Genomic DNA, 72,089 nt, shown 5'->3' on the forward strand with positions numbered 1-72,089 from the left:
GAGATCAATATGGAGAGTAAAATCTACATTTATGAACAAAATTATGATACTATGATTTAGAGCTTGATTAAAATTGAAATTTTATTCCGTTAATCAACGAAGATGCAACTACTTTAACAACACAAAACTATTTTAGGACTTTGGCATGTAGTTGAAAAAATTTAAAAATTGGTAACTAAATAAAAAGGCATGCTTGGACACCTTAATTACATCATAAAAACACTACAATTAGAACAGAGGTAGGTAAGGATGTCGAATATCAAAAACTATCTCAGAACTTTCACAAAAAATTGAAATTTTATGCAAATTAGCAACACAATACATGACATAGTTAGACATCTCAATTACAATAAAAAAGTACTAAAAGTTGAATTTTGACAAGGGAGAAAAGACCATGAATTTTGACATAAAAATGAAAAATTATGATGAGGATCAACTCAATTCACAATAGGATTCGATCATTAAATTTGTTTAAAAAAATTAAAACAAGAGCATAGCAGCTGGTAGCATCGGACAATGGAGAAAAGAGGATCGATTTTGATATAAAAAATGGATAAATATGCAGGGGAGCAACTCAATTGACAACAGGATTCGAAATTTTAAGTTCGTCTATAATTAAAACCATAGCATAACACCTGGTAGCATTCACAAGGGAGAAAAGAGCATCGATTCTGACATGAAAAATTGTAAAAAATATGCAGATGAGCAACTCAATTTACAACATGATTCGACACTTTAAGTGCATCTAAAAGAAACTAAAACCACAACATAGCACCTGGTAGCATTCGTCAAGGTGGAAACGAGCATCGATTTGATATAAAAAAATGGAGAAATATGCACACTGAAAACTAAGTTCAACACATGATTTTAAATTTCATATGCAACTGAGTTCAAGAAAAATTCAAACAGATCCACTTGGTGACTTCCTGAGCCTCAAACATTAGCTGGATTCTCATAAAAAATAAAACTATGTATATTAGAAACTATGTTTACCACATAAGATATCAAAAACAAAGTAATTTTTTTCATTATCAAGTAAATATAACATATGTACCTACTTTTGCTTATTTTTTGAAAAAATCTACAACCTATTAAGGCAATAAACAGATATTTACGCAACCTTGACATAGTTAAATGGAAAAAACTCTCGTTAACTGATTCGCAACCATAAGCTACTCAACTGCTTTAGTTCATTTTTTCTGAAAATTCTGCAACCTAGCAAGCTAGTACACCATTCATTTGCCACAACTAAAGCAACCTCAATACAGTTAAATGGAACGAGCTCTTATTGACTGATTCGCAATCATAAGCTACTCAACTATTTTGGCTTATTTTCCTCAAAAGTCTGCAGCCTATCAGGCTAATACACAATTCATTTGCACTATTTACTCAATCTCAACTTCCTTAAATGGAAGGAGGTTTTGGTGAATGGCAACTATAAACTACTGATGTAATTTGTCTTTTTTAAAAAAAAATCTTCAATCTAGCAACTGAATACAGCATAATATTTGATGTAATTAATATGTACATTAGCAAATGCATATAAATAAGAAATCATATTTAAGAACATAATTTAACGTAATTGTTGAATTTCAGTAAATTGTTATTTAATAAAATTCAGCAACTATCCCTTAAACTGTATTAAAATTTTGTAATCAAACTTTGATAACAAGAATTAATTAGATCTACTTTTTTCATATGAATTCAATTATATAAAGTTACCTGAAACTTGATCTGAAACAAATTTGTAGAATTACTTCAACCTTCAAGATTTCTGATGAAGAACAAATGAATATTCAGTTTTATGATTGAAGTGATTAATGTTATGTAATCGATTTTTTTTGTTAATGTTAGTCTGGAGGGTTATGGCAGAAGAAGATGCCTTATTTTGCAACGGAAGTCCGCCTTTTTACTCATTTTTCTTCTTTTCTTTGGACTGTCGTAGATTTGCAATAAAATGATGTGAAAATGTAGTTTTATAATTATTTAAAAAAAATAATTATTTTTGCAAAAATTTTCTTTTTTGTATATTTATGAAAAACCCCAAACTATAAATATAAATTATAATAACGGTAAGGTATATTTTGGTTCAATGTCCTTGTTTTGATTATTAAAAATAAAAATAAATAGTGTTATAAACCTACTAAAATACTAAATTGTTGAAATACTAAATAGTCTCCTTGAATTTTTGAACTATGACTTCGGTTTATCCTACTAAATTAGGACTATACATGTTATCCTGGTAAAATAGAACTATCGCTTCTTCCTAATTATTTTATCATAAATTTATAATTATATATTTATATAAATATATTTTTATTATATTATATAATTATATAAATAAAATTTCAGAAATCTAATTTTAATTAGGGATCAATTGAAGTGAAAAAATTTAAGAAAAATTATAATTTTAGTCTCTAAAATTGTAAGTATATATACAATTTTTTTTATTCTTAATCATATAAATATCTTTTAGATTAATTAAAATTATATATATTAAAATAAAATTATAAAAATATTAATGAATCATGCGCATAACACGAGATTTAAGCTACTATAGATAGTAGCTGATGCATCGTCTGAATCATCCAACATAATTTAAATTATTTTTTAAAATTTAGACTTTATTGCACTTTATTGACTTGAACTTTAATGATTTTGCACGAAAATGACTAAGTATTTATTTGTACCATAGTCATGACAAATTGTTAAATTTTTTAGTATTTTGATGGCTCCGTGTTCATTCCGTTAGTTTTCTCGCTAAATGTCAACATAATTTTATTTTCTTAATTAATAAAAACCAGAAAAATCACCAAAAATCTGAAAACTTCTCCCAAATTAGGTTTCTTGGCGGTTCTTACTAAAGCGAAGACGACTTGGTGATGTTATTGATCTCATATTTTGACGTTCCTATAATCAAAATGAATCCCAAGGCATAATATGTTCATTCATTTCATCAATATTACCAAAAGGGTAACGATTTTGAATTTTATGGTTTGGCTCCTGAACTTTATTCAAATTTTGAACGGAATCCACGAACTCACACACTTCAAACCCACAGGCCAGACGAACACATACACACACCTCTCCCTCTTCTCTATTCATATTTATATCCCCCTCGTTTTCTTCTCCAAAAATTTATAAAATCTAGCCAGGTACCATCGTCAGTGACCATGGATCGCGATAGTACTACCCTCTTCCGATCATATTTAGTTCATATTATACATACCAACATAACCGGTAAGACGTCTCTGATCTACTATAACCTTCAATTTCACAATTCCATTACAAACTCAAAACTAACAAATTTCATACATGAACCCTAATTTTCAATTTTGAGGAAACTTGTACTTTGCTTATTTAGCATTAATTTATAATATGAATATCCATATATTGTAAACAACTGTTATTTTTTATGAAAAATCTAACAGAAGGGATGCAGAGCTACTATATTACGGAGAAAATCAACAATTGTAATCACTTTGGCACAAGAAAAAAATTAGCCATTTCGCACAAAAAAATTAAAGTTCAAAACAACATACTATAATCAAGTCTAAAATTTATACTACCATCTGACAAAATCTACCACCTACAATCCTCAATGCAATGACATATGGCTCTGCGCCTAAAAGAAAAAATACAATGTCCCCTTCTCATAATTATTGAATTTTTGAAACTAACAAAACTTCAATTATAATATACAGTTTATTCTTTTATAACTAAAGGAATAAAACAAGATGTTGAAGTTATTTTAAGTTTAGGGGTTTTCTAAACCATTTTTGGGCGCAAGGATTTCAAATATCTCGATAAGTTATTACTTGCACAAAATATGTAAGTTTAGACTAGCTCTAAATTTTCAAAATCCAAACCAATTACATTTAATAAAATTTAATAGTTCTAGCATAATGTTTCGCGTATTACTTAAAAAAAGTTACATAAATTACAGCCGCAACACTAGCTTAAATCATGGAAAATGGCTTGATGATTCAAGTTTGATTCTTGGATGCAGTGTTTTTTTATTAATTATAATCTATTTATAATAGTCAAAGCAAATTTAGGCCATGTTTGCGAAGTCTAATAAATAATTATAAGTTGAAAAATATATACATATTGCTAACTTATAAGATAAGTCTTACGCGAAAAACAATCTCGATTCTCGACACTATATTATATTGGTAATTTTTATTTTATAGTATATAAACTAGCATGAATGCCCGTGTAAAGCACATGCCACATTGTAATTCATATAATTGTTTATTTATGAAATATTAGGAATTGATCGTTGATACAATTACGAATCCATATATTATTTTTAATATCTTTGTATGAAAACTGATATTATATGAAACTCTCATATATTAACTTTATATGCAGTTTTCAGGATGTCTTGTTTTCGATACATGCGTAAATATGATATGCAATTTTGATTGTGCTATTCAGTCTTAAAGTTGCACACTGTTTAATTTTCCCACAAATTGCATATACTCAAAAAGCTCATTTTTAATCATTGTTAATTTTTTGGCCAACAATAACATTTTATTGCAATGATCAATCACATTTTACCCTCAATTATCTTAAAATTTTTGTTTATGTGCAATATAATTTGTACATTCATATCAACATTACATCTGTGTATTCACATTCTATTGCAGCAGAATTGGACAAGGATTTATATACATGAAATACATCAGTCAAGGTCTACAATAATGAAGTAATGCTTACTACAAGCCTACAATTATGGCAAAACATGATTATATATCAATCCATTTGATTGTGTAGACAAATCAAGTACGTAATTTTGAAAATTTGTCCAGATCTTCAATAGTACAATTGTCACTTTTATGTTATATTATTATACTTCATGATTATATGCAAAAATTTATATGCAAAAATTTTATGAAATTGGTATCGTGTGTGGGTTGATGTTTGATTCACATTATATCGTTGTCCTTTTGTTCACTCCCTCTCTTGTACATGCAAGTATATTAAACGATATAAGGGTTAGAAAATTGTTAAAGAGAATTTTGGTGTGTGGGTATATGTAATTAAAATAATTATATATTATTATTACATACTCCGTATCAAAATACATGTCTACTTTCAAAAAAATCATGGATATTAAAAAAAGCGAATGTTGATGAAAAAAATTGTATTAATTGCATAATATGTGAAATATGGTTGATCTTAAAAATATTAATTAAAGATGTATAAAATATAGTTGATTTCAAAATATAAATGTACATTAAAAGTTGAAGTGAGCAATTAATTTGAAACAATTTATTTTCAAAAGTACACATATATTTTAAAACAGATGAAGTAAAATGTTCATGATAATGTTTTTAAGCTACTTTTTCATTCTTATTAACTCATTCTTAGATAAGAAGAGGGTAACACTATAACTTACAATTAATAAGACTAAAATTGTGTCACCAATCCTCGTTTATATAAGACTGTTGTTTAGTTACAAATTAATTAAATTTTTTTATTTATTTATCAACTTTTTTGAGAATGTATATTTAAATATAACATTTATATGTTGTATATTATTGGATAACTCATTACTCTTAGGTTCTAATAAAAATTTTAAGTTTAATTTGACCCAATGGATTATCGATATTCAAGTTTGACATCTGTATTTAGATTTGTAAAAGATTCTTGTACTTAATTTGACTCATCTTAATTATGAAAATTATGCAATACAATTTTAAATATCAAATATTATCTATATCTTTTATGGTAATCTTTTTAACGTAAATTTGAACTAATCTTTAAGTTGGTAGATTCATTAATGCAATTTAGACCATGACATATAAAACATGTACTAGCCCACGGCTAGTGCAATGTACAGTTGTTTTTTCAAAAAAAAAATATTATTTATTATGTTTGTTTTAATATTGTATTTTTTATTTTTTAAAAAGAGTAAGGATTCCAGAATATATTTTCTCCAAAATCTACTATTTTGTATTGTCGTGTAATAAAAACTAGGGTTTTGTTTGTATTTAATGCTCCGGGTGTTCAATTTCGAGTTTTAATGGTTGCGCTTGTGATCGAGACTACACGGTCCTCATAAGAGGTCTACGTATCTTTGTGTTCTAGAGAATCAAGCCAAAACGTAGTTCTAGGTTGAGGGGCAGAGCCCTTTATACAGATGTTGAGTCCTGGGTTAGACTAGGGTAGGGAGACTTGGTGGACGAATCTCCTTCTTAGATGGTAAGTAGGACTCCTTGATATGGTGGATTCTGGATCCTTTCTTATAGGTGTTTGTTTCCATGTTGGAGATGGCTTTTAGTGTCATCATGGACCTCATTCTCATGTCTGCTCGGCGGGCTTATCAGGTAACTAAATTTGGGTCGTGGACATCACGTCATAATTTGGGTCGCCACGACCACCTTTGGTCGTGGCATTCACGGGCTTTGACCAATCAACTTTTAGAATATAATTAATTCAAAATTAATTATATTTTTACAGATTACTTTTCATCCATATCATTTTTCCCCAACTTCCAGGAAAACTTCTTGAGTTTTCATGGAAGTTAGATTGGTATAATCGCGACTCGGGGGTAGTTTTGTTCCTTCATGGGTTTGGTCATATTATGAAGTATGGAGCGACCTACGCATTCATATTGACTTATATATTCTTAAGTGATATTTCACTTTTTAGGCCTTTGTGAGGCTAGTTGTATATCATTTATTGCTAAACTACCCTAATCGGGGTTGTATGTCAGCCGTTAATCACCTTTTAACCTTCATCAAGGTTAATGATAAGGTAAAAGCCACTAACAAGCCCTAAAAAGGGCTAATCGGACCTAATCAGGGCTAATTGGCTCTAATAGGGGCTAATTTCTAGCTAACAACTGCTAATTAGGCTTAATATAGCCTAATTTTAAGCTAAAATATGTTAGTTGGCTAAGATCAAGGTTAATCGGCCCTAACCGGGGCTAATTATCGAGCGTAGTTGTTAATTAACTTTAAAATTGGTATAAAGCATAATGTAACGTAATATATAACCGAGGAATTATAACTCAATATGAAACAAAAACTAAGTAAATAATATTAAATGTGAAGCACAAGAAACCTGAAGATGAAGACTGGATAAATACAAAGAATCAAAATATGGAATTAATGCTCTAAGCCCGTAATCAGGTCATGGAAAGAAGTTTATTAATATGTTCAAACCTCCGTGAAGAATAAAATGTTAAAGGACTTCTAGTGGTAATGAAATGTATTGGATTGAGTATTGAAGATCAAGGGTTTCAGTATATGAAGCAATGAACGACCTACAGGCAGTATTAGCTTTGAATTGTAAAGAGATTTAGTGAATTCAATTAAGTGCTAGTCGTTTGTGAACCAGAACAGTGCACTAAGCGTCAGCACATCAGATAAGGGTTAATTTATTCATTCAGAAGAAATCAAGTTGATACAAACAGGGAAATGATTGAGCCTTATTTAAAGAAGCCAGAAAAAGTTCTAAGTATAGAATTATTTCTCTCCTCGCACAAGTGGAGAAAAGTTTTAAGTAAAGATCTATGTTTCTCCTCTTGGCACAAGTAGGATAAAGATTCCTAAGGCATGAGTCTTCCTCCCTTGGCGCAAGTGGAAGTACTGATTTCAAGGCAAGACTTCAACCCCCCTGGGCGCAAGTGGAAGAAAAGTTCAAGTCAAGAACTTTACTTCCCCTCTTGGCGTAAGTGATGTAAATTCTCCAAGGCTAGTAAACATTCACTCTAAGGGCAGCTGAATCTCTCTAGGCGCAAGTGAAGATTCAGAATGCTGGTTCCCTTTTAGGGCAACAGGATGATCTTAGAGGCTTGTAAAATACACTCTTTGCACAAGCAATTGCCTTGTTAATTCATTGATGTTACATAAACACAATTAACTTAATGTGGCTGTAATGAAGCCACGTAATGAGAGAATTGTGAAGACTACACAAATGGAGCAGAATGAATTAACTCTGCTCATTATTTTCTCAGCAACCAACTGTAACTTTACGAAGCTCCATTTAAGGCCATATTTATTAAGCTTGTAAATATATTGTTATGCTGTTCAATTTATTATAGCTAATCATTATTGATTAGAGTGTAGCAACCTCAAGATTTATATTAATAAAATGATATATTCCTCGAATTGTTTTGTACCTATTTTTGATTTGTAATTTTAACGAAGAACTTAAAATGAATCAAAAAGAATGTAGGTATCATATTCAACCCCCCCTTCTACGATATTTTGGGACTAACAATTGGCTAATCATAAACAATGTTGCACTAATTAGCCTTAAGTGCGGCTAATCGGCCCTATTTGGGGCTAATTATTGAGCGTAAGTTTTTAATTAACCTTAATATGAGCTAATTATAAACTAAAATACGCTAATTTAAATATATGAAAAATTACATTTTGGACCAAAAATATCGGCGACCAAAATCATGTCTAAAGTTGGCTCTGATAAGTCGTCCTAGTCGGCGAGGGTGGCCTCGAGCGCTGGTCCCCGGGGCTTCATTAAGCATCTGGACGGATTAGGCTGCTGGGACCACCTAGTCGGCTAGGGTTGTTCGGGCTGTGGCGGGCGTCAGGTCAGTCGGGGCTGCGAGGGCCACCGGGTCGACCGAGGCTGCTTAGGCCGCTAGGTCGGCAGGGGCTAATCGGCTGAAGGCCCGCTCAGGTGCCTACTCGGCCGCCTCTGGTCGGCTTGGGCTACCGCGGGCGCCGGGTCGGTTGGGGCCGCTAGGGTTGTTGGGGGCGCCTGGTTGGTCGGGGTTGCTTCGGGCGCCTGGTCGGCAACTGGCATTTTTTTAGGCGTCTATGTGACTACGACGGTGGGCTAGAGGCTCCTCAGGAGGCTACTCGGCCTACTCTACTCGACCGGAGGGCTGCGCCAAGGCAGCCTACTCGGTTGGTAGGTGCCTTAGTGTAGGCCTTCTCGGCTAAATTTTTTTTAATTTTTTTTGGGCATTCTCTGACCGCGACGGTAAATGATAGGATTTTATGGAGCCTACTCGGTCCACTCTACTCAGCCGGAGGGCTGCGCCAAGGCAGTCTACTTGGCTGGTAGGGGCCTTCGTGTAGGCCTTCTCGGCTAAAAACTTTTCAATTTTTTGTGGCAACCTCCTACTCGGTCGGGCTAGAAGGGGGCTACTCGGTTGAGGGGGCTCCTCTGGAGCCTTCTCGACTGGGGGTTCTTAGCCTTAAAGCTTTCCCTTGGTCGTGAGAAGCTTGGTTGGGTTTCTATTCTCACGATTCCTAGGCGTATGCGCTCTACTCTTCCGGAAGTCTAAGGCGTAAGCGCTCTATTCTTCTGAAAGATCGAGGTGTAGGCACTCTACTTGGCTAAAAATCATTCAAAATAATCCTACTCTTCCAAGTCTACTCTTCCGGGAGTAGGCGAGGTGACATCATTGGCAGCTGAAAAGCCTCCAAAATGATCATACTCTTCTGAGTCTACTCTTCCTAGAGTAGGGGAGGGGACGTTCTTGACGGTTGAAAAGCCTCCAAAATAATCCTATACTTCTGAGTCTACTCTTCTAATAGTAGACGGGGTGACGTCCTTGGTGGCTAAAAAGCCTCCAAAGTAATCATAGTCTTCCGAGTCTACTCTTCTGGGAGTAGGTGAGCTGATGTCCTTGACGGCTGAAAAGCCTCCAAAATAATCCTACTTTTTCGAGTATACTCCTTCGAGAGTAAGCGAGGTGATGTCCAGTGCGGTTAAAAATCCTCCAAAATATATCTATTATTCCGAGTATACTCTTTTGAGAGTAAGCAATGTGGCGTCCTTGGAGTCTGAAAAGCCTCCAAAATAATCCTACTCTTCCAAGTCTACTCTTTCGAGAGTAATCAAGGTGACGTCCTAAGCGGATGAAAAGCCTATAAAATAATATTACTCTTCCAAGTCTATTCTCTCGAGAGTAAGCGAGGTGACGTCCTAGGCGGTTGAAAAGCCTCCAAAATAATAGGTCCTAGGCGGTTGAAAAGACTCCAAGACGGGGAGCAATTTCACTATCGGGTCTTCATGACTTAAAGAAATCTTGTTGAAGCTGGCCTTAGAGGCCTTTCTTACTTAGTGCGAGTTTGATACTTCAAATTTGTTATTCAAGAGGGGCCTAGTCGACCTAAGGACTCTCTTAGAGATTGGTCGTCCTCATTAGGTTGGCTGGAGTCCCTTCGGAGGGATGTCTGGCCGGCCCAAGGCCTTCCTTGGAGGTTAATCAGCCTTCTTTGGTCACTTCGAGTTTGCAATATAGACTTTAGTCGACCAAAGGTCGTCTTGTGATGATAGATACAATAAATATTCAGGTTTAAAGCATGCCAAGTTCGAGACACTTCGTCACCACTCAAGGTTTTCATCTTGTAGGATCTTCGTCTTAGAGTCATCTTGAGCTTATAAGGCCCTTTCCGGTTAAGGGCTAACTTTCCTTTCTCACCGACTCCTGATGCCTCAATCTTTCTCAATACCAAGTTTTCTTGTTGAAAAAACCTTTTTTAACCCTTCTAAGTAATATAGGGATGCTCTTCATTGATACTCTACATTGCGGGCATTAGCTTCATCTCGAACGTCGTCAATAAGGTTGAGGGTGAGCCTCATGCATTCTTCATTGGTTTCTGGTTCATATGCTTCGACCCTCGGTGACCCATGGGTGATTTCTAAGGGCACCACTGCTTCGGCTCCATAAGCTAACATAAATAGAGTAACTTCAGTTGTGACTTTACAGGTCATGCGGTACGCCCATAGTATAGGCAGCAATTCATCTACCCAAGTGCTTCTTGAGCATTTAATTCTTTTCTTAAGTCCGTCAAGGATGATTCAGTTAGTGACTTCGGCTTGCCCATTTGCCTGTGGATGAGCAACTAAAGTGAACTGGAGTTATTATATTGTTGTCATTACAATACTTCTTGAACTCTTCATTATTGAATTATCTCCCATTATTCGTAACAAGGATGTGTGGGATTCCGAATCGTCATATCGCATTATTCTAGAAAAATTGAGTAATCAGCTTGGTTGTTATCTTGGCTAGTATTTTAGCCTTAATCCACTTAGTGAAGTAGTCTATGGCAAGCATAATGAATTTCCTTTTCCTTGATGCTACGGGGAAAGGACCAAGTATGTCCATTCCCCACATTGTAAAAGGGATAGGAGATCTGATACATGTTAGCCTCTCTGGGGGCTGTTGGACTACAGGAGCATGCCTCCGGCATCTTTCAGACTTCTTCATGTAAGCCTTTGCATCGGCTAACATTATTGGCCAGTAGAATCCTAGTCGGGTTATCTTATAAGAGAGGGTCCAGCCCCTCAACTGTTGTCCATAAATTCCCTCATGAGCTTTTTTTAGTGCCTCCTCTGCCTCATGAGGTCTCAAACACTTCAAGTACGGAATGATGAAAGACCTTTTGTATAAAAGTCCTTTGATCAGAGAATATCTTAGTGCTCTCACTGACAACTTGCGTGCCTCTTGGGCATCATCAGGGAGCCAACCTATTTCAAGGTGAGCTTTGATGCAATCAAACCAACAACTTGCTACACCAATTGGTGCCATCAAATTTATGACATGGATAATAGGGTCCTCAAGACTTGGAAGTAGATACTTCTCGAAAAATTCTTGATATCAGATGAGGCGAACTTAGATAGGGCATCGGTCGTAGTATTTTCCTCTCTCGGAACATATTTTGCGTACCATTCATCAAACTGAGTTAATATTCCTTTCATGACTCTCAGGTACTTAGCCATTGTGTCATTCTTGGCCTCAAACTCTCCATTGATTTGGTCAACGACAAGCCTTAATTCTCCATAGACTTTAAGATTTTTTGCCATCACGACTCTAGCTAAGCCTAAACCAGTTATCAATGCTTCATATGTTGCTTCGTTGTTAGTTGTTGGGAAGTCCAACTTCAAAGTGTACTCGAACATGAACTCATCGGGGCTTTGCAAGACTAGGCATGCACTAATAGATTTTATTTTGAACGCTCCGTCAAAATGAAGAACATAATTCCTTTTGAGTCAAGTCTCCATCTTTCTCCTTCTCTCCTTCTTCTGGAGTTATTATCTCTTGCCCCCGACTTCTTGGTCGTTAATGGTGCACTCGACCATGAAGTCTGCTAATGCTTGAGCCTTTATGATTTTCCGAGGCTTATACTTAATATCAAATTCACCCAACTCAATTACCCACTTGATGAGCCTTCCACTTTCTTTCGGGTTGTGAAGGATGTTTCTCAGAGGTTGGTCCGTCAGGACTTCGATCTTATGGGCCTAGAAGTATGGTCGTAGCTTCCTGAGGCTGTTATGAGGGCGAGTGCAAACTTCTCGGTGGCGGAGTAGTTCAACTCGGCTCCGTGGAGCACTTTGCTTACATAGTATACATGTTTTAAACCTTTTGTTCTTCCTTCACCAAAACGGTGCTCACAGCCTGTTCAAGGACCGCAAGATATAAGTAAAGAATGTCATCTGGACTTGGTTTGGCCAACAACAAGGATTCAGTCATGTACTTCTTCAGTTATTCAAAGGCCTCTTGGTTTTCAGCAGTCCACTTAAAATTATTTACCTTCTTTAGAGTTTTGAAGAAGGATAAACATTTATTTCCTGACTTGGAGATGAATCTCCCTAAGGCCGCAATTCTCCCCATCAACTTTTGAACATCTTTTATGGAGTGTGGCGGCTCCATATCTAGGATGGCTTTGATTTTGTCGGGGTTGGCCTCGATCCCTCTCTTCGAGACCATGTGACCCAAAAACTTTCCAAAATAAATGTCAAAGGCGTACTTAGCAGGGTTTAACATGATCTTGTGGTACCTCAGCACTTCGAACACCTATTTGAGATGATCAATATGATCAGCCTTGGCTAGGCTTTTGATTATCCATAGAAATCTTTGATAAGTGGCTCATGTATATTTTGGTCCAAAAGACATAACAAGATAGCAAAAGACACCGTAATCAGTTATGAAATATACCTTACATGTGTCATTCTTATGCATTTTGATCTGATTGTAACCGCTAAAGCCATCCATGAAGCTTAGCATCTCGTGCCCAACAATGGCATCAATTGGGGTATCAATCCTTGGTAGAGGGTAGCAATCCTTAGGGCATACATCGTTGAGGTCAGTGAAATCGATGCACATCCTCCATTTCCTATTGGCTTTCTAGACCATCACAGAGTTAGCCAAACATTCGGGGAATTACACTTTCTCGATAAATCCAGTTTCAGTGAGCTTCTCGACCTCCTGTTTAATGACTTTCAGCCTGTCAGGGGCATAAGTTCTCTTCTTTTATTGCACGGCCTTCCGAGTCGGATCAACATTCAGCTTATGAGTTATAAGGTTATGGTCGATCCCAGGCATACCGGATGTCGTCCACGCGAACACATCATTGTTCTCCTATAAGATCGGTCATTCAGGGGCTTCTCCAAGGACGCTTCGATGTAGGTGACCTTATCAAGGTTTACCGGGTCTAGAAGAATTGGGATCAAGTCCTTAGCTGGCTTCCCTTGACGTTCTTCATTCTCGTGGATATTCATGTCTTCTATTAGGAGGACCTGCCCCCCGGTTCTATCGGGCCTAAATGCTGCAACATATTAACTTCAGGCCAGTTTTTAATCTCATTTCTCCTCGACGACATTGTTTCTAGTTGTGAACTTGATTACCATGTGGTAGGTTGAGGGCACAACCTTGAATGCATGAATCCCGATCCTTCCCATGATTGTGTTATATGTAGAGATTGCCTTAACAACCTGAAAGTTTAACATTTGTGTGACCTCTTTAGGCTCTTCTCCAATAGTCTACAAGTTGAATCGCCCATTCTACTTAGCACTCCACTCCGTTAAACTCGTAGATGGTGTGCTTAGGTGTTTCTTCGACTATGCTCATCACTTCTCTGACATAAGCCTTCTGAGAGTTCTTTGTTGTCCTAGTGGCCGTTGGCCCTCTTGAGATTATGTTGATTAATGGCCCTCGGGGCTGTGGGTTACGATATCGATTGCTGCCCTTCTGATAATTATCTTTCTTCTGGCCTCAGTTATCCTCACCCTTGGTGAATCTACCAAATTTTCCTCTACGGATTAGTTACTTGTTCCCGTCCTTAAGTTGCCTGCAGTCGTTGGTGTCATGACCAACATCCTTATGAAACCTACAAAATTGGTTTTTGTCTCTCTTCTCGGGGTCTCCCCTTAGTGGCTTTGGCCATCTAAAGTCCTTTTCCTTCTCAATTTCCAACAGGATTTGGCTCCTTACAGCGTTCAACCTTGCGTACTTGGTGAACCTTGGTGGTTGGTTCTTCTTGGAAGTGGAATCAGAGTTCTTTCCAGTTTGAGGATATTTGTCCTAGCCGTTGTACTATTGTTCCATCTTTCATTTTTTGTTGCCCGTGAGATTATTGTTAAAAAATCATCTTCTCTATGTTTTCCTCAACCTTTATATACTTTTCGGCCCTATCTTAGAGTTGTAGCTTGCTTTCATAGGGGCGCTTAGCTAGAGACATCTTGAAAACTCATCTTTAGTTCCTTGCTGCAGGGCTATCATGGCCACTTTATCATCAAGATCTAAAACATTTAAGGCCTCATTTGTGAATCGATTGAGGTAGTCTCCGAGGGACTCCTTTGCTCCTTGAACAAGACCCACGAGAGAAATCGGACTCTTTTCATGCACTCTTCCATTGATAAATTGCTTGATGAAGGCCTGACTTAGCTCTCTGAAAGTTCTAATCGAGTTTGGTAGTAGACGATTGTGCCATCTTTAAGCCATACTAGATAGGGTTTGAGGGAAGGCCCGACACTTGATAGAGTCTTTCACGGGTTGCAGCAACGGGGCGATAGAGAATGTTCTCACATGATTCGGCGGGTCGCTAGTATCATTATATGCATTGATGGTGGGCACCTTGAACTTCCTTGAGATGCGGGCGTTCATAATCTCCCCAGTCAGTGAGGGGTTTGGATCATCAGGATCTCTTACTCTCTTAGGGGCATCAGTTAGTTGGATCGACCATTGGGGTTGCAACCCTTTGTCTCGGTATTGGACCTTCCGGTTCTATGACAGGAGGAAAATCCTTTGCTTTTGCTATCGGAGGGGGCTTCGGCCCCTGATGCATCTTCACATCACATTTTAACCTTTAGATCTCGGCTTCATGAGCCTTAATTCTTTTTTTTTATTCTGAGGAATCTTCCCATAGGTGCTTTGAGGTTGTTTTAGCCTCTTGGTTGAGGTTCTTTTCTAACACGTCTCCTCCTTGGAGCGATATCCTCCTGCGATGAATCTAAATCTCTTTCAGAATGAGGTCCATAGAAGTCTCGTCCTTCAGGGATATAGGCCAAGTCACAAATATTTTGGGGCATCCATCCTTGTCCTTCTTCTTGACGTGAGAGCCCACTTCCTCTAATCTTAGGGTATAAGGGCATCCCGTAAGGAGAATTAGTGGTCCATGGGATCACAACAGTAAAAAACTCATTCCCGACTAGTCGAGAATTCAGCGGTGCCTGCAATGGCTAGAATTGGGGATTCTTCCATATGAGTAGATCTAAGATTGGGGAATTCGTCCCTAGCAGAGGATCTTGGATTAGGGGATTCACTCCTTGAGTTTTAATCTCAGATGCCCCTACAAGAGTTCCTTCTCCGGTGGTGGCATAGGTCGAGTATGGAGGGATCTCTACCGTGGATGAGAGTGTCTGCGATGGAATTGGGTAATCGGCTCCATTGTTATTTCTGTTCCGTGTGCTTTTCATGGTTGTTGTTAGTTTCACCCAGACAGCGCCAAATATTTGAAATAAAAACCAGGATTTTATTTGTATTTAATGTTAGAGGTGTTGAGTTTTGAGCTTTAATGGTTGTGCTTGTAATCGAGACTACACAATATTCACAAGATGCCTACGTATCTCTGTATTGTAGAGAATCAAGCCAAAATATTTTTTTAGGTTGAGCGGTAGAGCCCTTTATATATAAATGTCGACTCTAGGGTTAGATTAGGGTAGGGAGACTTGGTGGACAAGTCACCTGTTTAAATGGTAAGTGGGAATCCTTGAGATGGTAGATTCGGGAACCTTTCTTATAGGAGTTCGTTTCCATGTTGGATATGGCTTTTAGTGTCACTGTGGACCTCATTCTCAGGTTTATTCGGCGGGCCTATCAGGTAGCTGATTTTGGAACGTAGACGTCATGTTCTAATTTTGGGCGTGGTCGTCACGGCCACCTTTGATCGTGACATTCACGGATTTTGACCATTCAACTTTTATGTGTCTTTACAGATTACTTTTCATCTATATCAGAGATAATTAGGTATGTGAAAAAAGTAAATAATTTTTCAAAATATTTAGAACCATTAAATTAAAAAATTATAAAAAATTGTTCATGTATTAACAAAAAAACACATTAAGCTAATATAATTGGGAAAAAGAAATAAGATACGGCGAGAACCTGACGGGGCTTAGAGAGAAGGATTCGATTGGCGTTGAATGTACAGAAAGTTGTGTACATAACAAATTGATGTTAGAAAGAGACGGACCGTAGGTTTGAAATAATATTGGATCCTCCTTGATTAATCCTAGCCTATGCCCATACCGATTGCTTTTAACACTTAAATGATTTTTAATAATATATTTATTTTAAAATTAGTTATATTTTAATATATATTTTTAATAGTTAAAAAATAAATTAAAAAACATAATAAAGTTATAATAATAAATATTTTATAACAATTTGAGACTTAACTGAAAAAAATAATATAATATAATAAGTTGTTCACGGGACTCGAGTCGTGAAATTGTAGAAATTGTTAAAATAAAGAATAGAAAAGTTTAAATATAATAAGCTGTTGACAGGTTTCGAACCTTGAATCCATGAGAGCAGTTTAAATATTAATATAATATTATTTTATTGTTGCATCCAACGGTTTCCATCTATCTGACTTTAGATCTGACAGTTGTTATTTATCATACCAAACTGTACCGAACGACCGACCAACAACTATCAAATAGACGGGTGTTCAGCTTATAACCGTAGAGTACAGATAATGCTTGAGTTCAAGCAAGTAATATAAAAAAAATTAATGAAATTTACATAAATTCTTAAGAAAGGGTAGTATCGTAAATTCAATGTGTACCAACAACAGTATCATATCAAAACTTTCAATATTTCTTAGATAGAGGTTTTGAAATATCTAATTAAACTGATTTTAAAATAAATTTATTAAAATATTAAAATGCATTACACTTATTATATTACTGTAATTTTTTCAAAATTATATTTTCAAATCTTAATTATTTAGTTATTTAATTTATTAATTTTTTAAAACAAATAGGACATTTCATTACTGAGAAGCGTCATACAACAGATACTCCTACAAGATGTTTGGAGAAGACGTCAACATAGAAGCGAACATGGTATACAAGATATCAAATGGGCTACTTTGTTCGCTTGTGTTTTAACAAAAACAAGAGAAAATTATGGTCTAGAGTCCAGTAGTCTGCAACAAATCTTCAATATGTGAACAACCTCCAGCCGATATTGATCAGAATGGCTTATAGCTAGAACTGAGAGTGAAAAATCTGATTCCAGTTCCATCGTTTGATATGTCATTGCTTGTGTATAGTTGAAGCTTTGGATTCAAAAATTGTACTAACCATCCTCAAATAAATTGCCTTTCCTGCAATAAAAAGACCAAATTAAGTGCGAAGAAGCATACCTACACTGAAAGTGTCTGTACCACTTTTGACAGATGCATCTACATTAAGCTTTAAAGCTCCGCCTTGAAGGGGGTTTCCATTTCTGACTTTCATGACAATTTGTCGTTTGAACCAAACAAGTAGAGCTGCTCCTGCTTTTCTTAGACAGCTTCTTCCAATCAACAAAAGATTTATTACTCCAGTCCATAGCTACCAACATGGCTTACCACTTTGTTCTCCCATACCTTTTTATTTCTAAAAAATCATATTCCCCAGCGAACTTTAGCTATCAAGATGATTTCATCATACTGTTCACTGCTGATTTTTTGTAGCAAGCAGTCAGGTGCAAACTCCACATGTTGCATGTCGTACGATCTGGTGCAAAAAATACATATAATAAGTGTTCAATGTCAAAATTACACATGGGACAGGTAATGGGGGAGGGAAATCCCTCTTAGCCTTCTCCTGACAGGAATATAATTCATGCAAAAACGCCACAAGAAAATTCTTACTTTATGAGGCACATCTACACCCCCTTAGCTAACGTATTTTTGGCTGTCATAATTTCAGACCAGATATAGCTCACACCCATCTGTACCCCTTAGCTAAGGTATTTTTGGCTGTCATAATTCCAGATCAGATTAGCGCATTCGTGCACTCGATTAGCTCATTAGTGCACTCGATTTAGTGTATTTGGTTAATACGGTGCCTTATATTAAGATACCAGTATGCGTTGCCTGAGCTATAATCTAGTATACTATGATAATTATGTTGTTGGACTGTTTGTTGCATACGATGTGTCGCTCACTATTTGTCTCACTTAAACATTTTTAAAGTAATAGGATTGAAATCTAGAAAAAATATTAATTTAGAAAATTTATTATTTTATCGGAAGTAAAAATATGATGTGTCAATTATAATGGAACCGAAAAAAATATTATTTTAATGTAATAATTAATTTATCGATTATTAATTTATCGATAGCATTAATTTATTGATTATTATTTTATCGGGGTTTAACTGTGGATGTTTGAAAAAAGTTCAAAGTTATGAGTTTGTCAAAAATAAAATAAAAACATGTAGCTGGGCTCCTAAACCTGATGCTCATATCTCCAACAGGGTTAAATCGATGTAATTCCCCTAAAATCAGAAATGGGCCTTTTTAGAAACTGTTTTACATGTCCAACTTTTTAGTCGGACTAGAATGCAACAATCCGACTCAGTGGTCTACATTGCCGGTCTGAGTTGCTGATATTTAACTTATATTTTAAAATTATAAAAAAATAACCAAACCTGCTTATTTTTAAAAAATCACCGATAAATCAGTTAAAATGTATTTGATCAATTCAATTAATCTTCAATAAATCACTGTTTAATTATTTAATTTTTCAAAAATTTTTGATAAACCATAAAATTATTAATTTCGATTTCCGAAATTTTTAACTATGATCACAACAAAAAAATACAGCCGGAAGATCAAAGAAGTTGTTAAAGAAAGAATCAAAGAAAATGTATTTTTTAGAATCAAAGAAAAATGTACGTATAAGTTTGATGGTTTTATTGTTTGAAAAGGGTAAAGTTGGCCGTCTATTTTCGTAAAATGACTTGAATATTTTAAATTTAAAAGCAAGAAAGGGGAGGAATAAACTATCCTTCTCCACATAATCCATTGCTTTACTTTGAGTGGAAGGAATATTTAAATGATATTAGTTTAATCAAGTTAGCTGAATTATCTCTTTTTCACTTTAATCATGTTCAATCCAATCCCTTCCCAAGCATTTCTTTACGGCCCCTTTATTTAAATCTAAACATTTTTAATAGGATTAGAAGCCAAGAAACCGACAGTTACAACTAATCAAAAGAAATTAGATATATGCAAGATGGGAAACTTAACAAGATGTAAAGACATGATTACAAAAATACAAGCAAAACTGTACCTAATGGCTCCACCAAAAGTCTCTTTTCTCTATGGTGTCCTTTTATTCTAGCGAGACAGAGAGATTTGCTGTATGTTCTTTATAACACTCCAAGATGATGTACTCCTTAATCTTTGTCAGCTGAACCTGAATTTTGTTTTCCTTGATTTGCACTCCACATGCAATCTATACTCTGCTAAATACACTTGGGATCCATGTATTTTGATCAAATCCACTCACAAAATACAACCGTTTTGAATATCGAATCGAGACAAAAATCAAACATGTACTCCCTCTGTCCAACTTGGCTTTTTACATATTTTTACTCATATTTGACACGTATTTTAAGATTAATAAAAGATATAATTATATAAATTTTTTTTTAAAAATTTAATTTTTTGTATAAAAATTTAAACATTATATTTTTATTTTAAAAAAAATATTTAAAAATATTTAAGAAATCATGTTTTACGAGAATCTTAAAATACGTGCCGATCCCCCGTCCCCCAATGTAAAAAATCCAATAGAACGGATGGAGTAATTTACTGTACACATAATTTGAATTTCCGTCATTTAACTAGAATCTTATCAGTTTATCCGGAAAAATTATTTCATTTTTTCCGTATAATATGACATGATATATGATATTTTTGCGGAAGAATACGTATATAATCAGAATCGGGCAGTAATTTAATTATTTAATAGAATTGTCAATTATATAGTATAATATAATATAATATATGAAACATGGATGCTTAAAAAAATGTATACCCTAACAACCCAATCCACTCACCCGGTCACGAGTAACAAATTTAATACTCCTCGTCTCGTAATATATTTCCTATATTGACTTCGAACATTATTCATGTTAAGCGATTGACAATTAATTTACGTCTAATATATAAGATCAAATATAATCATAAGTAATTTCGTTGAATTCGTATTTATGAATATTTAAATATAATAAAAATTTTATATTTAATAATAATACGAAATTAAAGATATTAACAATAAAAAATGTGCATTGACAAACGTATCCAACACAAATATTAAACGTTTTTAAGGACGGAAGGAGTATTAATGTTGTGGTATATTTATGTGTGGTTGATGGATATTATGATTTTAAACAATTCTGATGTGCTCTAAGCTTTAGAGTCTAAACTTAAAGCATAATGAACGTGGGATACTACCTAATACGCATTCATTGATACACAATTTGAAATTCCGGGGAATGCTCGTTAATTTCAAAATTCAACGCATAGAAGAAAGCTCAAGACAACGCCGCACATGACCCGCTCCCCTCCTTTAAAAACAAAACCATGGAGCTGACTTGACATCCTTCATAACTACCCCGTATAATAATCGTGTTCAGATATATTCGATCTAGTCATGAGAAAAGGATATATTCGATTTAGTTGTAAATTTGCATATTCTTAATTTTAAGATTTCGACCGTTAAATCAATTTCAATAGTATTTTAGGGGGTATTTGTTAAATATGAACATCATTTTCTAAATAGTTCACATTTTTTAATAATTAATTAATCTGAATCGAACCAGTAATATCATTTGATACATATTTTATAGTATTTTCTGAATGAAAGAAATTACAATATTTTAAACTGGACCTTATTATTTGTTTTTCTAATATTTCACCGGATCAAGTCTATTTTATTATTTATATATAAATTGTCAGAGTAGTGTTACAAGTATCAAATTAGATACTAAAATTTGGTCCTCGACAGTAATGACACGATAATACGGGGTGATGATATTGATGGAATTAACGTGGATGTAATGATCCGCTATTATTAATTATATTAAATGATTTATAACAAGCCACTGCATAATACGTGATATTTGAAACTCAATTTGGGTACCAATTTCGTACATCTAGCATTATTCAAATTAGGGTAGAGTATGGGTTGGTTCGGATCTATTTTTGAATAAAATCGGAACCGCAACTATATATATTCGGTTTTAAAAATCGAAAACCGCAACCAAACTAACGGCTCGGTTTCGGTTTATATCGGTTCGGTTTCGGTTACAAAACCGGATGAATAAAAATGAAATAAAAAATATTTAGTTCTAAGTAAAATTATGCTTAAACATATTTAGTCAGAATACTACACGAAGTTAAAACACTTCAGGCTCCTAGAAAATAAAGCTTCATTGTCTTTTTTTTTTATCATTTGTCTCTTGTTTAGAGTTCACTAGTAGTTGATATCATGGGCACATATATACAATGCTTGTTTTTACTAATAGAGTTTTACAGTGTCAATAAACCCCCTATCTAATACTATGTTCAGTAGCTAATTCAGCAGGTAGTAGTTCATTAAAGGCCAGATTAAAGGTCAGATGACTTGTACACACGATATACAAAATAATAGACATACTGAAATTACAAAATGCCTGAATTTTTTTTTATAAAATTTATCTATATTTACATATAATTATATAATTAATTTATTAATATTAATTATCGGTTCAGTTCGGTTTTTTCCGGTTCGGTTAGAATTTATAACCGGAACCAGACCATTTAAATCGGTTCGGTTCTATAATTTTGGTTTCGGTTTCGGATCGGTTTTTCTCGACTTGATTTTTTACCAGTTTTTATCGATTTCGGTTTTGGTTTTAATTCGGTTTTTTCCTCAGCCCTAATTCAAATTGTTATTATATGTTATAGTAAAATTTAAATTTTACATCTAGTAATTTAAAGTATATAAACGATAATAATAAAATTAAATATTTTTTATCTACTACATTTTTGAAAAGCGAGGCTCTAAAAATATTAAAATATCAAAAATTATTTCATTTATATAAGGTTAGATTTTTTTTCACAAATATAGCTCAGAGTATTACAAATAAGTATCTGCTTTTATAAATTTATAAATTGAGTGAGGATAAAAAGTAAGGAATAATGAACACATGAGGGTTAAGGGAGGCGCTTGATTTCTGGATTGTTAGGTCGAATTATTTCTAAGGAAGGGTTCAGAGGAATTTTGAGTCTTCGAGCGCTTGGATACGATAGCCAAATAAGTTGAAGAAAGGAATTGTGACTGGTTTAGTTCATTGGGAATGGTATGATGGTTAACAAACGGGCTTAGATTGTTTCTTAAATAAATTATAAAATATTGATTCATAATTTATTTAAGATCTAAATAATTAGTTTTATCTCCAATAATACTTCCTATACATATATTTTATTTTATATTATATTACTAAAAGTTTATTTCTTTTATTAAAAGATAATATAAAAGAGAAAGAAATATAGTAGGACTATATTATATTACAAAATATATGTTAAGAGATTCCTTAAAAGAGGAGATTAATCCTTAAAAATAAAGAATGGAATTAAATTATTAGTGATTAAAAGAGGTACTAATACATAGCCGAGCACTAATTTTTCTCTATTTTTTAAAATTTTAGTTTAAGAATAAGAATAGTTAATTTATTGAACTTGCTCTTAATCAGCGATGAATATATAGCAAAAGTAGCGGGGACTAATATTTTATTAAAATAAATTTGCTTTTTCATTAACATTAATTTTTTAAAAAATATATAAATAGTTTCACAAAAATTTTGAAATTTAGAATCTTTTTTAAAAATGTTCTCGGTATCTACCTAAAATAATATATGGACAATTAGGCAGGAAATCATATATGGGCAATTATGTACAATATCATGCTAAATCGACCATCCTTTTTTCATTTTTTTTCAAAAATCCATCTTTTCAATGTTTTTTAATACGGTCTTCTACGCAATCTGAAATGCAATTGTTTTTAACATGTTACACAACTATCTGATAATTATCCGTATTTCTAAAAACAAAATTAAAACTTAAGTATTTTGGATAAACTCCCCTATTTTCACTGTCCAACAAAATATTTGTTTCAAATTATTTATTGTCCAGAACGTAAAATCATCAATTACAAAACGGAAACATTAATTTTTTATACGGAAATCTATTAATGCTATAATTACAGTCAAAATGATGCATCATCCTCATCCGTTGGATCAAAGAATTTATTTTATCCATCCATCAAAACTGCCAATAATTTCGTAGAGGCTACACTACAAAAATCAGACCCCACCAAAAAAATCTTATTACATCTTCAAAAACAATGACCAAAAAGGCAAAGAACAAACGTGTAAGGGGACAGAACTAGAAAATAAGAAAGATATTATTATTACAAGATCATAAGCCAAGTCTTCTTTGTTTCTTTTCCTTATTTTTAAAAACTAACCCCTCCAATTCTCCCAATCCTCTTCACCAAATCTTACCAAATCATAAACCCACCCCCTAAATTCTTCTCTCCTCAATACCCAGATCTTAGTTTTTTTTTCAATTTTTTGTATTTATCTGTGTGTTTATTAGTCTATATTCTTTCCTCTGTTTTTCCTCTGTTTCTCCTCTGTTTCTATATATGTGATAGCTATATTGAATGAACCTTCCCAATTGAGTTTCAGTTTCAATTCCACCACTTTAATGTTGTCTGAATATACATAGAGTATGTGCTTGTGTGATTTTTTTTTTGCTGTACATGTACAAGAATCATTTTTAGTGGCTTCTGACTCAAAAAATCTTTCTTTTTGACTGTTTTTACTGTTAAAAGCTGGTGTTCTGTATTGGAAGGTTCTGTGGTGTTGTTGAGATTTTTCTTGGAAATTGAAACATGGGTGTTCAGAGAGATAGAGTTAGATTTAATGTTGGAGGTAGGATCTTTGAGACTACAGCTACAACATTAGCTAATGCTGGGAGGAATTCATATTTTGGAGCTATGTTTGATGAGAATTGGGACCTTATTGTTGATGATCATAGTAAGGAACATTTTATTGATCGAAACCCGGATTGTTTTTCGATACTTCTTGATCTTTTAAGGACTGGGGAGGTCTATTTGACTTCGAATGTGCCTGAAAAATTGTTGTACAGGGAAGCTTTGTTTTATGGACTTCTTGATCATGTGAGGACTGCTAAGTGGGGGCAATTTGATGGTAATAGGCTGCGTTTATCGCGGTCTGTTAATGGACGTGCCCCGGGTGATGGGACTGCTATTCGTGCTGGTCCGGATGGTGGATGTTGTGTGGCTCATGGTAGTATGGTTCATGTGTATGATTGGATGTTGGAAGAACATCCTCCAATTAATCTTGATTACCAAAGAGTTAATGATGCAGGTTGGATCAATTCGGATAGCCTTGTGGTTAGTGCGTGCGAGAGGCTTGGTCGTGGAGATGGTGGAATGGGATTGTTTAATACATCAGCAGGGGAGTTAAGGTATAAATTTCATGTTACACATGAAAATCAGGTTAAGAGTTATACTGCCGGTGCTTTAAGTTTTAGTTCAGATTACAAGATATATTCGAGTTGTAAAGGGAGGAGTAATGAGTATGGGATTGGTGTTTGGGATCAAAACACTGGACAACAAGTTGATTTTTTCTATGAACCACCTGGTTGGTCACTTGGAGATGCTGACAAACTTCAGTGGTTAAATGGCACAAGTTGCTTGTTAGTCTCAACTTTGTTTCCAAGAAAAGACAACTGTTACATTAGTTTAATAGATTTTAGAGACAAAAGGATGGTCTGGTCTTGGTCTGATATTGGAACTCCTGTAATCGATGAACGATTATCAGATGAGAGACGAGTTCGAGATGCCATTGCCATGGAAGACACTAGTTCAATTTGTGTGGTTAATGAATTTGAGGACCTAGGATTTATGGATTTGAGAAGTAGAGCTGGAAGTGTGAGATGGAGCTCAAGAAGTCGACTAATGAAAGGGAAAATGCCTGATGAGCCATGTTTTCCAAAACTAGCATTGCACGAGGGTCAATTGTTTTCTTCTATGAACGATAGCATATCAGTGTTCTGCGGTGCTGATTGGGTTTTAACATCAAGGCTAAGAAGAAGTTACGGAGGCTCAATCTGTGATTTTTCAATCGGTGGTGATCGCCTATTTGCTCTTCACAGTGAAGAAAATGTGTTCGATATATGGGAAGCTCCGCCTCCACCTATCGTATGATCCTGATTCTAGTGTTCTTGTTCCTTTAAGATTGATTTTCTTTCGTTTTTATTGGGTTGCTTTTTTGGTTTGTTTTAGTACACACATTAGGCAATGAAACTATCGATGATGCTTATAGTTTACAGAAAGTGGCATAGATTGAATAGAGAATTATAATTGTATGACAAAGAACTGAAGCTGATTGCTTAACATGATTGCTTAACAACTAAAAGAAGATATGCTTTAGTTGAAGTTTTCAATAGGAAGTTGGAACCACTTGCTGTCTTTTGAGATCATCTTGATCAGGTTGTTTATCTTCTCCTTTAGCTTTTACTTTATACTTTTAACAAAGATGATTCTTCTACATGTGATTATCTATTACATCACAGTGAACTAGTATTCAAGAAGCTATAACCGCAATGCTCATCTTGTTTTAGTTGAAAGCGAATGATAATTGAATTCAAAGAATGTGGGGAAATGATGCAACAAGAAAGTGGGGAAAAGAATGAAAGGCTCCTAGTTTTCTGAGTTGAAATTTGTAAAAGAAACTAGAACTGGTGCTGAACTCTAATATAGAAATTTATATGGACTTTGGTAATCAGTTTGTTATGGCTTCCTCCACCAATTCACAGTAGATTTAGGCTGAGGCTATTGTTTCATAGATTTTCTGTGGCTATAGTTTTATAGATTTTTTTTATATCTTGATTTGTGATCCTCCCAATTTTAGAAGTGTAAACTATGTAATAAATTGAAAACTTTTCAAAAAATAAAATAATTCCGCAGCCGGGAATTGAACCCGGATAAATCAGGTTGATTATGAGCCTGTTTGGCAATCCACTTATAAACCATACAACTTATCGACGAGTGTTTGTCGACCCAATTTATAAGCTGAATTTACAACTTATAAGCTGATAAGTTAAAAGTTAGTAACTACGTATTTTTTCCCAACTTATTTTGATTTTTCGTTGATTTATTAACCTCAATTTTTAAAATTTATCTTTTTAAATGTTAATCTAACTTAAAATTCAAGAATTTAAATAATTATATATTTTAGTTCATTTAAGAGAAAAAAAATTTTAACTTATAAGTAAAATTATTCAAACACTTATTTAAGTTATAAATATTCTTTTACTTATTCATTTTAAGTCGTAAGTTACTTATATATGTCGGTGCTACTGTGTTGCTATTGGTTGATATTTTGTAAAATATATATTAATATTCTTAAAATTGGCCCAATAGCGTCTTGAGAATACGTAACATTTATATCCATGAAACTGAGAGTGAAAAGGGCAAAGAGTATACCAAAGCATGGAATCGAACCCGGAAATTTCATTTTAATATTAATGAAAATAGGCCAGTGCTATTGCGGTTAATTTTGTTTATTGATCATTAAATATATATATATATTATATATATGGGAAATTATCCACAGCCAACTTGGCTGGGATACACCAGTCGCAATATTACATTGCGGGCTGTCGCAATGTTTCATTGCGGCGGGTGAGTGCACCCGCAATGAAACAATGCGGCTGCTGTATCTCATCCAACGATGGCTGGAGATCAGTTCCCTATATATATATCGGAATTATTCAAATTCAAAATAGATTTAGATTTCAAGACCCTAAGGCTAAAAAAAATTGCAAATTTTTTTTCTTAAAATGTAAGACAACATGAATCCCTGCTCTCAAACGCTAAGTATAACAGATTTCATACTTAAATGAAAAACAATATAAATCCTTGTTCTCTATTGCTAAGTATTACGAATTTCATACTACGGTAGCTAAATCAAGCTGCAGTCAACGGTTGTGATTTTAGGATCTGCATAAGTTTGTTAAATATTCTTGTGTTGTACTCCGATAAAATGTTGCAAAATTCATAAATCTGTTTGATAAAATATTGTTGTGCTATTAAAAAAGATACTAATAAAATATTTCGAAAATCATATAACTGTTTGAAAATATTTTTTATATGTGCATAATTTTTGATATAATATAGAAAAATAAGATTTTTGGCTAGTTTTAATATTTTTTCAAGAACACGAGAACCTAAACTCTTTAAAAACAGTTTTTTAAAGCTTAAAAGCGCTTTTTTTTAAATTGCTTTTAAATTTACCGAACAATTTTCTTTACCTATTTTTTTCTGGAAAAAACCGCTGTTGCAAACATCATCAGCAATACCGAATGGGACCTTAAAATACAGTTTTCTGAACACTAAACGGTGGATTACAAAAGCATTAACAGCCGTTTAGAGCACGCAGCTCATTAAAATCTGGCACCCATCCCACATTTGCGGTTCCTTTCATCCTTTTTTAATTGATGATGACATCATTCTCAATCTAAGCAAACTTTACTCAGCCTGCAAATCTACTAATAATTTAATAATAAGCATACGGGTCCAAAACGGCACAACTCCCTGTATAGTCATCCTGTGTGTTTATCCACTAATCTGGTCTTAATTTTCTTAATATTACTAGTTACTAGTTAATAGAACTATTCTCCTCCTGCCATATTGCAGTCACTTGAAGGCTTCTTATATTTTTAACTAATCTGCCTAAATATATAATTGATGAATACGAAAAGCTAATGACAATGCCTAAATGTTAAGTACTAGTATATGACTGGATACTCTGCAACTTAAATCTGTGTCAGCCATCAAATAATACAATAGTCTTTCCAACACATATTACTTCTAGTTTGTAAACACATAATAATTTTAAATAAACAAGAAAGCATGACAAGGACTTTAAGGTCAAGGGTTTAGCAGATAATTTACTCTATTATATTAGAAGTTCCATCTTCCTAGATTTAAAATTATTAAGAAGTGATGTTGTAGAGTAGTAGGCAATTCATGATAATCCACTCACCAGGAACAAGATTATGAATGACCATGAAGCTTCTTTATAATTATTTGTGAGACAATTATGCAATGTATTAACAGTTAATTATTCAGAACATGTTATTATATGGAAAAGTGTTGAAAAAAGAGATGGTAATATCATGATGATAATTGAATTTAAAAGATGGTGGATCCATAAGTATACAAAAAGTTATCAGGCATAGTCGGGCATTACTTTTTTAAGAAATGTAATTGGTTGGGACTCTTCAGGCGCAATCTCGTCAAAGCCGATATAGTTTTTCTCCTCATCATATAAATGGCACACAGTTAATATTGTCTTCATTAGCCGCCAATTCCACGTAGCTTCGTTCATATACTGTTGATAGAAAAGCATACAAAGAGATTGCAAGTTTGTTAGTAATCATACTGGAATTTTAATACCAAGTAAAGTGTGTTAAAACTATTTTAATTTTTAGTCTTATCCTTTGAATCTCCTTTTCATTTCAATAAGATAGATGGTCATAAAACTAAGATAAAAGTATAGTAAATTAGCAATAAGAGCAATATCAAACTAGTCATACTTTTCCCCAATTCTCTTGTAGAGATTGATGTGCATCCCTCAAATTGTAGCTTGGAATCCTTGAAGAAACATGGTGGGGGATGTGGACATTGATATCATGACACAGGATTTCAATCCTGGCAAGACAAAAAACACAATTTATTTAACAAACCTAGGTAATCAATCGAAATATCACTTACAGACTCGGACATCAGAATATTATTTCAGAAAATTAACTTATAAACTTCTTTATCAAGTCCTTCATACAATCCTTACTGTGTAAATTTTTTTGTTAATCTATCACAACTATTTGTAATAAATTAAATATATGCAACCTATTTATGCAGGCATTAGACAGCTCGGCAGTAATATCAAGCAGAAGATATTTCTTACCATCGAGGATAGTCACAGTGAACTGTGCCAGTGAGTTGGGCCTTGGCTGCATTCCACTCTTTGGCGGATTTGAAGGGAATATGAGGTGCTGTGTGGTGGACCATTGTGAAAGTGCTCATCTGTGGATGCAGTAGCATAACTGTTAGATACATGAGCCCTCTTTACTACCAAAAGCTCCCGAGTTTTAAAAGCAAAGGAAAGCAAGTGATGGGTAAGTAAAGTCGTTTCACTTTCATTCATAACTCATAAGTATGCTCCCGGGTTTTAAAAGGAACGAGAGTAAGTGGTAATGAATGCAAATTTGACATAAACACTCCAAAATTTTCACTCCAAAAGTGGGATGAAAGTATTATACCTCCTTATCACTTACTTATTTCCCTTTTAAAAACTCGGGGGCAGGCTACAGTACCAATGATGGTAACAAACTACAATCCAATCGACAAACTTATGGCACAATGGAAAATCAATGTTATGCATGATTTACACTCCAAAAACACCTCACAGACACGCATGTGTCACATATACTTTAAATTCTAACCTCAGTCATGACAAAGTTTTACACCTTAATTCGTGAAATATCATCATAAGATTTACAACATGTTAAGCTTTAATTAAATACTTGTGTAAAACTTAAATCAAAGCCATGCAGTTTATTAAGGTTCAGTGAGGAGGACGAACATGTAAATTTTAAAATATGTAATAATCAATTGATCAGTCATGTGAACAAATTTTGGTTGAATGTAGTAAATTCCGGATCATAGTACAATTGCTTCTGACAGTACACATACTACCGCAATCCAATAGTTTTATGCAACTAGAACTTTACACATGTAAGTAGGAACACCTAGTCAGGCAATTGGAGAATATTAGAAGATCACATTTAACAAGTAAGAATGTTATATTACCCAAAAGTGGTAACCTAACCATGGCATTAACCAGTACTTAATCCATCCCACCACCCCTGTCTTCAAGACGATCAATGGCCATCCAACTGCCATGAATGCAAATACACAAGCCAGGCTTATCTGTACTCTTTGCATCTCATTTGGCCTGAACTTCTTTAAATCAAAATGCCAAACCACCCTATATGAGGAGTAACGGCGGTGAGGTTGATGCATATTACATAAAAGCATAAAAATCAAACTCATCAAAATTATTGATTGATGCTGATGTCAAGAAGAAAGGAAGTCCGTGATACTCATTTTATATTAGACCGCTTTATTATTGATTACCAGTGAGCTATAGACATCCAAGGCCTAAATGGACCATATGCAAGGATTATTGCCTTCCGGAAAGTTGGTGATGCATTGAACTCCTCTACTTTAGCAGGGTGCCAAGCTGTATCTGCCATTAACCTGGATATAGCATGATATTTTGCAAGTATTAGGATATATATAAATTGAAGTATACATATAATTCAAAAAACTCAGTGTGACTGCCAAATTTATGATAGAATAAGAAGCTTTGTGACAAGAACATGCATGCGTGGACACGCAAATTACATAGGATTATGTGACACAGGAAAGCACTGCAAAATAAGAGAGGGATGTACGTATGAGGAATTGAATATGAATGATGATACAGTCATATTTTAAATTAGAAAATGAAGATTATAACAAGGACATGAGGGTATTAATGGTCACTAATGATTTTAACATTCTTCTACCACATCATTGCTTTCTGCCAATTTAACAAAACAAATAATTAAAGTGCAACTATTTAAACTAATTACAATTTAACTAAATCAGAATCATAAAGGCATATCACACTGACATGTTTGTTTTTGCATGGTGCCGATCATGCTTAATACGCCATGGCTCATAGGGGTATATCAGCGGCATAAAGGCCAAAGTTCCAACAATGTCTTCAAGCAATTTGTTCTTCGAGAATGACTTATGTGCACAATCATGACCTATAACAAAAAACTTTAAAGGAGCAAGATAGAAAATGGTTAAATTCTTTTGCAGCTGATGGAAAAGGACAACATAAACTAAGATTATCGTTGAGAAATCAGAAACAGGGTAGCAATTATGCAGACTATATAAAAGTAAAAAACCCTAATAATAATACCTAGTGGACTACGCCCTGTTCACAATTGGACTTATATAAAATAACCTACATAATCAATAAACTACTAGCTCCGCATATAAAACATATACCAAATATTTTTTTTTTAATTTTTTCCTAAATTAAATAGATATAACTATTTAATAACATATATAAATCTTTTCCACTTATGTTCCTCATCAAAAGGTAGTGTAAAACTAGAAAATAAATGTTTGGAGAGATGTATTAATATTCTGTATAATCAAATTCTCAAGAAGCATATAGACAGAAAAATTCAGGATATTGATAACCCCTCAAAAAGGATCCATTTTTTTTTTTAATATAAAAGTTAGCAATATTTCTTTTTTAATGTACCAACTGTGTGGTCATATGAACATAAGACACAGTGTGCAACAAAAAAATAGAGATTCAGATAGAACTAACCCCTGTGATCGCAGTTCCTGTATATGCCCATGCGAAAGGAAGTAGAAACCATGGTGATTTTGAGATAATGAAGAGTCCCAAGGTGTAAGAAGTTACAGATATCAATACTGATTTCCATGCTTTAACATCATCAATCTCAAACACCTTAAATACACACAACGAGCTTTAGAAGGAACATTAACCATATTAACCTTTAAGATTGCATGCACTGCACAAAGCAATACAGGAACAGGAGACATCCAAACTAGTATTGTTAACTGTCTGTAGTAGTATATCCTTATGTTACCCAGATGGGCTAGAAGTTTTCAACATAAATATATGTTTCCTAGTCTTGGACTCCACTATACTTGCATGTTTTTTGCCCAAAATGATGTGCCGGAAACTCGAGGTGAAACAAAGAATCTACGGATAACATAGGTCCATACTCATAATATCACTATATTACCCTTACTAGGGATTTTCTACAAGTAGATGGTATACCTTAGAGCATAAAGAAATCTGTTTTAGGCAAGCCAAGACGCCAACAAATAGCCTGGATGCCTGGGTGTCCATCAGGCGAATTAGGCATTTAGCTACATATAAGTGTGTGTGTGTGTGTGTTATGTAGAGAGAATTTCATTTTTGTAATAATATAAGATTATTTATTCAATAGATTTAAGTAAATTATTAAACTGTTTTCAAGACAAAAAACTCGAGCAGGAATCTTTTTTTATCAATTTTAAAAGGCTTTTATTTCATTTATAAGGGTTTAATTGTAGTCGTTCACATTTATGAATGAAACTGCCGTAAAATATGCAAAGGAAATTAAGCAAAGTCACATTATATATAAAAAACTATCAATAGACACACACAGTCACACACACACGCATAGATGCTTATTGATGCCCAAAAATCATAAGGCGCCCGCGCCGCCTACCCATTTGAATCAGAGCGGGTTGTAGGCCTGCCCATTTGACAACTATGGCATACAAAACAAGATGACACACAAAAATACTCTTCAACCTCCTTTCTCTGTATCTCGCTCTAACTAAAAATTGTGGGCCTTTTAAGATATATTTTTCTGGTTTACATGTAATGTATATAGCCAAGTAGCGGTACAAGCTAGTACATTATTCATCTTCAATTGCTGAATTTCAAATACGTAGATATTGATACTTGGGAGTTCTAAGATTGACAAAGAAAATAATCATTTTGTATTTTTGGATGGTTAACATCACATACTGGTTTTGAATTCAAACATATGGAAAAATTATAGCTTGAAGTTCCATGTTGTCAAAAGACCATTCCATCCTATTATTCAATACTACTATCAGGCTTTAGAGGAAGAAACATTGATCCCTATAATCTAGACAACCTTTTGTATAATCTACACAAGGCTGAAAGTGACTCGCTTGGAAGAAGCAAAAGTTAATGGACAACTTCCTAATTGTATTTATAAATTAGTATCCCTGACTACGAATGTACATTTCGAAGTCCAACCATGCAACTAATTGCAAATTTTTAGGATAGTACATGGCAAAAACAGTTGCAATAATTTGTTCTTATCTTTTATAAGTAATTGCAATTGACATGGAATAGAATCCAACTCTAATTTTTTTAGACAATCATTTTATGAAGAAAAAAAATCTAAAATTTATGAGTTTTTTTCTGATACCTTTTTCGGAAGTGAATCAATAACATTCTTCAATGTAATGTTATCTGGTAGTGGTTCTGCAATTTGCCTGAAGCCATAACTTTCACACAATTGTTTTCTGTAGTCTGCGCTGTCTGCTGGTGATGGTGCCACAGGTGTTGCTACAGCACGGACAATTTTACTCTTCCTCAGAGGATCAAATTGTTTTAGGCATCGCATCCTTGTCTGGGGTAGACTTTGCCACTTCAAGAAAGACATGCCTGTCTATCATAATGAGCATTATAAGGTGCTCATATAAATAACTGGATTAAATAATCTATATAAATGAATCATTATTCTCGTCTATCTATATCATTATTTGCCGAAATGAAGATTTAAGAATATTAAAAAAAAAATCACTGCCAGAACATACTGTTTTCCGGCAGAAAATGCTGAAACATAAATGATAGATGCCATAACTCTTGCTAAATATGCAAAGTACTACTCCGAATTTTTTTTATCACTTTTTCATTTTTTTTTGTAATTGGAGTAAATTATAGTCCTATAGAATTGAAACAAACTTATAATATCATTCACCAAATTTAACGAAAAGAGTGCAAATACGCAGCTGCATTAGTAAGTTCACAATTCAAGACTCTATTAAGCAATCCAAAAAACACACACTTTCAACATTTACTAAGCCAAAGAAAAACAAATACCTGGAGCATTCTTGAGCTGAGACAATTTATGGGTATGAACTGGCCTCTGTTGAGGACCCTAAAAACAAAAACAAAACCACATTACACAAAAACTCAATTCTCTGAAGCAAAACATCAAACACATACAGTGCATGCCAAAAAATCCATTTTTTTTGCAAAAATCAATAATTACCATGAAAAGAAAGGCAGAGTCTGCAACTCTGCAAGCCATTTGAAGCAACAAGTGAAAAATGAGAGAGACCCAAGAGTAAAGTTTGAAACTTTAGCTTGGGTTCTCAGTGTTTCTGAGGTTGCTGGATAATGGGCAAAGAGGACCTCAGAAACAGACACTTCTACGTTATATATTTGCGAAGGGTCATGTAGTTTATGTGGATCTAATTTGTTTGGGCCTCTTGGGTACGTGAACCTACGTATCACTGTTTATACTTATCCATACTCCAACTCTTTACTTCCGATATTTATATATTTATACTTGCATTTTAAAATGTGTCAGAAAGTCGCACAATTTCCGGCCTTTTAAAAACGGGTCTATGTTGCTTATCAATTAACCATTTTTTTACACTTTTATTTTTGGATGTCCCATTCAATTCTCTACATTTTAAAACATGCCAAAAATAGTTAATGGGTCCCACTACTTTCCCATTTTTTCTCCGTTTTCACACAACTTTTACTCCACTATCTCCCTTTTATATATTAAAAATCAATAGATCTCACCACTTCACTCACTTTTCTTTCTCTTTTTCACTATTTTATACATATTTCTTAGCCTCCGTGCCCAAAATAAACGTAAAGAATTGGCCGGGACGGAGGGAGTATGTGTTAGCAAATATCAACTAACACATTAAGTCACGGCTAAAAATAAAAAAAATAAATAAATAACCATTCTGTACATAATATTCACGGAAATAAAGTTATTCGCGCATATTTTCAGTCGAAAGAATATATGGTTTAGCGCATAATATACACAGAAGGTATGTACTTTTAGTTTGTAAAATCTTAGACGATCACACTTTACTTTTTGTGATATTTGAACCAAATTGGAGAGCTAAATTGAGAAATTTCTTGTATTTTTTCATCCTTGTCCTATTTACATTAGGCAAACTAAATTTCTTGCTTATGTGTTATTTTCAATATGGATAAGATGTTTGTTAGATTTGTAGTTAAAAAAATTTTGAAAAAATGATATAGATGTTCATACTGTAGTAAATAACAATGTTGATATTGGTAGTGATAGTAAATCTTGTTGATGATTGTGATGATGATGTTTTTGTTAGTGAAGATCTGTTTGAAAATAAAATTTTGTATGATAGTTTTGACTTTATGCATGATAGTAGTGAGAAAAGGGATATGAGTGTTCTTGAAAAGAAAAAATTATAATTCATTTATTGATTTAAAGTTCCCCTAATTTAGTAGCGCCGGAGAATGTAATTAAGGCGTACGCTTTAAAAATGGATTTGCAATTAAGATTCAAAACACACAAATGTGTATTAAGGACAAATCAATATAGGGAAAATAAATTCAAACGTCCTTGAACTTTATTGGTTTTATGATCTAAGTCCTTGAACTCTTACAAAAATAATTACGATACTTAAACTTTTGAATATTTCTGATTCGGGTCCTTCTGTTAAAATAATATTAACGGACGTTAACTTTTACTTATGTGGCAGATGATTAAAATAATTAATATATTAAATAATATTAGAATTAAACATGTGGATGCTGACTCATAAATTCATATACTGATGATGATGACTATGATGAGTCTGAAAGTGAGGAGAGTGAAAATGAAAGTCTTGATATTGAGGATGAGAATAACACTAATCTTGATGAGGAATTTGTTCAAATAATTAAAAAGAAGAAAGAAGTGTATCAGGCTAAAAAGAATCCAGCGGAAGTTAAGTGTAAGGATGATGATCCATAAATTTCCTCAAGTAGTCTTGTCGCTAAGAAAGGTAAGGAGAAACTAAAGAAAAAAATTGAGGCTAGCCATTTAAATGATGAAACTGGATGGGAGAGTGAGTATGAGAGTGACTCTTTTAAATTGAATGAACCAAAATCAACAAATTATAGTGATTTGGAGGTTGAGTCTAGCAGAAGAGTGGAGAGAAGTAAGTCAAAATTAAAAGGGATTTACAACATTCAATCCAAACACCCTTATGAAACACATTGAATTTGAGCCTGGACTTTTTTTTACGAGCGCATTTGATTTAAAAAATGCTATAATTGACTATGCTGTGGAACATAAGAGAGACATTTGGTTTAGTAAATATGATTTATAAAGGGTTCAAGCTAAGTGTAGGGCCAACTGCCCTTGGTACTTATTTGCAAGCAAGATGGATATAGATGGTGCATTTCAGATTAAAACCTACAACAAAAATCATAGTTGTATACTAGTTCACAAGCATTCTTTTGTAAGGTCATATTGGTTGGCTAGGAAGTTTGGAAATAAAATTAGAGCTAATCCTAAATGGAAGTTGAGGGGGTTTCAACAACATATTCACGAGTTGCATGGTTTGGTTATATCAAAGAATCAGTGTTGGTATGCTAAGAATAGCACTCTCTGAAATTGAAGATGAAATTGCCAAGCAATATAAGAGATTGTATGACTACGGAGCAGAGGTGATAGCATCAAATCCAGGGAGTACAGTTAAAATTGGGGTTGACAAGTCTAATCCTAATCAGTTGGGGACTTTTAAGAGAATATACATATGTTTTGCTGCTTTAAAAGAGAACTTTTCTAAGGGTTGCAGAAAATTTATCGGCTTGGATGGTTGTTTTCTAAAAATTTTTGTGAAAGGAGAACTACTAGTAGCAATTGGTCGAGATGGGAACAACCAAATGTTCCCCATTGCTTGGGCCATAGTGGATGTTGAATCGACAGAAACTTTGGAATGGTTTATTCAACTTCTAAAAGATGACTTAAACTTGGGACATGGTTTTGGTTACACATTGATGACAGATCAGCAAAAGGTAAATGTTAGTAATTGTACTTGTTTAAATAGGCCTTGTTATATATATGTTAACTAAATATATTCATTTTGCAGGGGCTTAAACATGCAATATACAATATTCTTCCAAGGGCAGAACACAGGTGTTGTGCCATGCATATATAAGCTAATTGGAGGAAGAATCAACCAGGAGTTGTTCTAAAAAATCTGTTTTGGAGGGCTACAAAGGCTTCAATAGTTGAGGAGTTTAATGTAATCATGGAGGAGATCAAAGGTATATCTCCACTTGCAAACTCTGATTTAGTCAAGACAGAACCAAGGTATTGGTCTAGAGCATATTTTGATATTTTAACTGCTTGTGATATGGTAGGCAACAATTTATCTGAGTGCTTTAATAGTTGGATAGTAGAGGCAAGATACAAACCTATTATTCAATTATTAGATGACACAAGGTTGCAGATTATGGAAAGAATTCATAAAAAAAGAGATGCAATCTCTGTAGTTGAGTGTAAAATATGACCAAGGATCATTAAAAAATTAAACTACTATATTGAGGGTACTCAATTTTGCAAATCAACATGGACTGGTGGGGATGAGTGTGAAGTGAGAGATATTAATGGGGGCAGTGGGTGGTAGATATGGTGAATAAGACATGTAGTTGTAGAAGATGGCAGTTAAGTGGAATCTCATGTGTTCATGGATGTGTTGCAGTATTTAGTATGAATCAAAATCCTGAAGATAAAGTTGATGAATGTTTTAGCAAAGATGTATACATGAATGCCTATGAAAACCTACTCAGGCCAATGAAAGGTGCTATATTATGGCCAAATACCGGCTTTCTTGATATCCTACCCCCAAAGGCAAGAAGAATACCTGGGAGAACTAAGAAAACTAGGAGAAAAGAACAAGGTGAAGCTGGGGTTGTGGTGAAGCTAGGCAGAAAAGGGGTTTCAATGAGGTGCAGTAAGTGTCTACTTTATGGCCACAACAAAATAACTTGTAAAGCTAGTGAAGCTGAAATCAATGAGAGACAAAGAGAAGTTGTTGAGGCCAAGAAGGCTCAAAGTGAGGCTGCAAGGGCGCAAGCTACAGCAAAGGTTAGATTGAGATGTCCAGTATTAAAATTATGAGTACTTTTGGATGTTTTTTACAACTCAATACTTAATTTTAGTTTTAAGCACTCCATTTTAATGTAATCTCAGTACTTGTTTATTAATGTTCAAGTACTCTATTTAAATCTAACTCCTCATTTGTTTCAAATTTACACTTATTATAAAAAGATATTAAAGTACACAAACCAATTAATGAAATTAAAATTTTATGAAAGTGCAATTACATTAGTTATATTTATTGGACTAGAAGAAAAACTTTACTAAAAATACAATTTTTTTAATTATTTTCACTACATCCAGGTAGCATCCAACTAAGACTTTAAAATTTTAATCACCTGCCACATAAGCAAAGTTAACGTCCGTTAGTTTTATTTTGACAGAAGGACCCGAATCAGATATATTCAAAAGTTTAAGTATCATAATTATTTTTTTAAGAGTTCAAGGACTTAGATCATAAAACCAATAAAGTTCAAGGACGTTTGAATTTATTTTCCCAATCAATATATGTCCGTACATATGTTCGTAATTTAGCGGGAGAAAATCGTGATAAAGAACCCTTTAAGGATGATGAAATTTTGATTGGAAGTATTGGTAGTACAAAGAATGAAAGAATAAAAAATGTGGAGATAAACTTCCTAGAAGTGGATGCAAATTTAGGATTTATGTGGGTAATAAAAGAAATACAAGCCATTGAGAGGTAACTTCTTTGGAGTTAAAACACAATCATTATTGCTTCCCCATGGTTGTGCAACAACCACTGCATACACAGGTCACACAATATTTATAAAATATTGGAATTGCTATATGAAAGCACAAGAACTACGTAAATGCAAGAAGGTTTAAAAATTGTACCATGTAAGCATATATGATCTTGTCATCTAGCCAAGCACGAGATTTCAAACTCTGCATAACAATACCCTGCAACTCCCACATAAGATCGTACCTGACACGAACCCCCACAAGCATACTTCCCCATCCCCAATCTCTCATAATAACATCCATATTCTCCCTTGTTAGCCTTTATTTATCTCCTCTCCTAATAGCATCCATCTTCTCCTGTTTTAGCCTTTTATTTATCTTTCATTTTTGTTCCACAAGGCGGCGGATATCCATCTTCTCAGCCCTCGAAGAAGACGACCCTAATGCAAAGACAAAAGGTTGTGTAGGTCCCCATGACATTTGCTGAGAAGGTTATGTCATGTCAATGATATATGCCTCCCGGCCCCCTCCAAGTGTAGGCTTCATCGCCTCAGTAGAGAGATGAACATGCTCGAATGCAGGAGCCGGCCCTCTAACCTCCAACATGAAATGGCAACACGACCCACAAATATAGGGGCAATTCTACTAGACTCCTCACGGTACTCAGTGAGAATAATGAAATCGATCCCCTGTAGACATGCCAACCCATGCTGGATCTGTATTTTAGTTTGTGGAATACAATCACATGTTATGAACAAACTAACTACTATAATGGAAAAAATGACAAACTCACAAGCTAACAATGTAAATACAATAAAAATGATAACAAAAACTTATAAAATCAAATGCTTGGGAGTTGTTAAACAAATCCCCAGTGCTATATTGTGGCTCTGGAACTGGATGTGGCTTTCCGACACGCATCCATGTTATATCTGAGTACCACTACATGTAGCCCGCGTCGTCAACTGAGTCAGAATGGTAAGCCACAGTAAACTCCAAATGTTGGTCAAACCGGATCCACTTATCTATCTCTACAAACCATACAACCCATCAATTATAGGGATTGCAAAGGAATTATAGGCCGCTTATCTCCATCATGGGTACCGATGACTGTGAAATAGTATGTCTCAATCCAAACTGTCATATTGCCCTATTAGAATGATGGTACTCAACTATATCATATCATGGTACGGGAACCCTAGCAAGTCCGAAGAAATGCGCCTCCCAAACCTCTACGGATATATCATGATCCACATCTGAATCTTCATCTATCTCGTGAAAGTGGCATAAGGCATCCACGTCACAATATCACTAGAAACTCCATCAAACTCGCCTCTGTAATGTGGAAAACTATGATGAGGCGCCAATCTACCATCACGCCTACCGCTACCCCTTTTCCTCTTACCCATAATAATAATCCCCTCTCCAATAACATCTTTATCCATAACATCATTCAAAATACCCTCATTCTTTCCCTTTCCATTCCCTTCCTTTATCCTCATCTTACCTTTACCATTAACCTCCTTCACCTCCTTAACCTTCTTCCCCGTTACCTCCTTCACATCCTTCACCTTCTTCCTATTCTTCCCCTTAGGCTCAACCTCAACTTCAACCCCCTCTTCTTCCTCATCAACCACCTCCTCAATTGACCTATCCCAAAACTCAGCAACTGAATATGAATCTCTGGTAGGAACAGAAATAAGTCTATCAATCAAGAATCGCTCATATGACCATACTGCAATAACCAAGTACAACAAATAATCCACTTCGCCCCCTTATGTGATGCATGCTCCACACCCCTGTACAGATATGCAAGAACTCCAGAACCCCAAGACATTGTTCGCACAACCTTAATTATGCACATATGTCTGATGTACATGGGGTGCACAACATTCTTACTAGTGATAGGGAACAGAACAAAACCAACAATCATGAGCAAGTACGCATGTGTATGGATAACTAGACCCAAAAATTTTGAACACGACACGAAAATTTAGTGTTCGTGTTTGCCTTTTAAGTATACAACATGAAAGTACACGAACACGAAAGTGCACGGTCGAGGTTTAATCTCGATTTTGTGTTCGCCCTTTGAATACACGACATGACACGAAGTACATGACATAAATAAATATTATAATAAAATATTGATATTCATAATGAATATACGTTTATTTATAATAAATATATGCATATTTATTTTAAAATATTACTTGATTTTATATGGTCTAAATATATATGTTTCATATATTTTGTAATTTTTTTTACCAAAAACTCTTATATTTTTATTTATTTAATTAAATATTAAATTTTTATTAATTTTTATTTTTACACTAAAACACGACACGAAACAAAAGTACAGAAACACAATATTACACGAATCCCAAACGGGACGGTTTTGGGTTTGGCATCCAAGTATACGAAACACGAAAATACACGACACGAAAGTACACGTCACGAATGATTTGCCATGTATATGGATAACAATCCTCCTCGGATCAGGACCTGGATCAGCCCTCCCATACCTCCGATACAACCATGTGTGCTTGATGCCCCCTCTAGTGAATGCCTCATCCACATCCGCTTGTAAGCGGCTCAAACTAATTCCTAGCAAGGAACCCCATATTACTATCAATCCCGTTCTCAACTAGGCCTGTCAATGGATCGGATTGACTTAAATTTATATCTATATCCATTTATTTTTTTGGATTTATATTAAGATCGGATCGGCCTGGATTTTTTATTGGCCGATCCATATCCAGACACGTTCAAATCAAGGATTTTGGATCTGATATCCGCTCCATTTATGTTTATTTATTTTTTAATGTAACTTATTAAAAAGCTATTATAAATTAGAAATATATTAAAAATTAAACATACCATTAAATTGTAGAGTATTTGATTCTAACAATGAAAAAAAATTGATGTATCAAAGTGAAACTGTTATGTGAATTGAGATTGAAGGTGATATGCAGTTCTGAAAAGTTTAGAGAAACATGATATAATATAGTAATGGACTAGAATCTAGAGACCGGGTGAAATGAAGTACAGACAATGGGCCTTGATTGAGAATATGAATTCCAAACTAGAAATAGTAATTTTTTTTATTATAATATATATATATGTATATATATAAACTAGATCGGGTTATTAACGGATCGGATCGGCCTAAATTCATATCCGCTCCATTTATAATTGGATTTTTCTTATCGGATCCCGGATCGAATTTTTAATAGATCGATCCATAACCGCTAAAATGGTCTCGGATCAGGTCGGATAAGATTTTTGATCCATTGACAGACCTATTCCCAACTATCGGACGCCCAATTATGGGTAAACTCAATATATATCCAACATCCTCAAGGTCACCATTATCTCCCCCTGTCTCATGAAGAAGGTGTTGGTCTCAGGACGCCACCTTTTCACAAGTGTCGTGATAAGTCTCACATCGTTCTGTAACACCACACCCGGATTGGCAAACACGCTAAAATCAATCATATACAGTATCTCCTTCTGCGCATCAGACAAAACCCAATCACACATGTTCCTATTCCCACAAAAATACTCCAAAAGACCCCGCTCACATCTCTCCCAAATATTCGAACTAACATGATACTCGTTTTTAAAGATAACACCATGACTAACAGGATCCGGAAATATGTTATTCATCCTGAAACAATAAGCATATAACTCAACATTAGATATTACGAACACACTTATATTCATATATATATATATATAATATTGAACAAAAGATTTCATTAATGAAACATATAATTAAACATTAATCAAAATGCCAATCAAACAATGAACCCTTAAACAAAAGAATACGGGATTCAAAATGACGCATTTTACAAAAACCCGTTTCAATCTTTCTTTCACAACATTAATCAAACACCTTGCGGCCATAATGCAAAATTTTAAAAATGCAGAAAATTAATATCCAACGATTACAAACGTGTAATTAGTATTACATAATTCATATACAATCCCCAGTAATGTAATTCTAATTCAACAATCAACGAAAAACTTAAAATTTGAAATTCACGAACTTGCGCCCACAATGCAAAATTGCAGAAACGGTAAGCATTCTATAAAATTATACTATCATAACCGTCAAAAAATAACTACCACCATTTATACACAAATAATCACGTAATTGCTGTCATAAACCCTAACCCTAGAATGCGATTGAATGGTAAAAAAATAATGATAAACACACTTTTCTGCAAAATTGTCAACAAAATTGATTTGATGGTATACTATTTCGAATGCAATTACCTGGGTAATCTATTAAACTATCGGAGTCCAGAAGATCATTAATTTGTTACTTCACTTGATATTAATTCTTTTACTTTGTAAATCGAATAAAGTTTCACTATCTCGATTTTAAGTTGTAAGACCATGATGTTATTGTTAGAAAATGTGGGTATTAAACCCCACATTGTCAAATCATTTTGAGTCGCGCTTGAGTGGTTGGTTGTTGCGTGTGTGCAACGAGTGACGCTTGGAATGTGTTCTCCTTCACGAGAACTTTCCGAGGCATTTTGAATCAAGTGAGATATGATTATCCAAAGATGGTCCCTTAAGAGTGGAAAATGAGTTATAAAATCTTAAGTCCCACGTTGAAAAAGAAAAGAGATTTCCTTAGCTTTATATAGCAACACACATATGTAGTGTTCACTTGTCTTGTCTATGTGTTGCTCCATCACCTACGCGGGCGCACATGAGGGTGCAAATTATGGAATTTTGGGGGAAATCCGAGGCTTCACAAGCCTTCGGGCATTCCGCGTGTGCGACATGCGGACACGAATGTGGCAGAAAGTTGGCACGAATAACGCCGGACTAGTTTTGCTAATTTTTATTTTTCGCTGGGCCTGGGCTCAAATAAATTGAATTACGTTTTTGTTTTTGTGTCGGTCGAATTAATTAATAATAATTAATTGACCACCGACCTAATTACACCGACCTAATTAATTAGCGTGTTTTAATTAATTATGGTAATTGTGTAGCGCGCAAGTTTTTCCTCCCTATATAAACACATCTAGGGCGTTAGGGTTAAACACACTAATACACAGTCGTTCCTAAACACCTACCCTCTAACCCGTGATAATTTTTTGCTCACTTTCAAGCTCGCTGAGAGTGCCGACCTTCGGTGTCGCCACTGCAATCCGTTTTATCCTGAGAGACTTTTTACTCGTACAATACGGTAAGGGCTAATAAGCTTTAAGGAGACAGTTCCGCACTGGACTCGGGTTTTTATATCCTTCGCAATACGCTTCTTGTCTCCGTTCCGTTTCTATTATTTGATTATCTGTTTTGCACGCACACACCTATACGTAATTTTCGTTTCTGCATAGATTGTTGATAACAATCTTAAAGCTTATTATTTTTTAATCTATGACTGACAAATCTGTCGTGCATGGGTTTTTTTAACAGACTAATGGAGAACGTGAACAATATGACTGGTAATAATGTGGTTGATCCCAACGCACAGATTGTAACATCTGATGGGGATCACCAGCCGCCGCTAAACCCTAACTCACAGGTACTGGTACCTGATGGGGGTCAGCAGACGGTTGGACATGTGCCTCCGGGACATATGCCTTGGGGAAGAACGCCTTGGGGACACATTGTCGTTGGACAGTTCCATGTGCCTCTTGGACAGAATACCGTACCGGTGGGGTCTACTGGTGTGCAAACAACGGTAGTACAGACGCCTGTTACGATTGTCACACCTGTAGCGCCTACTCATCCTGCTGTGTATGTTGCACATGCTGAGAAACCTGAGAAGTTCAATGGATCAAACTTCAAACGCTGGTAGCAAAAGATGCTATTTTATTTGACCACACTGAACCTTGATCGATATCTCAAGGAGTAAGTACCATTGCTCACTGATGAGAGTGATGCGCAGACTGTGTATGCTGCGGATGCGTGGAAGCATGCCGACTATATCTGTCGGAATTATGTGCTAAACTGTTTGGCCGATTCATTATATAATGTTTATTGCTCAAAATCATCAGCTAGGGTCATATGGGAATCACTTGACCATAAGTATAAAACCGAGGACGCTGGGACAAAAAAGTGGATTATTGGTCGCTTTCTTGATTACAAGATGGCGGATTCCAAGACTATGGTCAGTCAGGTGCAAGAACTATAAGTGATCATCCATGATATTCATGCTGAGGGGATGGTTATAAGTGAGTCCTTCCAAGTTGCTGTTATGATTGAAAAGTTGTCGTCTGGTTGGAAAGATTTCAAGAACTACCTTAAGCACAAGCGTAAGGAGATGTCTATGGAGGATCTTATCGTTAGACTTCGTATCGAAGAAGACAACAGAGGATCCAAGAGGAAAATCAATGTTGCCACTGAAAAGGCAAACATGGTGGAGCACTAGAGCTCCAAGCCCAAGAAGAACAATTTTGGGAAAGGGGGAAAGCTAGCACCCAAAGGAGGAATTTTGAAGCCGTCGAAGTTTCAAGGAAAGTGCTACAACTGTGATAAAGTGGGGCATAGGTTTGCCGATTGCAAGAAGCCCAAGAAGCCCAACAAGAAGAAGAAAGCAAACATGATTGATGATGTGTCCAAGGAGATGGGTGACATAGACCTACGTGCTATGATCTCTGAAGTAAACCTTGTTGGCTCAAATCCAAGGGAATGGTGGATCGATATTGGAGCTACAAGGCAATTTTCTCTAGCCTCAAAGTCTCTAATGCTGGTGAGAAGCTTTACATGGGGAGCTGTTGTGCAAGACATGCCTGTATCATAACAAGACTAAGTCATATTGACAACCCTAAGATTAGTTGTATTGTAACCTTAATCTGTAATTCATACTTGTAACACTTAATGTCTGTAAAATGTAAATGGAGCAGACTGGAGCATTTTTCTCTAAACAGTGTCAAGCCTAAGAATTCTATCTGGAAGAAGATCAAGAAGATCATGCCTCAGAAGAATTATGAAGAAGCTTGGAGTTGAATAAATCTGTTTGGTGTAAAATATTCTAAGTCAAGATCTTTACAAGTCACATAATTAGTCAAGATTTACTTTTCTATAAATAGAAATGACAAGTGACAGTTTAGAAAAGCTAATAGCATGCTTATTATCCACAGTGTAAACCAGCATTTACCTAAGTTATAAAGTTAACACTGGTCCTCTAGTTAAAAAAAGAGAACAAAAAAAGAATAGAAAATTTGTGTGTTCTCTCTCAAGAAAGAAGCTAAGTTCTAAAACCAAGAAAGAAGCTAAGTTCTAAAACAAGAACTTAGAGATTTTGTAGCAAAACACTGCTTGATTTTTAATATAAAATTAAGTGAGTTTTGAAGATATTTGTTTTACATATTTGCACAACTATTTATGTTTAACATCCATTCTACTAAATCATAAACAACAACCAACTGCTAAAGCCTAAGTCGATCGAAAATCAAACATTTAAGCCAAAACACATTCACCCCCCTCTGTGTTGTATTCATATCTAAAGTGGTATCAGAGCAAAATCTGAAAGTAAACAGATTAGATCTTGGAGAAATGAATACACAGAAAATCAGTAGTATTAAGATTCCTCCCTTTGATAAGGCCAATTACACTATATGGAAAAAGAAAATGTTGTTGTTTATAAGAATGGTTAATCATCTCTACATTAGTATCCTCAAGAATGGGCCCTTCACTCCTGTAGTTAGAGTTGAGGAAACCATGGATGGAGATATGGTTATTCCAGCTCATTATGCTCCCAAGGATCCTTCTGAGTATACTGAACCTGAAAGAGAGAAAGTTTCCCTAGACAGTGCTTTGCAACTGATACTAATTGAGTCACTTGACAATGTAATGTATAATAATATTTTCAACTGTGACACTGCTAAACAGATCTGGGAAAAGATTGAAATACTTTGTGAAGGAACTGAGGAGGTTAGGTCAAATCAAAGAAGGATTTTGATTTCTCAGTATGAGGGTTTTATTGCTAAACCAAAGGAGGGCATTGATGATGTGTTTGAAAGGTTTAATAAGCTGATAAATGACTTGCAGCTTCATGATAAATTTTATGATGTTGAAGAAGTGAATTTGAAGTTCTTGCTCACTCTCCCTGACCATTTGGAACAAAAGATCTCTGCAATCAGAGAAGGAAGGGATCTGAGTAGAATCACACTGGAAGTGCTCTATGGGGTTCTGAAAACTTATGAACTTGAAATGATTCAAAAGAAGTCATTAAGGACTGGTCAAGGATATGTAATGGATGGCTCAAGTGCACTAATTGTGAATGATGGCCAGACTTCTAATGATGAGCAAAGATTCCCAACTCCAGCAACTTTTACAAGTGAGAAAAGAGTCAATGACACTGAAGAGCAAGTCATACTGGAATTGGATGAAGAATATGAGTTTTACACTCTTGATGAGCTTGATGAGCTAGACAAATCAATGGCTTAATTGGCTAGAAAATTCTCTAATATTAGAGTAAAGAAACCAAGATTTTTCAAGAGCAAAGGACAGTCCTTCAACAAAGACAGCAGCTGGAAAGGAAAAGGGAAGTACACTCCTGATAGCAAAACTGGCTAAAAAACTGGATCTGTTGATAGATCAAAAATAAGGTGCTTTAACTGTGATGAGTTGGGCCATTTTGCTACAGAATGTAGAAAACCCAAGAAGGCAAAGAAAGACAAAGCCTATCTTGAATTGGAAGCAAAGTATGATGCTCTTCTAAAGAAGCAACAAGGGAAAGCTTATATTGCAGAGGGCAAGAGCTGAGATGATTCAGATAATGATGAAGATGAAGAAGTTGGAAACTATGCATTCATGGCCTTGGAGCAAGGAGATTCTTCATCATCTAAATCACAGGTACCAACTCTTACCACAATTGATTTAAATGTGAGTCAATATAAGGAAACTTTTGAAAAGATGAGCACAGAAATGTTCCACATTCATACAAGCATGGTTCCTGCAAATGAGGAAGTTAGCAGATTGAAAAAGATCAATGAAAAACTTGAGAGTGAAAAACAAGAGACTGAATTGTTGATGGTTGAGCTTGATACTGCTAAGCAAGAAAATGCGTACTTAAAGAACAAATTAAAGTGTGCAAGTGAAATTGAAGCAGTATTGAGAGAAAAGCTGGAGAAGAATGAAGTGAAGCTGAAATCCTTTAAAAATGCTTCTGATTTGATTGGCCAATATCATGAAAAGAACAAGCTATGTGCAAACATTGCCATTGGTCTTGATTATGAGGATTTGAACAACAAGAGGAAGTCTGTCAGTGACAAAGGGAAATTAACTGAAACTGAAGATGTTTCAATTATTTTGAAGAAAGTTGAATCACCTTTGTTCAAGGCATGTGAAGTGAACTTCAGTGAAAAAAAGTTGATCATCAAACATGAGATAGCTGATGAGGACAAGGAAAAGAAAAATGATGAGACAATTCAGTCTTCCATCTCTGTTGAAACACCAAAAGCCAATCAAGAAACTAAGGAGCCTGTGAAGGAGATTAAAGCTAAACAGGTCAAAAAGAAAAAGAAGAATAGAAATGGAAAGATTGGGATAAACAAAAGCAATAGTTTTGCTTATGTTGCAGATGCTCCTAGAAAGAGGTGTGAGAATTGTGGATCAATGAATCACCTAACTCATCTTTGTAAAAAGACTGTTAGCAATTCACCTGAAGGAGTCTGCAAGTACAATAAAGTTAAGGCAAATGATCCCTATTTATTATGTGACAAGTTTGACTGCTACAAATTGAGAATTGATCTCATAGAATCAAAAGTTGGTTCTATATCTGAAAGGGAAAATGTTCAACAGTCTATGAATTCCATTTTATCTCAAAATTCTCATTCTACTTCTGCAAAATCAGTTAACAAGAAGAAAGTGCCCAACACAGCTTGGGTAGCTAAACACACTTAATCCTCATTGTGTGCAGGGCAAAGGGAAGAAGGTCATATGGATCATTGATAGTGGATGTTCCAGGCATATGACAGGTGATAAGGCCCTGCTATCACAATTTAAGGAGATGGATGACCCTTTGGTGACCTTTGGAGACAACAGCAAAAGATTCACAATGGGATATGGCAAGATTGTTTCTGGAAATGTTGTCATTGAAGATGTAGCACTAGTTGCTGGATTAGAAGTAAATCTTCTAAGTGTTAGTCAATTTGCAGACAGAGGTTTTCAAGTTGCTTTCAACAAAGAAGATTGTGCTTTTATTAGCAAAAAGACTGGCGAAATTGCTCTTAAGGGAGTAAGAAATGGAAGCTTGTTTGTTGCAGACTTAGACTCAACAAATAAGGAAGGAGTGTGTTATTTCTACACCAAGGCATCAGAAGAGCAAAGCAAACTGTGGCATAAAAAGCTATCTCACTTGAATTTCAAAGCAATCAACACCTTAGTCAAGAAGGAGCTTGTGAGAGACATGCCCAGTCTGGAATTTACTCAACTAGAAGTTTGTGAAGCTTGTCAGAAAGGAAAGATGAAAAGATCAAGTCACAAGTCAAAATCTGTGAATTCCATAAGTGCACCTCTGCTACTTATTCATATGGACTTGTTTGGGCCAATAAATGTCTTGTTCATTTCAAGGAACAAATATGCCCTTGTCATGGTTGATGATTTTTTAAGATACACTTGGGTTGAGTTCATGTACTCTAAAGATGAAACTCCAAACATTATAATTGAGCACATCAAGAAAATTGAGAAGCAAGCTGAAGGAAAAGTGAGTGTGAAAAGATTGAGGAGTGATAATGGAACAGAATTCAGAAACTCAACATTAAGTGAATTCTGTAAAAGCAAAGGCATTGTTCAAGAATTTTCAGCAGCTAGAACACCTCAACAGAATGGAGTAGTTGAGAGGAAAAATAGAACATTGGTTGAAGCTGCTAGAACTTTGCTACAAGATGCTCAGTTGCCAACTAGTTTTTGGGAAGAGGCTGTTAATACTGCATGCTACACTCAAAACAGATATCTCATCAACAAAGCTCATGGCAAATCACCATACTCAATCATGTCTAACAGGAAGCCTACAGTGAAGCATCTACATGTGTTTGGAAGCAAGTGTTATATTCTAAAAGATAACTCTGAATATGTGGGAAAATTTGACTCTAAAGCTTTTGAAGCAATTTTTCTGGGATATTCATTGGAAAGAACAGCCTATAAAGTTTATGTGATTGATCAAAAGAAAATTATGGAAAGCACAGATGTGACTTTTGATGATGACAAGTGTCCAGGCTTGGGGCTTGGAATGCCTTGATGTAAATGATGTTGAAGCCCTTGCATTTGAAAACCTAACCATTGATAGTGATTCTGATGAGGAAGATGAAGTTGTGACACAACAAGTGACAAATAAAGAAACCTCTGAACAAAATCATGGAAATGAAAGCTCCCTTCAGACACCTGAATTTGATGGCACAAACTCAGGGGGAGAAGGAGAAAATGGAAATGACAGTCATGGTTATACTGAAGAAAATGATGAAGGCACCAGTCAACAGACACACACCAGAAAGTGGGATATGAGTCATACAGTAGAAGCTATTATTGGTGATCCCTCAGCTGGTGTGAGAACTAGAAGTGCAACTGCTAATGAATGCCTACATGCATATTTTCTATCTCAAGTAGAGCCCAAGAAAACTGAAGAAGCCCTATTGGATCCTGACTGGATATGTGCTATGTAGGAGGAGCTGAATCAGTTTGAGAGAAACAAAATTTGGAAATTAGTCCCTGTACAAAAGAATAGAAGCATAATTGGAACTTAGTGGGTGTACAGGAACAAAATGGATGAAAATGGAATTGTTACTAGAAACAAAGCAAGGCTGGTTGCTAAAGGCTACTCACAAGAAGAGGGAACCGTTCCACCGCACCTTCGCGAGGCTCACTAGCTGACTATGATGAGACTTTTGCTCCTGTTGTAAGACTAGAAGCAATAAGAATCTTTTTGGCATTTGTTGCACACTCAAATTTCAAGGTGTATCAAATGGATGTCAAGAGTGATTTTCTCAATGGTGAATTAGAAGAAGAAGTTTATGTGCAACAACCACCTGGCTTTGAAGATCCAGAATTTCCTAACTTTGTTTACAAATTACTTAAGGCTCTATATGGATTGAAACAGGCACCAAGAGCCTGGTATGACACACTGTCAGAATTTCTACTCAAACATGGCTTTACTAGAGGTACTATTGATAAGACTCTCTTCTACAAGAAGCATGGTGAAGATATGATCCTAGTTCAAATCTATGTGGATGATATCATCTTTGGATCTACAAATGAAAAGCTTTTTCAAAGATTCTCTAGGCTAATGCAGAGTGAGTATGAAATGAGCATGATGGGAGAATTGAGTTACTTCCTTGGCCTTCAAGTTAGTCAAAGAAGTGATGGTATTTTCATCAGCCAAACCAAATATGTGAATGACTTATTGAAGAAATTTGGTATGGTGGATAGCTCACCTGCATCTACACCAATGTCTACTGCAACCAAGTTGGATGAAGACAAGAAAGACAAGAGTGTGGATATTTCAAGCTATAGAGGGATGATTGGATCATTGCTGTATTTGACTGCTAGTAGACCAGACATCATGTTTGCTACTTGTCTATGTGCCAGATTTCAAGCCAATCCAAAGGAATCACATTTGATGGTTGTCAAAAGGATTTTCAGATACTTAAAGGGAACTCCAAACTTGGGATTATGGTATCCTAAGGGAACTGGTTTTGAAGCTGTTGGATACACAGATGCAAATTTTGCTGGATGCAGGGTTGATAGGAAAAGTACTAGTGAAAGTTGTCAATTTCTTGGTCAAAGACTTGTGTCCTGGTATAGTAAGAAACATCAATCTGTGTCAACTTCCATAGCTGAGGCTGAATATATAGCTGCTGGAAGTTGTTGTGCTCAAGTGCTTTGGATTAGAAATTAGCTAATGGACTATGGTCTAGTGTTACACAAAATTCATATTATGTGTGACAATACTAGTGCCATATCTATAATAGTTAATCCAGTTAATCATTCTAGAACAAAGCACATTGATGTTAGGTACCATTTTATCAGGGAACATGCTGCAAATGGTACCATTGAGCTCATTTTTGTTCCAACTGAAAAATAATTAGCTGATATTTTTACTAAACCTTTGGATGAAGCAACCTTCACTAGACTTGTGAGTGAAATTGGAATGCTCAATTCTTCATCCTAAGGCAAGAACTCAGCTAATGTTTTGCAGCAGATTAATTTCTAATAAATCAACCCAGTTTGATTTAATTGAAAAATAACTGAAATATGAATTATAAATTTTTCAGAAGCTCTGTATATTTATTTTTCTTTAAAAACTCAAAAATTAACTTAGAATATTTCAAATTCTAAGTAAACTGCTTAGTTGTTAATTTACATCTTAAATGTGTAAAAATTAGCACAAGGCAGATAAACAGTACTCAAAGGTATAGAGAACTGAGTTCTCGATAAGTCAAAATGACTTATCGACAAGTCATTTTGGAGTTCTCGAGTGAGTCCTCGATAAGTCAATTTACAGACTTCTCGAATGACTTCTCGATAAGCTCTATTATGACTTATCGATAAGACCATGTAGAGTTCTCTAATAGTGTTAATTCACAGAGTTCTCGACAAGGATATTTTGAGACTTATCAATAACTCAGAAATAAAATAATTTAATTCAATGAATTATTTTAGACAAATACTTTTGGAAAATTTATTTTGATTTTAATTTGATTTAATTCAAATAAATTAGAATTATTTCAGTCCTTTTTGGACAAACTGGGCTCACTTGACTTCTCGAATGTACCTTTTTCATATTTAAAATTACTTCTCGATAAGTTTAATATCAAATGTTTATTTGACTTCTCGATAAGTATTTTACGTTTTCTATAAATACCCAGACTTCTCGATACACACCCTGTACTTACACCTTCTCGAGATCTCAAGTGACCTAGCTTTCAGACAAAAGGCGATTTCTCTCTCGTTTTTGCTCTTTTCTCAAAACTTTTTCTTACCCACTACTTCTAAACACTACAATGGAACAGAACATTATTAGAGCTATCATTCCAGAGAAGGGAACTAATTTTATTGCTTTTCTTGATGCTAACCAAGCCCTTGATAGTTTCAAGGGGTTTGTGAAGTTTCTTTATGAATCCTACATTGCAGGTGCTTTAACTGCAAGTCATGTGCTGTATTTGGACGTTCTTCATGAATTTTGGACATCAACTATAACCAGGACAGTTGTTCTAGAGAATGTCACTTCTATGGTGGTCACATGCACAATTGGAGGCCAGGAAATTGAGTTTTCAGCAGCTGATGTGAATACAGCCCTGGGTTTGCCAACTGAGAATTATAGAGAGATGCCAACTGCAGATGAGCTGAGTGAATTCATGGACTTCATCAACTACAGTGGCTCAATCAACTTGGCAAGCCTGAACAGAACAAACCTTAGGAAGGAATGGTCCTTTGTGTTTGATTCTGTAGTAAGGGCTTTCACTTGCAGAAAAACTGGCTTTGACAACATCTCAAGTGTGGTGCAGAGTCTGGTGTTCTCAATAGCTCACAACAGGCATCTGAATGTTGGAGGTCTGATTCTGGAGGAGCTAGCTACCAGGCTTACTATGCCTTTGAAGAATAGAGGTAAAGAAATCTGTTTGCCAAGGTTTATTATGTCTAGTTTAGCTCATAAAGTCAATGACATACATTTGTTAGCTGGTATTAATAGTAGTAGAATTGGAAATTGCAAGCAAGTGTCCAAAATCATATTTGGCTCACTTACTTCAAAGAATAAGGTGAGTGTAAGTCTCAGAATCACTCCATTTATGTTGGAGAGATTCCAGACTTATCCTTACCCTATGCCAGACATGAGGGCTCCTAAATTTGCTAGTTCAGCTATGGTTCCTGAGCCTGTGGAAGCACAAACACAGGAACACCAACAGGGACCTTCCTGTTGGATTTTAATCGCAGCGGGGGCATGACAAAACACTTTTACACATATAAAATCCAAATAAAAGCATACAGATCATGAATAAAAATTCGAGGGATCGAATCTAACCTTTAAAATAATTCGGAGACAACGATCAGAGATCCTTAGCAGTTGCTCCTCAAGTGTGAAGCACTCCACCGGTATCCACCAAGAAAACGATGTTAAGGAGGAGGAAGGAGGTGGAGAGAATTGAGTTTTCCAAACTTTTTGGGTTTTTGGGGTTCTTATGTTAGAATGAAAATAGGGTCTATAATAGTGTATTTATAGGCAAAATTTTCAGCTGAAATTTTCCCATAAATATTATTATTATTATCCCATTTATTATTCTCATTAATAATTAAAACACCTTTTAATTATTAATCCTTTTTCTAAACACTTTAGAAATAATTCTCTCTCTTGATTTAATTTCCAAAAATTAAATCCTTTAATTAATAATATTAAGAACTTTTCTTAATTAATTTATAATCAATTAAATCTCATTTAATCAATTATTAAATTTGCCAATTAATTATTTATTTCACAAATAAATAATTATTAGCCATTATTAATTAATTCCTCCACCATTAAATCATTCTCTTTTTATGGTGTGACCCTATAGGTTCAATATTAAGTCGGTAGTAGAAATAAATAATAATAAAACTATTTTATCATTATTTATATAAATTCTCTAATTTATTAAATATGATTAATTAATTAATCACATTTATTCTACATCGTGAGGGATACTTCTCAGCATATCGCGACTATCCGGATAATATGAATTCACTGCTTAGAATACCAAGAACCTATTCAGTGAATAGTTACCGTACAATAAACTTCTTCTACCCTACAATGTCCCGATTAAATACAAGGCATGGATCTCGTGTCAAGCCTATCTAATTTAATCACTTGCTTACCAATTACTATGCGTAGTTCTATGCAAATTAGAAACTCCTTTCTAATTTCATTCACTCTGGCCAGAGATTCCTGAACTAGCATAAGTGGATCAGCCTTGAACATTCGCTTCCTTCACTGGAAGGGGTAGATCCTTTATTGATCATACACTATCTTCGTGTACAAATTCCTATACCCAGTAGAGCCCTAATAATTGTCCCTGGAGACTAAGAACTAAACCAAAGCATAGTTCAGTGTACACAAGATGACTATGATGACCTCAAGTCTAAGGATACTTGTACAACTATCACTATGTGAATAACTGCTGACACGTGAGTGAACTCCATCAGTTGTTCAGCTGTGCGAGTCATGTTCAGTGAACTTATTCTATAATAAGCACCTACATACTAGCTATAGTGTCACCACACAAATGTCTATGAGAACAGACATCCTTCATAATGAAGCAAACATAGTATGTACCGATCTTTGCGGATTATTAATTAACAGTTAGTAATCCTATGACCAGGAACTATTTAAGTTTAGAGTTATCATCTTTTTAGGTCTCACTATTATGATCTCATCATAATCCATAAAAAGCTTTACTCTAAACTATGGTATATCTTATTTAAATACTTAAATAGATAGAGCCCGTAATAAAAACAAAACAAGTCTTTTATTAATATCAATGAAATCAAAACAGATTACATAAAAAGTTATTCCTAAATCCTAATACATGATTGGACTTAGGACATCGAGTTGAACTTTTTTATTTCAAGAAAAAGGTTCAAGAATTCCATTCAACCCCCCTTCTGTAATTCTTGCTACATTGTTAAGGGACTAACAATTGGTATCAGAGCAAACTCTTAATCTACAAAGAGTTTAAAGATCAAAACAATTCAGCAAGATGAACAAGAAAGATGTTGGAGTCAAGATTCCTTTTCTTGATAAAGATAATTACCATCATTGGAAGGTAAAGATGCATCTTCATATGCTTTCTCAAGATGAGGCCTATGTGGACTGCATAGAAAGAGATCCTCATGTTCCAATAAGAGCTGCAACAGGAAACGAGCCATCTGTTCCAAAGCCAAGGCACAAATGGTCTGACCCTGACATTGAACAAGTCAGGAAGGATAAAAAGGCCATGAACATTTTGTTCAATGGAGTCGATGTAGACATGTTTGATAATATTATCAACTGCAAAACTGCCAAGGAAGTTTGGGACACAATACAGATAATTTGTGATGGCACTGAACAAGTAAGAGAAAATAAAATGCAGCTCTTGATTCAGCAATATGAGCATTTTTACAATGAAGAAAGTGAGTCACTCACTGACATTTTTAGTAGATTCCAAAAACTACTAAATGCTCTTAAGTTGCATGGAAGAGTCTACAGACTAAAGACTCCAATATGAAATTTCTCAGATCTCTTCCAAAGGAATGGAAACCAATGACAGTCTCATTGAGAAACTCACAAGATTATAAGGAGTTTACTTTGGAGAGACTGTATGGCATTCTGAAGACCTATGAGCTTGAGATAGAGCAGGATGAAAGAATGGAGAAAGGAAAGAAGAAAGGAGGATCCATTGCACTAGTTTCTGATCTGGAAAAGGAGAAGGAAGTGAAGATGGAAGCTGTAGAATCAACTTCAAAGGTTTGTGAGAATAAGGGTAAGGGGCTAGCTGAAAGTGAAGATTCATTGAGACAAGATGACATGGAGGACATTAATGAGCACCTAGCATTTCTTTCAAGAAGATTTTCCAAGCTCAAGTTCAAGAAGAACTTTGGAGCAGCCAAGCCAAATAGAAACATGGTGGATAAGTCAAAATTCAAATGTTTCAAATGTGGCTTGGCAGGGCATTTTGTAAATGAGTTTAGAAAGTCAGATTCCAGTAAGAAAAGGTTTGAGTCTGTGGATTATAAGCAAAAATACTTTGATCTACTCAAACAAAAGGAAAGGGCTTTCATTACACAAGAGTGACTGGGCAGCTGATGGTTTGGATGAAGATGAAGATGTCAGCTATGTCAATCTAGCCCTAATGGCCAAGTCTGATGAAACATAGACAAGTTCCTCAAGCAATCAGGTAATCACTATAAACCTTGCATATTTATCTAAAGCTGAGTGTAATGATGTAATAAATGACATGTCTACAGAATTGTATCATTTGCGTGTTACACTTAAGTCTCTCACTAAAGAAAATGCTAAAATCAAAGAAAATAACTTGTTTTTAAGTGAGAGGAATAATGTGCTTGAGTCTCAGTTTGTTGAGTTTGAGAAACTAAAAATTGAGTGTAAGATTGCCAAGGAGGAATTAACTGAGTCCTTGAAAAAGGAAGAAATTTTGAAGAAGCAGCTCGAGCGTGAACAAGAGGTGATTAAAGCATGGAAAACATCCAGGGATGTTCATGCTCAAATCACCAAAGTTCAAGGAATTGAGTCTTTTTGTGATGAAGCCTGGAAAAAGAATAAAGAGAAACTAGAACCTATTTTGGTAGATGGGTTGCTGACAGATGTAGACTCGACGGATGATGAGGACTATCCGTCGGATAACAAAAGGTGTTATCCGTCGAATGATAAAAATCCTCATCCGTCGGCTGTAAGCAAACCCATTAGCAAAGCCAAATTAATCAAGCTAAATGATAAGAATGGTTCTGTTTTCAAAAACTTTGTTTCAGGAGAGTCAAGTCAAGCTAAGAAAGGGAAAAAGGCTAATGTTGGTCACATGACTGTCAAACAGTAAAGTGACAGACTTGAGAAAATAGAGGTAAAAACAGATACTAAAAAGAAAAACAACAGGAATGGTAAAGTAGGGATTAACAAACACAATAACTACACACCTGATAAATATGCCCCTAGAAAATTCTGTGTCAAGTGTGGTAGTGTAAATCATTTGTCTGTTAATTGCAAATCTGTCATGCCTACTCCCATGTCTGTTCAGCCTGAATTTCCTAATATGAATGCCATGCCTGTTAATGCTATGCCTACATAGAACATGAATGCACAGTTTGCTAATATGCCATTTGCACCTAATTCATATTATGCTGCATACAATATGCCTCAAATGCCATTTAGCATGCCTTACTGGAATAACATGTTTGCACCAAGCATGTCATTTCCTGTTAGCCATAATATGCATGATAATTCTGTTGCATTAAATGGTTTCAAAGGCCCAACCCAAATGACTAAGGAAGAATCTGAAATTTCTAAGTCAAATGAGTTAAGACGTAAGAAACAGAAGAAGAAAGCTAACAAGGCAGGACCCAAGGAAACTTGGGTACCAAAATCAACTTGATTTGATTTTGATGTGTGCAGGGAAACAGAAAGAATCTTTGGTACTTAGAAAGTGGCTGTTCAAGACACATGACTTGTAACACCCCCAGATCCGGGGTCGGGGATCCGGGTTGTCACGGTCTTTCTTTCCACAATATCACTTCACTTAATTAATAATAAATAACCTCATGCTGTGACCCCACACTAACACACACCACAACTCGTTATAGTCTCAGAGATGAAATTGAAATAAGTACAAGTCTTTGAATCCAGCATTTAAAAGTTATTACAACCCAAAATGATTACTTGATAAATTTACAGTTAATTGCCATTATCTGCCACAAGTTATAATTATACATAATTTGATTCTCAAAAGTAGATGGTCTGAACTACAATGGATCTACCTCTGCAGCTATAGCAGCTACAACATCATTGGGAAGACGCGGGACGCTTCCCACGCGCTTGCGCTGGGTCTGCTGGAGTCTGGCCATCTCTCCTAACTGTTGTTGTGTGATGAAGAAATAAAGCAAGAGTGAGCCTTACAGCTCGTAAGATAATACATAGTGATAACAATAATATAAGTATCTAAATGGATACTTACTAGAATCTTTATCGTAAGTAAGGTAATTACTTACTGGATATAAGTTTTAAAAGAAGATGAAGTTACCAATTACTTCACTATACTTATACCATTTTTTTTAAATCTACTTGAACTACTACTGTTCGAAGTATAATAAGATTCACGAGGTCATCCCATAGATGAGACCACAAATAAAACTTGAAAATATTTGATCTTTGAAATATTTTGAAAAGAGGTGAAGTTACGATCATACCCGGGATCTTATTACTTAGGTTCCCTTAACCTTTCTCAATACATTATATTCCTTTTTATGATCCTCTATTATAATCCTTTAATTTAAATCCTTTTTATCCTGTTACCTTATACTCAATTCTCTCCGTATCTTGTGGATTTCCGGGAAAAACCAAAGTGTTCGGAATTGGATTCTGACGATCTTTACATACACTTATATACTACATAGAGTACTAATAATATCCCAGAATATCCATAACAGAACCCCTACATAGTGTGGCGTGAAAAGTTTTCTCATTCAGCTAAAACACTATTCACAAGGGTTACAAAAAGTTGAAAATTTTGGGGTTATTACAGTCTCCCCTCCTTAAAAGGATTCCGTCCCGGAATCAAACAGAAAATAAATGGGGGTACTTTTCTAGCATTGTGCTCTCTAGTTCCCAAGTTGATTCTTCCACGTTATGATTCTGCCATAGTACTCTGACTAGCTTGATCACTTTGTTCCGAAGCACCTGCTCCTTCTTATCCATAATCCTTACTGGCTTCTCCACGTAAGTTAGATCTGGCTGCATATCCACCTGCTCGTACTCCACTATGTGCCTGGCATCCCGATGATACCTCCTTAGCATTGACACATGGAACACATTATGAACTTGTTGCAAATTAGGGGGTAGGGCTAGCTCGTAAGCTAACTTTCCAATTCGTCTTAATATCTCAAAAGGTCCAATGTATCTTGGGCTTAGTTTTCCTTTCTTTCCGAACCTCATTAATCCCTTCCAAGGGGATACTTTCAACAGTACTAAGTCCCCTACTTCATATTCCTTGTCCTTTCGGGCTAGGTCTGCATATTTCTTCTGTCTGTCTTGGGCTGCTACAAGTCGCCCTCTGATAAGATCCACTATATCTTTGGTCCTTTGGACCACTTCGGGTCCGAGCATCTTCCGCTCCCCTACTTCATCCCAGTATAAGGGAGATCGACACCTTCTTCCGTACAGGGCCTCATAAGGCGGCATTCCGATGCTAGCATGAAAGCTATTGTTATAAGAAAACTCGATCAACGGCAAGTGATCATCCCAACTTCCTTTAAGGTCTATTGCACAGACTCTCAACATATCCTCTAGTGTCTGGATGGTCCTTTCACTCTGTCCATCCATCTGGGGATGGTACGCGGTACTCATATTTAACTTGGTCCCCGCACATTCCTGAAAGCTCCTCCAAAATCTGGAGTTGAACCTGGGGTCTCGGTCTGAGACAATGGACGCTGGGACTCCATGTCGCGTCACTATTTCCTTAAGGTAAATGTCCACCAGTCTATCGACTGTGTATCTTTCATTGATAGGAATGAAATGAGCTGACTTTGTCAGTCGGTCTATAATTACCCAAATGGCGTCGTGATTGGCTTTCGTCCTTGGCAAGCCTACAACAAAATCCATCGCCATCTGTTCCCATTTCCATTCGGGAATCTCCAGGGGTCGCAAAAGTCCACTGGGTCTCTGGTGCTCTGCCTTTACTCTTTGGCAAGTCAAACACTTGTTTACCCATTCTGCTACGTCCCTCTTCATGTTGGGCCACCAGTAATATTCCTTCAAATCCCTATACATCTTGGTACTTCCCGGGTGAATGGAATACCTTGAACTATGGCTTTCATCCAAAATCTCGTCTTTAAGTTCTTGAACATTCGGAACCCAAATTCGGTAGGAGTACCTCATTATCCCTTTATCATCTTTCTCAGTATGGATCTCCTCTCCAGTCATTGACTCTCTGCCTTCATTCATTATTTTCTCCTGGCACAATCTGATCTTTTCCAATAACTCTGGCTGCATTGAGATCTCAAAAAGCTTTTCAGTTCCGGTTCCGGTTACCTTTACTTCTATTTCCATTCTCTCAAAATCCCTTATCAACTCTTCCGAAGTCGTTATCATTCTGAGTCTTTCCTTTCTACTAAGGGCATCAGCCACCACATTGGCTTTCCCTGGATGATAGAGAATCTCACAATCATAGTCCTTAATTAGTTCTAACCATCTCCTCTGGCGCATGTTGAGCTCTTTCTGCGTAAATATGTACTTGAGGCTCTTATGGTCTGTAAAAATCTCGCACTTCTCTCCATACAAGTAGTGCCTCCAAATTTTTAAAGCAAATACTATTGCCGCGAGCTCAAGGTCATGAGTAGGATATCTAACCTCGTATTCCTTCAGTTGTCTCGACGCATACGCAATAACTTTACCGTGCTGCATAAGCACACATCCTAATCCTTTGTGTGACGCGTCACTATATATCACAAAATCTTCTTTTCCGTCCGGCAATGCCAATACCGGAGCCGTTATCAACCTTTTCTTTAATTCCTGAAAACTGTTCTCGCATTTCTCCGTCCATTCAAACTTCTCTGTCTTACGAGTAAGTCGTGTCAAAGGGGCTGCGATCTTCGCAAAGTCCTGTACAAATCTTCGATAGTAGCCGGCCAATCCTATGAAACTCCTTACCTCTGTGGGTGTGGTTGGCCTTTCCCAATTTGAGACCGCCTCTATCTTGGAGGGGTCGACCAATACTCCTTCTTTATTGATCACATGTCCTAAAAACTGTACTTCATTCCGCCAGAATTCACACTTCGAGAATTTGGCATATAACTGCTCCTCTCTGAGTATTCCTAGAGCTATCCTCAAATGCTCTGCATGTTCTGCCTCAGTCCTTGAGTAGATCAAAATATCATCGATAAAAACTATCACACACTTGTCCAAGTACTTCTTAAATACTCTATTCATTAAATCCATGAAAGCCGCTGGGGCGTTGGTTAATCCAAAGGACATTACCAAGAACTCATAATGCCCATACCTGGTACGGAACGTTGTCTTGGAAATATCTTCGGGTTTAATCTTTAGTTGGTGATATCCAGTTCTCAGGTCGATCTTGGAAAAATAAACAGCATCCTTTAGCTGGTCAAACAGATCGTCTATTCTAGGCAATGGGTACCTGTTCTTTATGGTTAGCTTGTTCAACTCTCGATAGTCGATGCACAACCTCATGCTCCCATCTTTCTTCTTAACAAATAAAACTGGTGCTCCCCACGGAGACACACTGGGTCTTATCATACCCTTATCCAAGAGTTCCTGCAATTGGATAGCTAATTCCTTCATTTCTAACGGGGCTAACCGGTAAGGTGCTTTTGAAACTGGCGCCGTCCCTGGGGCCAACTCAATAGCAAATTCAATCACTCTATCGGGTGGTAATCCCGGAAGGTCTTGTGGGAATACATCTTCAAATTCGTTGACTACTGGAATATCTTGTAAGTTGGGCACCTCCTTCTGCGTGTCCACCACATAGGCTAGGTAGGCCTCACTTCCTTTTCGTAGCATCCTTTTGGCCTGGGCCATAGTCAAAAATTTCTGCGTCTGCCTCTTTCCTCTAAATATAACTTCTTTCTTCCCGGGGATATTTAACTTAACTTTCTTCCCTTTACAGTCTATCTGAGCATCGTTACTAGATAGCCAGTCCATTCCAAAAATCACATCAAACTCCCCTAATTTAAAAGGAATCAGATCAACACTGAAAGATTGCTCCCCTATGCCTATCTCACAGGCGGGGTGAATCTGGTTAACAGGAATAATTTCATGATTGGCTATTTCTACTTGTAAGGGTTCTATCAAGGGTTCAGCCTTAAGTCTTAACTTACGCGCAAGGTCCTTTGATATAAAAGATTTAGTTGCTCCCGAATCAAATAAAACATTTGCACTGACTGAATTTAGAGAAAGGGTACCTGCTATCACATCTGAATCTTTCATAGCATCCTGGACTGTCATGTTGAAAGTCCTCGCAGTAGGTGGCTTATTAGAAGCAGCCCTGCTTGCTCCCGAAGCTGCTGGTTTGTTCATTGGGCATTCCCTCTTCCAATGACCTGGGCGTCCGCACTGATGACAAGTGGTGGTTGGAATGACGGCAGGGGCTGACGAAGGGCATTTGTGAGAATAGTGGCCCACTTGCCCACACTTAAAGCAGGTTACTGGCTTTCCCTTACATTCCCCAGAATGCATTCTTCCACAAGTGTTACAGGTTGGCAACGGGGGTCGAGACTGGTTGGAATAAGACATTCTAGACTTCTGGCCGCTCTGGCTCACATTCGTGCTCATTGGCCGCTTAAACCCAGTGTTCTTTCCCGGTAGGGACACTGCTCCTCGATTAAATCTAGTTGGGAAGCTCCTTCCTGCTGAACCCCCACCCATGCTCATACTTTTCCTCTTTATTCCCTTCTTCTCTCTTTCCTTCTGCATCTGTTCACTTCCGGCTTCTACAATCGTTGCCTTTTGCACCAGAGTGGCATAGTCCGTAAGCTCAAGGATTGCCACCCTATTCTGAATCCACGGTTTCAGTCCCTGCTGAAACCTCCTAGCTTTCTTTTCCTCGGTGCTCACAAACTCCGGCACAAACCTTGATAACTCAGTAAATTTCGCTTCGTACTCTGCTACAGACAAGTTATTCTGCTTTAGCTCCAAGAACTTGAGCTCCATCTGGTTTTCCATAAACCTCGGGAAATACTTCCCCAGAAACAACTGACTAAATCTCTCCCAGGTTATAATAGCGTCTGTCTCCATATTTTTCTTGGCCTCCCACCAGTAGTTAGCTTCTCCTTTCAGAAGGTAGGTAGCAAATACAGTCTTCTGTGCCTCCTCGGTACTCAAAATCTCAAAAGATTTCTCCATTTCCTTTAACCACGCCCTTGCCTCAACTGGGTCGGCTGATCCGTGGAACTCAGGGGGCTTAAGGGACTTAAAAGCCCTGAAAGAGTTTGCCACTGCATTGTTACTTCCTTGAGGGGGTGGGTTGGGTTGACGTTCCAAATTCTGCCTTAGGAGTTGCATGAACTGGCTCATGGGATCCATGCCTGGGTTTGGTACTGGTTGCTCAACCTCGGTTTCTCCTTCTTCAGCCTCTATCTCAAATCCCTCAACATCATATGTTTCCTCTTCCTCTTCATATAGGGAGTCATCCTGTTCCACATAATCCTCATCTTCCTCTTCACTGTGTTCTTGGTTTCTATTGTCCTGATTATGGCTTCCCTGGTCCTCAGATCCAGGGTTCGCCCTAGTTCCAATCTTTTTTGGCGGCATGATTCTGATAATAATAAAAACAATTATTGGGAAAATTCAACGTTAGGTCATAATCATATACAACATTGTGCCTTGCACAGCTCTTATAATGGGGAGAACGTATATCGCAATTCTATTATTTTAAGAAAGTTCTAATACGAAGTGCAGTAATAATAATGATAAAAACAGTGATCCCGTCACTATGGAACTGAACCGAAAGGAAACAAATATATACATAATGCGAGAAATACATAGTTTGATCTGGTCAAAAGTACAACAGTGCTACAGTCATCTGTCCCAAAAGTGATACACAAGAGTCTATCTGTCTAGTCAGAAAAAGGGATGCTATATACAAGTCAACTATCCCGGAAAATTGGCTCTTACTAAGGCCTCGGCTAACTAGACAACTAGACTATTCCATCATCAATCCTGAATCACACACCGGAGCGGGTCAGCTCCCAAACCCTTTCCATCGCACGACGGAAGATATAGTCGGCCTGCCGCCTGGAGATCCTGCCATGCCTGTCCCCCTGGAGCGATCTGAGCCTCACTCGGGATGTGAGCTCTATCCCCGTAAGCTCCCTCCTCAAGGATCGGGGTATAGAAGCCCTAGTCTCATAAGCTCGGGTACGCCTACCCGCCCTCTCTGCATCCAACTCCCTCATGGCCTCATCTAGTCGGCCCTCGGCAACAGCCACTCGGGTCCTCAATACATCCTGAACATATCCATGAGCTAACGAAGACTGCCTGTGGGCAGGGTCAAGAGGTGGTGAATCCGGAGCCGCTGAGGGTGCCTCCTCGGTCTGCCTAGGCTCGGAAGTATGGGTCTCTGAGCTGTCATCATCAGGAATCCAAGATAGTGGTGGAGGGGTAGGGGCTCTGACCACCGGAAGTGTGGGTAATGGGATACCAGCATACACTACCATAGGTCCAACACGCTCCTCAGCTATTGGGACCTCATCCGGGTCCTCCTCATCTGGAATAGCAATAACCTCTATCTCTGACTCCTCTGAGGGGTCCTCCTCATCTGAAATAGCAATGACCTCCGTCTCAGGCTCCTCCTGATCCTCAACATCTAGCAATGCCTCATCATGCTCACGCTCGAACATCTCAGGGTCCTCTATCTCAGGCGCCTACACATTAAACGAGCTAAGTTACTATCATGATACTTATAAGGGTTCCCGTAAGGGTTTTAACTGTCAGCACTACTTTAAGTAGTCCGACCATGAACTTGGCAAGAGTTCTTATTATCTTTGTGAGTTTGTTATTATATCGACGCATCATCTCTGAGGTTTATAACGCTTAGCTCTGATACCATTTCTGTAACACCCCCAGATCCGGGGTCGGGGATCCGGGTTGTCACGGTCTTTCTTTCCACAATATCACTTCACTTAATTAATAATAAATAACCTCATGCTGTGACCCCACACTAACACACACCACAACTCGTTATAGTCTCAGAGATGAAATTGAAATAAGTACAAGTCTTTGAATCCAGCATTTAAAAGTTATTACAACCCAAAATGATTACTTGATAAATTTACAGTTAATTGCCATTATCTGCCACAAGTTATAATTATACATAATTTGATTCTCAAAAGTAGATGGTCTGAACTACAATGGATCTACCTCTGCAGCTATAGCAGCTACAACATCATCGGGAAGACGCGGGACGCTTCCCACGCGCTTGCGCTGGGTCTGCTGGAGTCTGGCCATCTCTCCTAACTGTTGTTGTGTGATGAAGAAATAAAGCAAGAGTGAGCCTTACAGCTCGCAAGATAATACATAGTGATAACAATAATATAAGTATCTAAATGGATACTTACTAGAATCTTTATCGTAAGTAAGGTAATTACTTACTGGATATAAGTTTTAAAAGAAGATGAAGTTACCAATTACTTCACTATACTTATACCATTTTTTTTAAATCTACTTGAACTACTACTGTTCGAAGTATAATAAGATTCACGAGGTCATCCCATAGATGAGACCACAAATAAAACTTGAAAATATTTGATCTTTGAAATATTTTGAAAAGAGATGAAGTTACTAGATACTTCATTCAATGGATACACCAGTAAAAATGTTTGACCCTGTCAATGCTTCGGCAACCACCCATTAGTAGCCTTTCAATCGAAATGCTACGGGTAGTGTTGCAGAATTATCCAAATGGATGATGAACTCATTACGGGAGTTTACCGCGCCAGGAAGACCACTTACGATGATCAGTCGTAGTAGTACAACCCCACCATTTTCTACATGTAGAGGAGAACCTGTCGGATTTACTTGTCAACCGAACACTGAACTCCTAAGGAATGGACCGCCTTAGCGGAACTTCCAGACCATTTGGGCCAATATGATAAGGCTGGGCTGGCGCTACTCGACCACTTACGCCACTCCTAGTTCAGATGAAATCCATGACTCTGAAACGTAAAGCTCGTTCCCCCTTTCCCCAAGTAGAAACTTGTTGATACGGCTTCACCAAGAAGTCGTATCTAGTTGAAAAGGAAAACTCACCGATATTTCCCAGGCGATGCCTGTTAATGGATTAACTTGTTCCAAGAATTTTACTTCCCGAATATTGGGTAAGTAATCAAAAACTCTTTTACCAAGACAGCAACCTTGTTGCGAATATAAAATACACCACAGAGCCGGATTCCCCAGGTTTTGAGCGAGTATTTAAATCCCCTTAAAAAGGAAGATCTTAAATATAAAAATGAGTTTTGGGATCCGCTCTAACTTTTAAAAATCATTTTGAAGACTCGAAAACACTTTAAAGAGTGTTTGGAGTAAAACTGATTTAATGAAGTAAATCAGTCCCCAGTATATTTAGAAAATGTCTGAATATTATTATTTAAATAATATTCCCACAAAGAATTATCTTTATAAAAATAATTGAAGTAGAAGTATTAAAACTTATACTTGAAACAAGTATTAAATAATCAAAGATATACTTATATGAAAGTATTATCTTTATTTGAATAATCGAAAATAAGTTTGATTATTGACACCTTATTCTTTAATAAAATAAAGAATATATTGCAGTAATAAGCGGAGTCATAATACCTCGAATGAATATTATAAATAATATTCATAAAATAAAGGAGTCATACATCCTCAAATGAATATCCAAGTAATATCCAATAATAATATAAAAGAGTCATAAGCCCTCGAATGAATATTCAAAATAATATTCAATAATAAAATAAAGGAGTCATAAGTCCTCGGATGAATATTCGAAATAATATTCAATAATAAAAAAACGTTAAAGTTATCGAATAAACCTTATTCGATTAATAGTTTTGAAAACTATGACCATATATATATATATATAAGTATATATATATATATATATTTATATCCATATATACAAAATCTACCCGGGATCCTCGACTCCCGGTTTTAGAAAATATTTTCACCTTTGGGTCCCTGTACTAAGGGTATATGCAAATTACCGCTATCCTGTAACATAGGTATTATCAACTGGATCAACAGATATATATGGAAAGAATACGAAACAGGCATGCATATATATATACCATAGCAGCATGCTTCAATATATTGCAACATTTGCTAATTAACCAACATGCATCTATCGCAAGATAATGCAAATACATATATACATCACAACAACAGTTATAACGGTTAGAAAACTTGCCTGAGCGACTTGGGTGATAAAAGGCTCGGGACGAGTCTGGTAACCTATAAACAACAAGTAAGTTGGAATTAAACCAAAATCACTTGTAAATCTATACTTTAACTAACTTAGACTATAACGCTTGTTTTGCGCTCACTGATTCGCTTAAGTCACTCGGGTACCCTCGGCTCCACCATTTTTAATAATTTAACCTTTACGAGTTTTAAGGCGATTCCTTCGCGGGTGTCTTACCAACTGCCTAATACACTTACCATAAATGTTTCATACATTAATTAACCCTTTTTGGTCTTTAACCTATGTTTCAAAGTAAGGCGAGGGAAAAAGTTTCGTTCGCGAAACGCCGTTACTTGAAACGGTCGTTTCTCCTAAACCGTGCATCGGAATCGAACGAACTACATATCAAAACGAAGCTCGTAACATGAGCTATCTAATCATGGCAGTGGTCATAATCTAGCAGGGGGTTCTCGGGTCCTAATGCTATGCACAAAAACAGTCCAAAGAAAATCGGACGTTACGACGGCTATGTTTACGCGATTTCCAATATTTTAAACCATTCAAAACCATCCCAAATCAACCTCAAATACAACTTACAACCAACATCCATCCTTATCACATCATAACAACCCCAACCAATTCAATTTAATCAATCATACTTATGCCTAAACTTAACTTTAATCATACTTAAGTTCTTTTAATCAAAACCACAATATTTACCATTCCATTTCACTACCATTCCAAATCCCAAACTCTAAATCACCACAACAAGCTACAATATCATCCTACTAATTAAAATCATCTTATAATACATAGGGATCTAGGGTTTGGAGATGGTATACCTTCCTTGAAGTGGTGGGAGGAGCTAGGAAGCCTTAAGAAGCTTTGAGAAGTCTTAGGAAAGCTTGGATCTTCAAGAAAAACAAGAAAACTTTAAGTTAAAAAACTTAAAAACACTATTCATAGTCTTCTTCTTTGATTAAATGAAGAAGATTGAGAAGGAATTAATGGCTTAAACTCATGATATAGTCCTAACTAAGCATGAAGATGGTTAGGGAATTATCTTACCAATTTAGGAAGCTTGGATCTTTGATTTTGAATTTTTCTTGCCTTTTGAATAGTGAAAAGCCGTGAGCAATGAAGAACTAATGCCTTGGTTCTTTTTGATTTTTGATGAAGAATGAATTTACTTGGCTTGGTTGCTTGGTTTTTTTTGTATTTGCTTTAGTCAATTACCTTCTTGCCCTTGAATTTGTGTGGTTCTCATTCAACCACACCTCCTTCCTTCCCTTGTCATGCTTGTGTCACCCTCATGATGTCATCCTCCCTTCCTTGTCCTCTTTCTATTGGTTGGATGACATCATTCCCACTAATCCCTTTGATTAACTTCCTAATCGTTTGCCTAATGACCGCTGATCTGTTATACGGTTCGCTTAACTTTCGTTCTCGTTTATCGTTTGAAGGATCATACCCGGGATCTTATTACTTAGTTTCCCTTAACCTTTCTCAATACATTATATTCCTTTTTATGATCCTCTATTATAATCCTTTAATTTAAATCCTTTTTATCCTGTTACCTTATACTCAATTCTCTCCGTATCTTGTGGATTTCCGGGAAAAACCAAAGTGTTCGGAATTGGATTCTGACGATCTTTACATACACTTATATACTACATAGAGTACTAATAATATCCCAGAATATCCATAACAGAACCCCTACATAGTGTGGCGTGAAAAGTTTTCTCATTCAGCTAAAACACTATTCACAAGGGTTACAAAAAGTTGAAAATTTTGGGGTTATTACATGACTGGTGATTCTACCCTGCTCACAGAGTTTAAGGAGAGAGCTGGCCCAAGTATTACTTTTGGAGATGACAGCAAAGGTTATACTGTGGGATATAGCTTGATTTCATAGGACAATGTCATCATTGAAGAGGTTGCCTTAGTGGATGGTCTCAAACACAATCTGTTGAGTATCAGCCAGCTTTGTGACAAAGGCAACTCAGTAACCTTCAACAAAGAAGCCTGTGTTGTGACTAATAATCAAAACAACAAAGTGGTTCTCACTGGTGTGAGAAGAGGAAATGTATACCTAGCTGACTTCAACTCAACTAAAGCAGAATCTGTAACTTGTCTTCTCAGCAAAGCAAGTCAAGATGAAAGTTGGCTATGGCACAAGAAGCCATCCCATTTAAACTTCAAGACCATGAATGAGCTGGTAAAGAAAGAACTAGTAAGAGGCATTCATGTAGTGGAGTTTACAAAGGATGGACTGTGTGATGCCTGCCAAAAAGTGAAGCAGATCAAAGCATCATTCAGGAAGAAACTTGATTCAGCAATTGAAGAGCCTCTGCAACTGCTTCACATGGTTTTGTTTGGACCAGTCAATATATTGTCAATTTCAAAGAAAAGATTTTGCCTAGTAATTGTAGATGATTTCTCAAAGTTCTCTTGGACATATTTCCTAAAGTCTAAAGATGAGGCTAGTGAAATCATCATCAATCACATAAGGCAAGTTAACAATCATCCTGATTTCAAAGTTAGAAGAATCAGGAGTGACAATGGAACTGAGTTCAAGAACTATGTCATGAGAGCATTTTGTGAGGAAAATGGGATCTTGCATGAGTTTTCAGCAGCAAGGACTTCACAACAGAATGGAGTAGTGGAAAGAAATAACAGATCTCTTATTGAAGCTGCAAGGACAATGCTTGAAGAATCAAAACTACCAATATATTTCTGGGCTGAAGCTGTAAACACTACATGCTACACTCAGGACATCTCTCTGATTAATCAAGCAAGATGCATGACTCCTTATCAATTGTTCAAGAACAATAAGCCAACTCTAAACTCTCTTCATATCTTTGGCTGTAAATGCTATATTCTGAGAAATCAAACTGATCAAAATGGGAAGTTTGATGCTAAAGCAGATGAAGGAATTTTTGTTGGATATGCTGTTGGTAAAACATATAGAGTCTACAATCTAAGAACCAACATTGTTGTGGAATCTATACATGTTGTGTTTGATGATAAAAAGATTGAAGGACTGAAAGATGGAGATTACCATGAGAGCCTCAAATTCGACAATGTTGAGATGGTCAGTGATGGAAGTGATGATGAAAGTGATCAAGAAACAGTGTCTAAGGATAATGCAGACAAATCTACCACCAATGAAGTACAAAACTCAACATCCGTCGAGTTACAAAATGCTTCATCCGTCGGTAGACAACCCGCCTCATCCGTCGGTACTCAAAATTCACCATCCATCGGGTTATCAAAAGGAGCAGGAAGTCAAGGCAGATTACCCATAGAAAGTACCCCTTTCTCAAATCAAAGATCCACAAACTCAGGGGGAGTTTCTAGCAATCAAAACTCAATCACACATCAAGACAACATTGAGGTCTCTTCATCTAGATCTAATCTACCTCAACCAAGGAAATGGACAAAAGATCACCCATTTGAACTGATTATTGGTGATATTTCCTCTAGAGTTCAAACAAGAAGAGCAACTCAGGAAGAATGTCTATACAGCAGCTTTCTGTCAAAGGAAGAACCAAAGAAGGTAGAAGAAGCGTTGTTAGATCCTGATTGGATTTTAGCTATGCAGGAGGAGCTAAACCAATTTGAAAGGAATAAAGTTTGGAAGCTGGTACCCAAGCCTAAAGGAAAGAATCCAATAGACACCAAATGGGTATTCAGAAACAAGATGGATAAAAATGGCATAGTAGTAAGGAACAAATCCAGATTGGTTGCTAAAGGCTATTGCCAGCAAGAAGGAATATATTTTGATGAAACATTTGCTCCTGTTACAAGACTTGAAGCCATCAGAATCTTCTTAGCCTATGCAGCCCATGCCAATTTCAAGGTCTATCAAATGGATGTCAAAAGTGCCTTTCTGAATGGAGATTTGGAGGAAGAAGTGTATGTTAGTCAACCTCCTGGCTTTGAAGATCCAAATTTTCCAGAATATGTCTATTATCTACTGAAAGAACTTTATGGACTGAAGCAAGCACCTAGAGCCTGGTATGACACTTTATCAAAGTTCCTTTTGGAAAATCACTTCACAAGAGGTATTGTAGATAAAAATTTATTTTTCTGAAATATTAATGGCTTTAGCATACTTGTTCAAATCTATGTAGATGATATTATTTTTGGCTCTACAGATGAGAAACTTTGTAAAAAGTTTGCCAAACTGATGCAAAGTAAGTATGAAATGAGTATGATGGGAGAACTAACTTACTTTCTTGGTTTACAAGTTAAGCAAGTTAGTGATGGAATATTCATTAGTCAAACTAAATATATTTTTGATCTTTTAAAGAAGTTTGATCTAATGGATTGCACATCTGCAAAAACTCCCATGGCCACTGCAACTAAGCTTGAACTAAACACTACTGAAAAGTCTGTGGATATTTCAAGCTATAGAGGCATGGTTGGCTCACTTCTGTACTTAACAGCTAGTAGGCCAGATATAATGTTTGCTACATGTTTATGTGCTAGATTTCAGGCTGATCCTAGAGAGTCTCACTTGATAGCTATTAAGAGAATTTTCAGATATCTCAAGGGAACACCAAAACTTGGCATTTGGTATTCTAGAG

The 72,089-nt window shown here is 35.9% G+C and overlaps 2 protein-coding genes across 3 annotated transcripts; one reads left to right on the forward strand and one right to left on the reverse strand.

The window, feature by feature from the left end:
* Nucleotides 1–23,681: 23,681 nt before the first annotated feature.
* LOC141706899 (BTB/POZ domain-containing protein At2g24240) lies at nucleotides 23,682–25,817 on the forward strand. The gene has a single exon (XM_074509782.1). It carries the CDS (start codon nucleotides 24,213–24,215, stop codon nucleotides 25,551–25,553), a length of 1,341 nt encoding a protein of 446 aa, XP_074365883.1. The 5' UTR covers nucleotides 23,682–24,212; the 3' UTR covers nucleotides 25,554–25,817.
* A 2,688-nt stretch (nucleotides 25,818–28,505) lies between these two features.
* Nucleotides 28,506–34,474, reverse strand: LOC141706900 (omega-6 fatty acid desaturase, chloroplastic). Of its 2 annotated transcripts, XM_074509783.1 has the most exons (10): nucleotides 34,313–34,474; nucleotides 34,141–34,198; nucleotides 33,464–33,702; nucleotides 31,810–31,953; nucleotides 31,093–31,244; nucleotides 30,552–30,674; nucleotides 30,225–30,402; nucleotides 29,320–29,438; nucleotides 28,949–29,063; nucleotides 28,506–28,743 (listed from the first exon to the last, which is right to left on the reverse strand). In XM_074509783.1, exons 1-10 carry the CDS (start codon nucleotides 34,349–34,351, stop codon nucleotides 28,582–28,584), a joined length of 1,329 nt encoding a protein of 442 aa, XP_074365884.1. In that variant the 5' UTR covers nucleotides 34,352–34,474; the 3' UTR covers nucleotides 28,506–28,581. The 2 variants fall into 2 exon arrangements, with proteins under 2 accessions (XP_074365884.1, XP_074365885.1); XM_074509784.1 differs by lacking the exon at nucleotides 31,810–31,953.
* Between the last annotated feature and the right edge of the window lie 37,615 nt (nucleotides 34,475–72,089).

The sequence above is a fragment of the Apium graveolens genome, chromosome 2 (genome assembly GCF_009905375.1).
Source record: "Apium graveolens cultivar Ventura chromosome 2, ASM990537v1, whole genome shotgun sequence".
Lineage (NCBI taxonomy): Eukaryota > Viridiplantae > Streptophyta > Magnoliopsida > Apiales > Apiaceae > Apium > Apium graveolens.

Bases quoted from the DNA above. Each gene is read 5' to 3' on its own strand.
- LOC141706900 (XM_074509783.1), bottom strand. From the start codon at position 34,351: ATGGCTTGCAGAGTTGCAGACTCTGCCTTTCTTTTCATG. The intron at 30,675-31,092 runs GTCAGTGTGATA...TGCTATATCCAG, and splicing joins CACCATGCAAAAACAAACAT to GTTAATGGCAGATACAGCTT. The intron at 28,744-28,948 runs GTATGACTAGTT...TTCTATCAACAG, and splicing joins TACAAGAGAATTGGGGAAAA to TATATGAACGAAGCTACGTG.
- LOC141706899 (XM_074509782.1), top strand. From the start codon at position 24,213: ATGGGTGTTCAGAGAGATAGAGTTAGATTTAATGTTGGAGGTAGGATC.